General features: G+C 45.2%; 1 protein-coding gene across 1 annotated transcript; it reads right to left on the minus strand.

The window, feature by feature from the left end:
* Positions 1 to 9,205: 9,205 nt before the first annotated feature.
* Positions 9,206 to 55,679, minus strand: LOC147663446 (nucleolar protein 4-like; the record flags this gene model as incomplete). The annotated part of the gene is made up of 4 exons (XM_086950446.1): positions 9,206 to 9,463; positions 12,266 to 12,378; positions 18,811 to 18,922; positions 55,530 to 55,679. Coding segments are annotated over 4 exons (633 nt in total), but the record flags the coding sequence as incomplete, so codon positions are not given.
* Between the last annotated feature and the right edge of the window lie 10,605 nt (positions 55,680 to 66,284).

Below are 66,284 nucleotides of genomic sequence, written 5' to 3' on the forward strand. Positions count from 1 at the left end.
AGAGGATTTCTTACTTCCCATGGTACGAAAATTCAGCATGGACAATTAGTGAATGAACTTCTTGAGTCACTTACTTTGCCGACACAAGTTGCCATTGTAAAATGCAGAGCACATAGGAAAGTTACAGATGATGTTGGTCGTGGCAATGTGTTTGCGGATGAAGTAGCGAGAAAAACGGCGAAAGATGTGACGAGCCGTATGTATGTTGCAGGTCCTGCTAGATGGGTTGTGGCAGGAGGAATGTGTGAAGACACAATAGAAAGTGTGAAATCGATTCAGGCAGAAGCTACTGAGAAAGAATTGAGTGTGTGGAGAGAGACTACGGGAATGTTGGATTCGACTGGCTGTTGGGTTGAGTTGTCGGAGCACCAGCGATGGTTGTTGCCTGATGCGTATGTGCTCCCAGTGGTTACGATGGCTCATGGGTTGGCTCATATCAGTTCAAAAGGGATATGTAAGTTGTTGGCTCCGGTATGGCAGAATGCTGGAATTCCTAAATGTGCGGAGAATCTGGTTAAAAACTGCATGGTTTGCTTGATGCATAATCCTGGAAAGGGAACCCCGACTCCAGCGGGTCATTTTGCTCCTCCAACATATCCGTTTGAGATGCTACAGCTAGACTTTATTCACATGGAAAGATGCAATAACCTAAAGTATGTCCTTGTGGTTGTTTGTGCCTTTTCCAGATGGATAGAGGCGTACCCCCTAAAGGATAATAGTGCTTTACCTACAGCCAAGGTTATGCTCAAAGAATATTGCCCTAGGTACGGATTGCCAAAGATGGTATGGAGTGACAACGGAAGTGAATTCGTGGGTCAGATTATGAAGAAAGTGTGTGCAGGTTTGGGAATCAAACAGAAATGTAATGCTACGAATCACCCTCAGTCAGCTGGTTTGGTCGAGTGCTATAATGGCACTCTTAAACTTAACTTGGCTAAAATACAAGCAAGCACTGGCCTTACATGGCCAGATGCTTTACCGTTGGCAGTTTTGTCCACAAGGACAACAGTACATTCTCGTGTGGGACTTAGCCCATACGAGATTGTTTTTGTATGCCCGGCAAATGTTTGGGGTGTGCCGAGGCCGAATGAATATAGCGACATCGAGTATCCTATGTTGGTTGATTACTTACATGACTTGACTACTAAATTGCGTGTTTTTCACCAACAGGTGCATGATACTTTACCTTCAGCCTCTGTGGATGCAGGTCACTCGATTCAACCTGGCGAGTGGACCCTGGTGAGAAACTTTCAAAGGACAAAGAATCTGGAACCGAGGTGGACAGGTCCATACCAGGTGTTATTGACAACTCGGACTGCTGTCAAGGTTTGCAGCAAGAAAAATTGGGTGCACGCCACCCATTGTAAAAGGGTACCCTTACCCTTACTATACGACCAGTGGGTCAGAAATGGCATTGCCGAATCTGAGACTGAAAGTGTTCCGAGATTTGTGCCTTTTAGTGACGCACATTTGAAATGGACTCAGTCGGAACGTGCGGATGATGAAGTTCTGCAAGAAGCTGTGCCATTGCATTTGAGACTTGACACTACCAAACCAGAGACACTTTTCCAGGATCAGACGGTGCCTGGTAAAGAACGCTATAATCTGAGGTCTAAAAAGGACAAATAAAATTTGAATTTTTTGGAGAATTATACTCTTTCAGACAAGAAACTTTTTTGTTCTATTTTTCTTTTTTGAGCTACCATCTGAGCTCAGCTGCAGGGTCACGGTATAAGTTCTAAAGGGGTGACCCGCGTATTGACAAAAGGCCTGCGGTTCTAGGGACATCTAGGACACCTGAACACACACTTAAGTGAAGAAGGAAAATTGCCGTGAGCAGCACCTTAGAGGATGGAGTTTTTTGTAACAGAGAGTTGTTGAGAAAATGGATTTTAAGATAAGATTCTTTACAATAATACGTAGCAAATGTTTTATCATATTGTGTTCTTTTATGTTTTTAAGTATCACATTAGCTTGTGTGGGTTGGATTGTTTATGCTACACCACTGAAATCTGGACCCACTTCTCAACCTATGCTTTCCTCTACTACTGTTTCTTTTCACCAATTTTACACGTTGCTTGAACATGAACAGACAAGGAGGTCAGAATTTGTTAACAATTCGTTTATACAGCTTTTGCATCAGCATCAGTTGGTAGAAAATACCACTAATTGTTGGGTTTGTGGTCTTATGCCTCATACGACAGATAGAGGTATGCCCTATTTGGTTTTGCCTTTTTCTTTCAATGGGTCTGTATGGGCTTTTCAGACTATGTTCATCTATGCAAATGAGGTATATCCCTTACGTTCCGTGAAAAACAATCCAAGTAATAGTGCCTTGATAAAGGGAATAGTAGATATGATCCGAGATATTTATGCATATAACGCTATCCCTAAGGATGAGGTGCAGGCTTACGTTGGTTGGAACGTGACTGGATATAGTACCAGCTTGACAGAGAAGGAGAGACGAAAAAGGTCTCCCCCGATTTGGATTGTACCACATCGAGGCCATTTTTGTTTGCAAGGTAGTGGTCGGAATCCGAGAGCTCAGCTAGGTAAGAGTGTGTGTGCTCAAACCTATGTCTATTCATCTCAGACTTCTCCTCCGTTCGTGCCAGCTAAAGGCACGTATTTTGTTTGTCACGACAGAGCCTACACATGGTTGCCGCCTGATTTTTCGGGAACTTGTTATGTGGCATTTTTGCTTCCCCCTACATACACTACAACTCCAGACTATCATAGGACAAGATATGGTAGAGGTGTCTTCGATCAGGAAGATACCACAGCACAGGAAGTAGGAGACTTTTTCAAGGGTTTCCTACCGTTTTGGGGTCCTATGGCCAATAGCAGAAATATACGACAACTTACGAGAGTGGTTGAGGCCACTATAAATGAAACTGCAGGTGCCCTTAGTAATGTTACCGCTGAGCTTCAAGCGGATCGTCTTATAATGTTACAACACCGTATGGTTTTAGACATCATACTTACAGATCGAGGAGAGATATGTAAATTGATCCAATCTAGTTGCTGTGTTTTCATACCAGATAATGCCCCTACAGTATACCAAGCCATCTCTAGACTGCATAAGGTTTCTGAGTCTATTCATGTGGACGAAGGAGACTGGTCATTGACTGGATGGTTTTGGGGACTACTGTCCAAATGGGGATGGAAGATTCTGATGTTCTTTGGTATGGTTTTAGCTATCCTTTTCTCTTGCTGTCTTTGTATCCAGTGTGGTCCCGCCATTTGTAGTCTTTGTGCTACCTTGTGTGTGCGGAGACCTGTTTCGAGAGAAGTGGAGAGTAGTAGGATGATGCTCCAGCAACACCTTGATGATCTGAGGAATATTGATATAGACCTAGATTCAGATTAACATGAGTTTGGGTTATTGCCTACGTAATGGCAAAAGGAGGATCTGAGGTTCTGTAAATTCTGTCTTGTCCTGTGAGGTTATGGTTCTGTCATGATTTTGGTGATGTTGTACCGTATTTAGTAAGTACGGCTAATATGGAGTGAATTCGTCACGTTAACTAGCGAGTTCATTACGTATTCAGAGACTTTTTTTTTTGTCCTCATTAGCCACTTAGTCGATCCAGGGGCGCTCCAACCGAAAGACCCAGTCGCCTCTGTACCATCAAGAAACCAGAAAATGGTCTCATAATATCCAGGAAGGCAGGGCTGATGTCTCAGCAAAAAAGAGCCCCACATGAACTATATTCATACGAGCCTATTATTGGCTTATGGTCCAATGACAATATGGCGTGGGGTGCCTCCCATTGGACATGGAAACTTAGGCTTAATCATCGGACCCGGGGAAAAAAAAACAACAACAAAAAAAAACCCTGGGTACGTTAACTGTTCTGTCTCCACTCAATCAAGAAGTTCCAGAATCTCACGGTACGAGGGCTACACATTCTAGCTAAATCTACTTTCGATGTTGCATATAGTGAAGACAACCACTCTGCATGAGTCGGAGAGTTGATATTGACCCAATTTTTGCAGATTTGTCTTCTTGCTAGAAGAATAGCATAGTATAGAAATTCTCTTTCTAATCTCTTAATGTTATTATTTAGCCCAAAGATAATTAAAGACCATGAGAGTGGGATAGAAATTCTGAGAATTGATTCAAGTGATGTCTTGATTTCTTGCCAATAAATGGTGATGTTCGGACATTCCCAAAACATATGTAGGTCTGAGGCTGCTGGGAGGAAGCATTTACTACAGCATTTCCCTGGTTGGAACTTCGAGAGTTTTTTTGGGGAATAATACGCCCGATGTAATGTGAAAAGTTGATTGAGCCTCAACCACGCTGGTTTTATGATTTTATAGAGAAGGGTAAAGGATTCTGCCCATTTGTCTTCTCCCTGGGGTTCTCCCTCTCCTCCCCACAGTTTTAACGGAAGGTTAAACTCGCCCTCCCCATCTTTCATGATGTTCCAGTAGCAAAGCGCAACCTCCTTGCCTCTATCGGGTTTCTCAACTAGGTTGTTTTCTAGAGAGCTATATCCTCCCATTTTGACTTTTTTCTTAGTTTGAGTTTGCAACCAACTAGACAGTTGTATGTGGACAAACCAGGATAGGGGTGAGGTTACCCTGTCTGAGAATGTTTCCCATTCCATAAGGGATACTCCTGCCACTAACCCTCCCCATCGTGTTATTCCTGCTTCCAGTAGGACCGTTATAACCGTCTCAGTGTATTGTGGAGAGAACCCTGGTAAATCCCAAATCGGTGCGTAGTTAGAAAAATATGCTATCCCAACCTTAGATTTAATTTGAGTCCATTCTTTTATGGGACCATATAATACCTTTAGCCTAACTTTTTTGAAAAATCTCTGGTGTCCGAACTTAAATAGGAAACCGTTCAATGGAAGGTCAGAACCCAGTAGCATTGCTTTGAACATATGGTCATTTGCATTGTCTAGCGGGATCTTAAATAGCATCCTGGAGTGGGTCAGATGAAAGGCCCAAGCGTAGTTTTCCAGGTCTGACAAGGCGAGTCTTCCCTTTTCCCTTCTCCTTCTTAGCTTCTTCCGTGCCAGCCTGCTTGACTTATGGCACCAAATATATGAATTGATGTTTTGTTGACATTTTGAGAGTTGCTTGGTATCGAAGATTAGTGGAATGGTGTTAAAGATAAATGTATATTTGGGAAGGATGGTCATTTTTACTAGGCTGGTTCTCCCATAGATGGTAAGAGGGAGAAAGGACCAGGATTTCATCTGTGATTTGGATTTGCGAGAGATTCGATCTAGGTTATTTTGGGCTAAGAGGTTTAAGTCTTTGGTGATTGTTATCCCCAGGTATCTCATTGAGGGTTTCACCGGAAGCTGAAGATTTGTGATATTCCTAGTCCTAATTTCTGTTTTTACGGCATTTATTTCGTAACCTGAGTATTTCCCAAATTCCTCCGCCCTTTTGATGACCTTCGGAAATGCCTGGGCCGGGTCCGTTGTATAGATGAGAATGTCGTCGGCATATAGTCCGACTTTCTTCTCCCATCCAGAAAAAGAAAAATGCGGAATATTGGTATCCTCTCTTATAGACTGAGCAAATGGTTCCACATATATATTAAATAGGAGGGGGGGAAGAGGACACCCCTGTCTTGTCCCTCTACTAATTTCAAAGGGATTTGTGTGTGTACCGTTGATTAACAGACTAGCTCTTGGGTTTTTATATAGTAAGCCTACCGCTCTACAGAATTTAGGGCCAAGTTGAAATTTTTCCATGGTTGCATTTAGATAGGACCAGTTAACCCTATCGAAAGCTTTTGTTGCATCGAGTGTCATGATTGCGAGGGGTAAAGAAAAGGTTGAGGCGATATCGATGGCTCCGACTAGATCGTACGTTAAGTCAACCAGTTGTCGGCCTCTAACAAATCCCTTTTGATCTTGATGGATGATTGTTCCAATCTCGCTTCCTAAACGTGCAGCCAAAATTGACGTAAAGATCTTATAGTCATTGTTGAGAAGCGAGATTGGACGATATGATCCGCAATCTACTGAGTCTTTACCTGCTTTTAATATTAGAGCTATATTTGCTTCTCCCCAGGAGCTAGGTGGTGTCTCACCTCTTATTAGTATGTTATTAAATAGATTTGTTAGGACCGGGGTAAGAGTAGAGTTAAGTACTCGGTATAATTGTCCCGGAAGACCGTCCGGTCCTGCAGCCTTTCCCTGTTTTAGTTGTTTAATAGCATTTTCAACTTCCGCCTCAGTTATCTCTTTATCCAGATTATCACTCTGAAGCCCGTTTAACTTTGGAAGGTCACCTTATCCAGCCATTCAGATCTTTCCTCAATGTTAACATTAATCTCATCTGTGTATATGTTTTGAAAAAAAGCACTGAAGGCTTCACCAATTTCGAGATCAGTCTTCCTATTGTCCGTTTCTCCAGATACCCTCACTTCTTTTATATGATTTCTAGACTGGTCAGCTTTTATTTTCCAGGCTAGCAACTTCCCTGCCGATTCACCGCATTCAAAGTGAGAAAGTTTACTGGCCTGCCATCGTTTATTCAGTCTCTCCTGCAATAATATTTCTAATTTGCCTTTTAGCTCTCTCTTCTTTTCTAGGTTTACTGAGGAGCTTGATCTACCGACTCCAATCGGGTCAGATCTTGCTCTATTGTTAGTAGCTCCTCTCTGTATTTTTTTTTTCTGTAGGAGGCCCTGTTAGTAATACAGCCCCTTATATATGCTTTCCATGTCTCCCATACGCTTACCAGGGAGGGAGAGTCTATGTTCCACTCTAGAAAGGAGGCGGTTTCAGATATGAGGTGTTCTCTTTTCTCTTCCTCTAATAAGATGGTACGGTCAAAAGACCATGAAGCATGAGTGGGTTCCTGATCTAGCATTAACAAGAGGAGGATGGCTGAGTGGTCTGACATATGCTGAGGTAGATATATTAAGTTCTTAATAGAGTCTTTTAAGGAGAAGCTGAACAGGGCGTAATCAATACGCGATTTATGCTTATATTTGTGATTGTGAAAGGAGACACCCAAGGTTTTCCCGGCTCTTTGTCTCCATAAATCATCTAATCCCAGATTAGACATACAGCACCGGAGTGTATCTCTCATTTTGTTATGAACTACGGCCTTGGAACAAGGAGATTTATCTAATTTTGGATCTAACACTAAATTGAAATCTCCCATCCATATTATTGGGTCAATGATGGTGATCAAGTGATTCTGTAGTATATTTAAATAAGAAGGATCATCCTGGTTAGGACCATAGTAGCTCACTAGGGTGAATCGCCTTAAGTCCAACTGAACATTAGCTATCAGCCATCTACCACTCGAATCCGCCTTCCAATCCGCAATCTGAGCCCTTGCTTCCTTTTTAAAGATGATGGCTGATCCACGAATGTTGGCGTTGTGGTCTGTACTTATGAATTTATCGACCCATTTCAATTTTTTTAGTATATCCGTAATCTCCTGTTTATTTAGATGTGTTTCCTGGATCGTTATGATCTGCGCGGGTGAGTCTCTGTGATATTGCATGATTTTATGTCTTCTCCCTCGTATGCGCAGGCCATTTACGTTCCAGGACAGAAACCTAATGTCTCTCATTTATTTTTACCATCCAAATGCCCTGCTGCCCCACTGTAATTTTTTTCCTGCTAGTTGTCTGTCTATTGTTTTCTATTTCAACCAAACATTTTATGTAGCACACCATAGGATCAATGAATTTTAAGAATTTAGAGTTTAGCATATGAGGACTTTTTTGTGCTTTTACCCCCTCCCTCCCCTGGAAACTCCCCCCTACTTACTCTGGCCAGATGTCTTGCCAGGTTATCGTCTCCGACGTGCTCCCATCTGGGGCCCCATCTGTCTCATTGGTCGGTCAATATAATCAATATTGTGTAGGTGGCATATTTATTTATATATATATATATATATATATATATATATATATATATATATATATATATATATATATATATATATATATTTTTTTTTTTTGTTTAAGATTGCCAAGATAACGTATGGTAAAGAATGAGTCATGGAGAGAGTGAATCATGATCAGCTCTTAAATCCAAGAGAAATTGAAGGGAGAAAAGGGGAAGGAGATCAAATAGAGGTGTTTTTTGTTTTTTTAATTTTACTGTTAGGGGCAACTTTAAGCTCTTATGATATTCCTTTTAAGTGACATTTTTGTTGCTATTGCCTTATTACCTTATTATCACCCTGTTAGTACCTCTTCCAATTTACTTTATATTTTGTGTTTTATGTTTTATTATTTTTTTTCCCTCTATTTTTCCCCTTTCTCTTTGTAGGTGCGCTCATTTATTTTTTTCCTTTTTATATATTCATTTTTATTTAGTTATTTTTTCTCCTGATCTCCACCACTCTTTAACCCTTCTCTTTTATATATTTTATTTTATTTTTATTTTAGGTCCTAGCTGACACCAGGTGTCAGGGGGTTTTAGCAAATTCGCTGATAGAGACTAGTAGCTCATCCGCTTCGAGAGGAGTCTTGATGTTGTACATTTTGTTGTTAAACATAACCTTCAGGAAGGCGGGAAATCGCATCTGTACAGTAGCTCCCAAAGCTCTAAGTTTCTCCATCCGTTGTCCTAGCTCCCATTGCCTATCCAATGTAATTTTAGATAGGTCTGATCTGACTTCGAAGGAGAAGTCTGGAGTCTTCAATGACTTGGCTTTGAGTGCTAAGTTCAGTATCTTTTCCTTCATTGCATAAGTTAAGAAATTTACGAGGATCTTTCTGGGTTTGGTTCGGCCAGGGTTGAGACGGAAGGGGTCACGGTGTACCCTCTGTATGTCTGACTCCAGTTCTGATACAGACTCCTCCAAGTTAAAAGCGTCTTTAAGCATAGTCGCAACATATTTCTTGATTTCGCTTCCCTCTTTTCCCTCCGGAATTTTTAAAATCCTCAGATTGTTCCTCCTTGAGTAATTTTCTAGAGATTCAACTCTTTCTTTTACTGCTTCTCCCTCTCTTCGCAGAGTTAGGATCCTTGTTTCTGCATGTTCTAACTTTGCTTTAAGTTCGCCTACAGTATTCTCTAGGCTCCCGGTTCTTACAAAAAGCCCATCAACTTTGGTCTCCAGGTTTTCACACATAGCCCGAATCTCAGACTGGTTTTGCCTTGATTCAGCAAAGCTCTTTTTTGACTCCTCAAACCCGCTTTTGATCTCCTTTCTCATATTGAGAAGTATATGTTGGAGAGTATCTTCGCTGTCTTCTTTATTACGCCCTGAGCATAGATCCAAATCCTTTGTTACGCGAGTGATCTGGTGGGGGCTTCGTAGCTGTGCTCCGCTTTACAGCGTCACCCATCATTGAGATATTTTCCTGTTCCATTACCTCCGCTACTAAAATCTTGGTGCTACTGAGTGTAGGTGGTGAGGCAGAAACTTCAGTTGGGATGGATGTATTTTGTGTGATAGTCAGGCCCTGAGACTCTTGATTAATGTTTAGGACCTGAGGCAGGATCTTAAAGTAGGACTTCAGGGAGGGCGTAATCAGAGCAGCTTTGATCTTTTTAGAGTTACCTTTACTCTGAGTTAACTTACGAGGTGACTCTTTCGGACTGTTACTTGGTCGCACTACTACTAACTTAGTAGTGTGCAATGTCTGGTGCTTCTTTTCCCTCCTCAGGGCTTTGAGGCGCAGTGATTGTGGTGTGTCTGACTCAGTTTCAGTCTCTGACTCTGTTTCTGTTTCCCCTTCAGGACTCCTTTCAAGCACTAGCTCCAGGTCTATATCGCCGACTTTACCTGAGCCTCCTAGATCTATATCTTATCTTTCTTCCTCCCTTTCCCTTTTCCCTTTCCCTTTCGCTTCCCCAGGTTGTCACCGGTGAGCCCCTTCTTCGTTCCTGCTCTCTTTTTTTGGGACTGTGCCTTGCTACTTTCCTGGGTTAGAACTGCGCTGGAGGGGGCTTGCAGTTTTCTCTTAATATTAGTCAGGTCTGGGGTGGGAGCCGGGTGAAGGTCTTTTTCAGCGAGCTGCACAGGGCTTATATCTTGATTTGCTAATGTCGAAAAGCTTCTGTCTGTATCTGTATCTATGCATTTGTGGCTAGGACGGTCGACATTTAAACTTACAGCATTGCCAGTATTATTAGATTTTGAAATTACGACCTCTTTTTCCTCCAACTGCACATTAAGTGAAAGACTTCCCCCCTGGTGACCCCCATTACCGCTCCGTATTGCAGAGGTTGTCCTTCTCGCAAAAAAGCTGTGTGTGGCCGCCCTCAGGCTTCTCTGCAGCTCCACGGCTGCCTCGCTCCAACGGAAGGGCGCGGGGAACGAGACCCGCCCCCAGCACATCGACGGCCCTGACCGCGGTGTCCAGGTGAATCGCGGAGCCGCTGAGCCGCTGAGAAGCGACGCGGCTGGGAAAGAGGATGCAGAAACAAAACTTCAAACACTCGACCGTCAACAGGCACAAATCCCGTCGCCGCTCCGACCTTTCAGACAGCTAGATCCACCACAGGTATGCCGCACATGACCGGGGATGTTTTCTATCAAAGTGGGGGCATCAGAACTGGAAACTCCGTTGGGGCGTGCGCTCTAGCTAGCGGCGCCATGTTTTCCCATGACCATTCTCGTATTCAGAGACTTTGTCTCGAATATGGGTTCCATTTTGTCCGTGCCTCCATTTTGTGTTGCCATCACGCAGGCGGATGAATGTGGTCGAACGAATAAAGCGACCTGGCCTTCTCATATTGGTATACATTAACTAGGTTCTTCTTGACTCTAACGTGAACTGTAAGAAACTGACCCCTTCACCTGAAACTGACCTCGCAAAGCCAATTTCCTTGGTTGATCGTTGTCTGAGATTGCCAATCAATGTTCAGGACATCGTTAACTTTTAGGTTCTTTACACATGCCTTATCTTGCTCGTTATCTGCCATTGTTTCCTTTCTATGTTCCTTCATTACATGCATTGTGCTTTCAATTATGGGTTTGTCCGACTTGTGGAGATTGAATTTGGGACATTCCTAATAATTAACTTGTGGGTTGGGACAATGTAAATTGAGGTTTTTGCTATGTGATGCTGCGTGGGAAAATGAATCTTATTGGCTAGAATTTTGTGCAGTGGGTGTGCATTTGTAATGTGAATATTGGGCATAAAAAGGGATGTTTCGCCTTACAAAATTGAACAGTTTCCTGAGTTGTACACCGTATTGTATTTCTAGGACTTCTGTTACTAGCAGCAGCTAATAAATTTGGTCTTTGACGCCACCCAGAAGTATTCCGTGTCTCTGTATACCAAGACAGGTGAATCCGAAGACTTTGGGCGTGCCCCTGGCGCCGCTGGGTTTAAAACCCGGTTCTTCAGGAGGTTCACCTGACCCTCCCTTAAAAGCAGGGACATTTTTGTGTTATAGTAGAAAGTGATGGGACGCCGCGACTGTCCTGGCAAATCCAGGACCTCTGGTCACACTACTTTGTATATATATGTGAATGTGTGCTTCTGTGCATGTCAGTCTGATGAGTGCATGTGGTGCATACGTCTGTTTGTGAATGCATGGTGCATGATTGTGTGTTGGTCGGTGTGTATGGTGCATATGTGTGTGCCACATGATGTGTATAGTGGTGATGATGACAGCCCATGGCATCTCGCGGTTATTCCCTGTTGATCTGTTGATAGCACAGACATTGCAGATCTATTTATAAAAACCTTGAGAGTACCGCTCCTGAAACCTTCCTGTGAAAAGTTAGGCCCACTCACTTTGGTCACGCTTGGTAAAAATTCGGCCCAGCTATTATCACTCCATCACTTTAGTAGTTCACGGGCTATCACTGCCAGGGTGATCTCTGGAGCAGACACTGTAGTTTTACGAGCTATCATGCTGGATGCAGTGCAGTGCTTTTAGAATCTCATAGAGGTTTGAAAGTACAATAACTATCTGAAGGCTGCTGATGGTGACACTTTTTAAGGGCAAATGCATTTTTACCTTGCACTCAGTACACATGCCATCTCTTACAACCCTCATGCTGGCACGTTTTGAATTAAAAAGCAAATAATTCTGGATGGTTTCCTTTATAACGTGGCAGGATTGCTCTTCCTCAGAGGGAACACACACACTCCGCACTCAAACACAATTGAAACATTGTTTAAAAAAACAAAAAAATAACAGGCTTCATATTTTTTTTTCAGGACTAACATAAATTCAGTGCTTATTTTTCAAGCATTATAAAACACGTGCGCGGAGGCTCTCCAGTTGTCGCGCGCCGAAAACTCCAACCCGTGGCATACATTCCAATGATGACATAACTTGGAGGGCACTTGTCTTACCTCGTCCTGCTGTGCATTCAGTAGCTGCAGCTTCATGTGCTTCATGTAGGCCATGGTAATTGGCATGTTGTAATCAATCATGCTGGTCACCAACGCGGGGGGCTTCCCGTTGTCTGCAAAGAGACCAGAGCATGGTGAATGAATATTCAATGAGGGGAAGTCCATCTACACTCGAAGACGATTACTTTCAGATAAAAGTTCCTTTCAGTTTGCTATTTTCAGAAAACGTGCAAGGTCTCCTAAGAAGGTTGTTATATATGAAACACATCCCAGTCAGAAAAAAAATCAAATGATTAAAGACACCAACGCAGCGCGGGGACATGCCTGAGGAAAATGTGACCCTCTCTCTTACAGGGTATTAAAAGGTGGCGGTCATAACTGGTGTGCTATTGGCCCCTCACACTCCTGGACCCCGGGGCTATTGTACAAGCGTCAATAATGATAATCAAGCTGCGCCACAAGTGCCAGAAGTCTCACAAGCCTTTCCCGCCCTCTGCTCGCGCCCAATGACGCACATGTAAACGAATTCAATGCAGCGCATGCGCACTTTCAACCCCTACCCAGCCGGCAGCAGCACTGGACACCTTGACAGGCAGTGACCAGCAATGAACGCTAATGAGCTGGCGCCCCCCGCCACCCCGCTGGGAGGGGGGGTCAGTGCTGACGTTTTCTGCAAGCCAAAGATGACAGTGAAAATTATCCTGCCGTCACCACAATGGAGTCAACAGAAACAGATGAGTAATGCTCCAACTCCAAATATGCTTATTTTATTTTTGAGTTGAAAAGATATCACTGCCACCAGTATGAGGAACCCATTAATAACAGAGGCAAGGAACATGTCCAAACCGCCCAGAAGCCTACTTACTACATGTTTGGGATCCCAATATGACCTTATTGTAGGGAAGTAACAAAGACTAGTCATATACATCCCCTGTATCATACAAGCCCTCTGCACTTTTCCTTGACTCTGCTGCCGTTTAGATCTAATAAAGAATTTGCCATATAAGTGGGGGAGGATTTGAGCGATGTAATGGTATACACCTTCTGGTCCTTATTTATTCTTAATGAGGTGAATGAGAAAGAAGCTACGTAGAGCAATGAAATTAACAGTAGATAGCTAAAAAACGTAATTGTCCGGGCACATTTCAACATAGCGCTATTTGCATACTACTGCTGTGTAGCTGTTTCCTTCGCCTATTACTTGGCATCTCCTAAGTCTTCTTTCTTTGCAATGGGACTCTCAGTGCTTGGCGATTATAGAGAAAGGAAGGGCGTTTTTTTCTGGCATCAGGACTCTAGACCCCATCTTGCTAAGTAACACCGCCCCCCCTCCTCAGTGCACTATGTGATCTTGATGTTGCAAGTCACAGAGGAGCTCTGTGGCTATGTAGAGGCACAGGTTCCTCTTTGTGAGTACATTTATTAAGTCCAAGAACTCCTCAGTGACTCTCAGTGTCTTTGTTACATGTGTTTGGGGCTACTTTATTCATTCCAATACATAGTGTTCTGTATGTGTGGTGTCATGCCTCATCTGTCACTCTCAAGCCTCTGTCGTAATGTTAGTAGCGCTAAATGTCTAGTGACATCTTATAGATTTTTAGTTCTATGGTGCTAGTTCCAGTTGTGCTCACCATCAAGACCTCACATATTTAGCTATACATATATATATATATATATATATATATATATATATATATATATATATATATATATATATATATATATATATATATCTGTCGCTCTCTCTGTATATATATATATATATATATATATATATATATCTGTCTCTCTCTGTCTCTCTCTCTGTATATCTGTATATCTGTATATATATTACCTACTGGCGATAGCCAGTAGGTATATATAGTTAGGATTTTTTCTCTATGGAACTTTTTAAAATTCTATGCCTAATAACTTTGGCGTTTGTGGACGGAATTGGCTGAAATTTTCAGGAAAATGGCACATTTTGTTTCTGAGCAGCTCCTGTAAATTTGGGGGGGTTCGTCAAGGGGGGGCCGAGAAAAAAGGGGGGGTCCCAAAACACGTTTTTCCCATGTTAATTTCCTTAGGGCGGTTGGCCTCACTTTTAGCCCGAACGGCTGAATGGATTTCCACGAAACTTGGCAAAATTGTAGGGACTGTAGCCCGATGTGCCTTTGCTAGGTCTCAATATATGTGCTTCAGTGAATTTTGAGAAATTAACGTTTAAAACAAGATATATATCTGTAACAGCGCTCCGGGCAGCGCTCCGGTTCGCGAACTTTTCGCGTATCGGAACTTTGCGAAGCGAAGCTGATTGGCTCTCCGGTGTCTGTCAACATTCTAAACAGTCCGGAGCGGCCGCCATCTTGTCTCTCGGTAGGATCGAGAGACAAGAGGAGGCCAAAACAAAGGGGGAAATGAAGGAAAGGGGGCAAGGTAGACCCCTTCTGACCCCCTAGGATTGATGAGGGGGATATTATAGAGCCACGCCGGGCCCAAAAAAAAAAAAGAAAAAAAATCTGTTTTTTTCGCCGTAGAGACGCGTCTTGGTACGCGAATCGGGCAGCTAACCGGGCAGCTAACCGGGAAGCTAACCGGCAGTGTAACGGGAGTCTGAGGAGTAGCTGATTGGCTGTCAACATTGTAAACAGTCCGGAGCGGCCGCCATCTTGTCTCTCAGTAGGATCGAGAGACAAGAGGAGGCCAAAACAAAGGGGGAAATGAAGGAAAGAGGGCAAGGTACACCCCTTCTGACCCCCTAGGATTGATGAGGAGGATATTATAAAGCCACGCGGGGCCCAAAAAAAAAAAAAAAAATCCGATTTTTTCGCTGTAGAGACGCGTCTCGGTACGCGAACCGGGCAGCTAACCGGGAAGCTAACCGGCAGTGTAACGGGAGTCTGAGGAGAAGCTGATTGGCTGTTATCATTGTAAACAGTCTGGAGCGGCCGCCATCTTGTCTCTCTGTGGGATCGAGAGACAAGAGGTGGGAAAAAAAAAGGTGTAAATGAATGAAAGGGGTAAGGCAGACCCCTCCTGAACCCCTAGGATTGATGAGGGGGCTATTAAAGTTCCCTGGGGGGGTGAAAAAAAAAATTGCGATTTTTCGCGGTAAAGGTGCTTCCTGGTACGTTAACCGGGCAGCTAACCGGCAGCGTAACGGGAGTCCGACATATTGTGTTTTTTGAACGTTTGTGATATGTGCACGTGTGGATTTTGTCTAATTATGGTTAAAAAAATATATATATCTTTAAGCGTGTTCTTGCGCGCTTACGTTTTGGGTTTGGTTTGCGCTGCAGAGACGATACGTCACGGTTATGCGATGCATCATGAGGCGTCTCACGGGCTACGTGATACGTCACTTAATAAAGAATATATTTTACAGCTATAGATATTAGCTTTTAAAAAACCAATGAAATTCACAGAAAAAACCATAGGTTATAGACCATATATAGTTAGGAATTTGCATTTACAAAACCTTGAAAATTCACTGAAAAAACCATAGGTTATAGACCATATATAGTTAGGGATTAGCATTTAAAAAACCTTATTTTATTTGCACAAAACCATTGAAATTCCATATATAGTTAGTTGCACTAACTATATATCGCGGACCCGCAATCCACTGCTAATGATGTCACATATTACATCATTCATGACATGGTCAGTGACATCACTGATGACATCACTGATGACATCTCAAATGACATCACTGATGACATCACTGATGACATCTCAAATGACATCACTGATGACATCACTGACATCTCATTTGACATTACTGATTACATCACTGATGATATCATTTATGTGATAATACATCTTCAGACTCTAATATAACCTTAGATACACTCAGTGTAAACAGGCACTCACAGACTGTCACACATCCATGGAGTTACTCACACACCTAGTCAGTCATGCAAAGAATCAATCACACCTCCATTTTCTCAACTATACAGTTATACACACCTTACTTATTCAAACATATACTAACACATATTTACTCTCTTCTACAATCCTTGATACAAGTTCACAATGATTCATACAGCCACTCTCAAATTCACTGGCTCTTATGTTCAGTTATTTATATATGTCAACTCTCACATGGAGTGTGTTTTACATATGTACTTACTTTGACATGTAGAACTGAGATATCCATTCACTCACCAATATACTCATGCACACAGTCAACTGTCCATACAGCTGTTTCTACATGCACTTTTGAACCCATACACCTAGGGAATCAACTGCTCACACATCTATGCACAGAGTTATACACCTCCCAGCCACCCACACACATACTCAGTCTCCCATACAAATACTTGGGCAACCATTCAATAACCCATATAGTTACTGATATAGCTACTGATTTAAACATGCAGCAGTTTACAGAAGAACATAAATAATGATTGCCAAATTAAGACACTTTAATCACTAACCCATGCACTCAGTGAGACACATTTAATCATTCTCTCATACAGTCAGTCATGCACCTACTAAATCCTTCATCCAGACACTTATACATCCACTCATTCTTCAATATGTAAGACATATTTTAACTTTACAGAAACATACAGTCACTGGGTGTTGTCATCAGTGATGTCATCAGTGATGTCATTTGAGATGTCATCAGTGATGTCATCAGTGATGTCACTGACCATGTCATGAATGATGTAATATGTGACATCATTAGCAGTGGATTGCGGGTCCGCGATATATAGTTAGTGCAACTAACTATATATGGAATTTCAATGGTTTTGTGCAAATAAAATAAGGTTTTTTAAATGCTAATCCCTAACTATATATGGTCTATAACCTATGGTTTTTTCAGTGAATATATATATATATATATATATATATATATATATATATATATATATATATATATATATATATGGGGCCCGATTCACAGAACTACCAAGACAAAATCCTAAACTTACTACCATTTTGGTATTTACAGAAGGCACTTACTCATTTTGGTATTCATATTCACAGAAGGCACTTGCTCATTTCGGTAGTCACAGAAGGTACTTACTCATTTCGGTTTTCACAGAAATCATTTAGGAGTCCTAAAGTTAGGAGTCCTAACTTTACTACTCGTAAACTGAGAAAAGTCCTAACTTTAAGACTTTCGGTATTCACAAAAGGCATTTAGTAGTTCTAAAGTTAGGACTCCTAACTATACTACTCCTAAACTGAGAAAAATCCTAACTTTAAGACTTTCGGTATTCACAGAAGGGATTTGGAGTCCTAAAGTTAGGACTCCAAACTTTAGGACTCCTAAATGCCGTCTGTGAATACCTAAAGTTAGGATTTTCCTCAGTTTAGGAGTAGTAAAGTTAGGACTCCTAAATGACTTCTGTGAATACCGAAATGAGTAAGTGCCTTCTGTGAATACCAAAATGAGTAAGTGCCTTCTGTGAATACCAAAATGGTAGTAGGTTTAGGATTTTGTCTTAAGTTAGTTCTGTGAATCGGGCCCAATGTTCTCAGCCCATTAAATGGCGGTTTTGGGACAATAAAATGCTCCATTTACAATTAAAATACATTTACATTGATATTGTCAAGACAAACTGTAGGAAACATGTACTCCTTTATAAGGCTATGACCCTTGAAATAAAGGTCACCTAAGCACCAACATACGGCCATACATGTTGGTACATCTACAGCCATTACTAGTCCCAGCAGAATAATCAGGCCACTCACAATGAAGGCCATAGAAGGAAAGAGGCACCAACCTCTCTGTCTATTTTTAAAAGAGCACTTCGGCAGAGAGTTTGACAATTCAATATACATAAGAAAGATAATGCTTGCAGCACATCCAGGTCATTTGTTAAGGAATGTGTCACATTTGTTTCAATGTGATTGATAATAGTAGCTTTCGGTTCTACCATTTTACAACGCTGGCACAGGCAGTGGATAGTACAAGCTGTCATGGCCTCCTTAAAAATATATTGGGCCCTTGGCACTTTATTTATTTATGTATCTATTTATTTATTTTATAAATTGATTATTGCATGCTAGATCCTTTCTCACTTTCTCTGTCATTAAAATTCGCCTTGCATTAGACTGGCTAATTCCCTTTCTCTCTAAGGGCTGACCAATCACGGCTTCGGGGCCCTGCTGATGACTTGGCAGACATTGAGGTCACTGCACTTCCACAACAGTGGTTGTCTCTTGGCCCAAAAGAGGATGAGTTTCTTCCTACAGTGGCATATACTGAAATACAAAATTCATGCCATACAATCCATATTCATTCATTCCCTTTTTAGTGAGTCACTTGCTCCGGGACGTAGATAAGCACGAGAGATATTCTTTTCAATGCACAATGTTTGTCCTCTTCTGCATGTTAACTCCCTGTTTTACACCAGAATGCACCTCTGCTGAGAAGTGTTGGCACTCTCCCTTTAAAATGAGAGAAGTGCAGTACTCAATGCCTGCCAATTTAAAGCACTGCTCTGAGTGAATATGCAAGACAGTCTCAAGTGAAGCAAGTAAATGTAAAGGATAATTTAAAAGCACGAAGTTATAACAAGCTAAACAAGTGCATTTGACACCAATCCTACCTTTGTGCTCGGCGCCATCTGGGTTTAAATGCATTCTCTTCTGACACTCCGAGCAGCTCATTAGAAACCGTGTCACTGCCTCCCTCGGCAGGAAAGCGTACGTCTCGGAGATCTGCAGTGAAGAGAAAGATGTAGGTGTTACAAGGCAAACAGGGGAGCATGAGTTAACATAAAGTGATTACTGCGCCAGACCTGCGGTGAAGCGCATATCACCATAATGCCAGGCAGCACAATGAAAGCATGTTCTTCGAACCCAGCACTACTTCGAGGAACAGCAGCTTAATCCGACTGATTGTTACCTAATGACTGCCTACACTTATTTATTTATTTATTTAAAGAGTTTTATATAGTGCTGGCTAGACCCGAAGGTGTCAGAGCGCTTTACATAAGGTTCCATAAAATTACACAATACATTAGAATCGGGTAACATCAGTTGCTAGAAAAAAAATTCAAGAGCATGGATGCAAAGAAGGGTAAGGGGGCAGGGAAAGTGGGGTAGGGGAAGATAGGACAGGGAGACAAAGGTATATCTGCCAGAAGACCGGCTGGGTAGGTGACGACAGAGGGGGAAGTCCAAAGCCCATCTCCTCTTTAGCCATCAGGTAGCTCCACCGAGCAACGGGCAGAACGCTAGGTCTCCACTACGGTGGCGACGTGGAAACACCAGTCTCTCGCTGGCAGTTCGGGCGAGTTCGGCCTTTCAGATTTACAGTTTGCACTTAAAATTATGATGCGATTTTACCAATAGCAGAAATCCAACAATGACAGTTCTCCTGTCTTTTGCAAAGAGGGTTGCCACCTTTCTTAGAAAAAAAAAAAACATACCGGTCATTTGTTTACGGTTTACTATCCTGGGATAGGCAATAATTGGTTGGTGAAAAAGAACGTGTGAAAAAATATTTCAAGATTCTTTTGCACCATGGCTTTATCCCTCTGTTTGCTCTAAGAATCATTCTGAAACAAGTTCTGAATACTTTTATAACTGATTTCTTTTTATAACTGATTTCTTTATGTGTTTGCTGTTTTAAGTGTATGTTCCAGAAGGGGAAATATTTCGGATTTCAGTTCATTTCCCACTATTTTTACCGGCCTACAATTAAAAATACAGGCTAGGCCGGTAAAAAACACAGGCACCAGGCAACCCTATTTACAAAAGAAAAAGACCGTATATGTTTGCAGTGTTCCATTTTTAACAAAATCTGCAAAATGTACTCTGGGAGTGAAAGTGATAGTAAGGAGTGAAATTATTTTTTGTTCTAACTTGCCATGTGTGAGACTTGTGGAGTTTACTCCCTATCCTCAGAGAACCACAAACCATCACAGGAAGTGCCTGGGCCCCAAATCAGGTCCTGCAAGAAGGCCCTGCTTTGTTTAGAATGGAGTTCCAAATACAGTTACTAGCTGTGAAGATCTGCCTTTATCTTTTTAATTGACTCTGTATTGCTTCAGCAAATATTGACCCCTCTGCATCCATTATGACAACCTGTTTTTATCAGCCTCTATTGGACTGCTACACTTGCAATGCTTGGAATCTTTAAGGGTTACAGGTGCAATTGACTAGCTTAAGAAACATTTTTTTCAGCCTAGGGAGTGGGCTTCAACCCTTTTTTATACGTTACCACATGACAGTGGCAAAGTATCTCATAAAATGTGTCAAAGTTGTACAATTAAAAATAAAGTGAGTGCCATGACATATAAAATGTGCATAGTACAAACGCAGAAAAGACTGTGATACTAGACATTTACTTAGCTATTGAGTAGGGGTACTCGGGTGCGGCTGCAATAAGACGGACACCAGCCCGGGACGCTGTCTCAGCCCTGGCTGACACACACGACTAGGGGGCTGAAGCCCTTTGAGCCCAATGGGCATTGCACGCCTGCACGGAGCACTTGATTGGACACCTGCTGATCACATGAGACTGGTGCCTTTTTACGTCGAGCTGACCTGCATTCAATGCGAAAGCATTGATTGCTGTCAGCTAGTTAAGTCGAGCTGACCTGCATTCAATGCGAAAGCATTGATTGCTGTCAGCTAGACAACTATTGTCAGCCGTATTTGGGAATGTGGACACGAGTCAGACGCGCGCCTGTTCATTGTCAGTTTTGACCGCGGGAGCGCGCCTCTGAGTCGCGCTTGCGCAGACGCACACACAGCCCCTGCTTTCACTTGGCTTGCATGCAAACACGGCGCACACACACACAGCCAGCCCCCACCCCCTGCACACACAGGCACGCGCACACATACATACGCTGCCGCGCCCCCTGCACACACACATACAGACACGCACACACACACGCACGCATACACCCGCCGCAGCCCCCAACCCCCCCTGCACACACACACAGACACACACCCCCGCCCCCTCTTACAACTAAGCCCTACTCACCGCATGGCCGCCACTCCTAACTTCGGCAGCCACCGCGGGGCTCTCCCTGAGGCATGGGAGCCCCGCCCGCATCACCAATGCTGCTCTCTGGCACTCCGTGGATGCAGGCTTCACGCAGAAGGCGGAAGTCCCGCCCCACGACTGGCTTCACGCTGCCGAACTTCCGGTTGCTAGGTTTTGTAGCGCGCCTATCCTGTGATCCATGTTTCGGTGCCTAGCCACAAAAGCGTAGGTAGTTTTATAGTTACTTCTTGTGTGTACATATAAATGTGTCTTGTTTTCGATTGTGCTTATCATGCATACATACATAAGCCTGCGTTGTCTTCAAAGACATGCTTGTTTATTTTTTTTGTCCACCGCTTTCCTTTCGGGCGATGCTTTCTATGTTCGGCTTCTCTTTTCTGCTCTGGCAGCATTTTTAAAACCATTCCGCAAGGACGTACACGCATTTTAGGTTTTTTACTTATCGTGAACACGAAATTGTTGGATAACTACGGTATGGCGGGTGTGTGCAGCGCGAACGGTCTAAAACGAGGTTCTAAACCAGCACGTTTCTAAATATACTACTTTCCTATCTCTGGCGAAAAATGTCTAGCTCCTCGAAGTGTTTTCTAAGTGCTACAATCAGTGGGGAATGTCCTCTGTCCCACTTTACAGTACTATCCCCTGGAGTTGCATTTTTGCTCCAGTTTGGGGCCTCACGGCCGGCGGTCTGTGTCCTCCCAGGGGCCAATGGGGAACGCCTGCCCCGAAAGGGATCGTGTCTAGGACGGCGCTGGTGTCTCCGGCATCCCGGGTCCGATTTCATTGCTGCTTTTATCTTTACTCCTCAGAGCACATCTGCACTCCGGGCTCCCCCTCAAGCTCTGTAAACAGAGGAGGGAGTTTTCTGCCGAACAGGCCTGACATCCCTGGAAGAACAGTCAGCTTGCGAGACTGTCGTATTAAGAAGCTCTGACGTGTGCCCTCGCCAGGGCCCCTACAGCCACTTCTATTGCAAGTGGCCAAGGGCAACTCGTCAAGGGGGCATCCAATGAATCGTGCCACTGTAAGAAGGGTGGCAACCATAACTGTATTAAAGTAGTTGGGTCAATTGAAGCAAACAAGACTACTATACCCAGAATGCATTAGGTTGTCGCACAAAAGCACAGGGCTGGAAGCAATGACATGGAGTGACTATTACATCTGATTACAATTAGATGATGTAATAGCTAGTCATTACTTACAGTCCAATAGGTGTCGACTTTTGGCCCTATTGACTGCCAATATTTGTTTAGTTGTGATGTACGCTCGAGTACTCGCAAGCATTTTCCGAGGGGTTAAAGGTATATGGTCTATAATGTGGCTAAGGCCGCATTGATGCCAGCAGGGTTGGTGTCAGGGGAGAGATGGCTGTATGGTGGGCATAGGTGGAGTGAAGCATGTAAATGGAATGGAGTTAATTTGAGGATTTCATTCCATTCCATATTGCTCTCTAAATTGTGCCGCTTGTCTATGGAAGAGACACAGATTTAACAATACCTTGCTACGCTGTGTTTTAGTCGCTATCCATGTACCACACCCTGCTACCTTTAGTGAGTCAAGTGTGCACAGGAAGTATCTTGATTGTTGAACTGGAATTACATCGAATCTTCGGCCTCACAATCTCCCTATTCCTTTAGTTTATCTGTAAACATTAAGAATGTTCATAAACAGACACAGTTAAGGGCTATAAGAACTGACAGAGAACCCCTGCTTTGTTAAGCTTTGCACTATGTGTTGCTGATAAAAAGAGCATATTGAATGTTTTGGTTGCTTGTAAAGTCTGTGCACACACTTCCTTTTTTGCTTTTGATTATATCACTGTGTATTTTTAGATTCTTGTGAAAAGTCCTCTGAATGCGCCCCTCCACTGTTTTCAGCAGGTCATTTTTAACATCCATTATAATGTTTTGTTCAGATGTGAATTACAGATGGTAATACAGTCACCTGTATATATGCTAAAAATAATGAAGACTAGACTTTTCCAGCACTTGTTAGCATCAATACTGAAGTCTACGTCCACCACCACCACATCCACTACCACCACCACGTCCACCACCAAGCCACCACTACATCCACCACTACATCCACCACTACATCCACCACTACATCCACCACGTCCACCACTACGTCCACCACTGCGTCCACCACCACGTCCACCACCACGTCCACCACCACGTCCACCACCACGTCCACCACTACATCCACCACCACATCCACCAACACGTCCACCACTACGTCCGCTACCGCATCCACCACCACGTCCAACACCACAACATCCACCACGTCCACCACCACCATGTCCACCACCACCACCACATCCACCACCACCACATCCACCACCACCACGTCCACCACAAGGCCACCTCAATCTTCACAAAAGTTATTTACAAAAGTTTAAGCTATTGCCATTATAAATTAAAATAGCTTTTATATAAGAATTATTTAAAAAAAAATAAAAGCCATTGTTATTTGTAATATCAATACATCTAAGTCACGTAAATACAACACATATTGCATTACAAATGCTATAGGTGTCACATTTGCAGAAGTTATAACTATTGGCATTGTAAATGACAAAGCTATTAATTTAGCTATTTTCAAAACCAACACATAAATAAAAAATGTGTCATTTACAATACCAATAGCTCAAACTTTCCTAATGCGAGACCTATTGCATTGCAAATGCTTGTTATTTAAAAGCTGCGCTGCTGGGAAGACTTAACAAAGTTAACTGACGTCATTAGGTACGTCCATATTCTGCATCTAAACAAAATTCAAATGCCCCCTTCGTGGAACTGTGAGAGATTCTCAAACAATGCTGAGTTCAGTTAGTGGGAGTCACTAAAACATTAAGGATGAGAAATAAACATTCACTTTTTATTGAGCTTTTAATGTTCATGTCCTTGTTTATCTTTTCAATCGGAGCTCTAACACTGTGATGAATTACAAGTATACCCACTTTAATAAACTATGCATTAAGATAGAATCATTGGTCCTTTTGCGAGCTAATGGCACAAGGAATTTGGGCCAGGAAGGCAGTGATGCAGCGGGGGAGGGGGGGGGGGGCGGGGTTCTCAGCCAATATACAAAGAAGGAAAGGTGAACTTTTGCATGTCCACAACAGGGAGCGTTCACTGGCTACAGTGGCCCATTATCGACAAAAGAAAAACTCATGATCTCAAAAACTTTCCTCTGAGCCTATGATTCCATACGTGTTCCCTTTCTAGTTGAAATCTTCTTGTCCTCGAGCCGTGTGCAAAACCCAAACACTAGGTCGACATATATTGTGTTACTCATTTCAATACAATGTTCATCACGCGTGGATTCTTGAGTCTTGACTGAGAGGCCGAGGAAAAGAACAGAAGTGCATGGGAGCAGGGCAGGCCTGAAATAATTTAAAATTGTAAATCAGTATTCCACTGTCTGCATTAGGGGCAGGAGAAGGCTCCAAAGACCCCATGCTACAGCTGTGTTACTAGCCCCCAAACAATCACTGCAGTCTGCACGGGGAAAGATGAAGGCCAGAGTTCAATCAATCAATCAGGGATTTGTGAAGCGTGCTCCTCACCTGTGAGGGCACGGCAAGGGGGGTGGGGGGTGGGGGGGGGGAGGGGAGGAAATTGTGCAGCTGCATGCGGCTACGTCTTACCCAAAGAGCCAGGTCTTTAGGCTCTTCCTAAAGGCATTGAGAGTGGGGGTAATGTCTGATGCTGAGTGGCAGTTCGTTCCAGGTTTTTGCCACAATGTAGGAGTAGGCTCTTCCAGCCGTTCTGGCTCTGCAGATGTGGGGGGTTTTGGCCATGGCGAGGTCGGCGGAGCGGAGGATTCTCTTGGGTGCGTGGAAGGAGACTCTTTCGGTGATTTACTGGAGTCCTATGTTGTGGAGGGATTTCTAGGTCACTCCCTTCTAGACGGGGAGCCAGTGGAGGTCTCATAGGTGCTGGGTGATGTGGTCTTGCTGTGGGAATGCAGAGGATGAGTCTGGTGGCAGTGATCTGGATGGTCTGGAGTTTGCGGAGCAAGCATTTGTTGATTCAGACATAGAGGGTGTTTCCGTAGTCCTGTCTGCTGAGTATGAGTGCGTGGGTGACAGTCTTTCTGGATTCGTGGGTGGGGTCCATTTGAAGGTCTTGAGGAGGATGCGGAGGGTGTTGAAGAACGTACAGGAGATGGTGTCAACCTGTCGGGTCATGCTGAGTGATGAGTCGAATATGATGCCGAGGTTGCAGGCGTGGTCAATCGGAGTGGGGGGTTGCCGCGGGAGGAGGGCCACCAGGTGTTGTCCCATGCGGAGGGGGTGGGTCCAAGGACGAGGACTTCTGTCTTTTCTGAGTTGAGCTTTAGGCAGCTGCTGCTCATCGAGGAAGCAATGTCTTTCATTTTTTCCTGGAAGCTGAGTCTGGTGGTGTTGGGTTCCGTTTTGAGGGGGAGGATGAGCTGCATGTTCTCGGGGTAGGATACTATGCTGAGTTCATGCTGTCTGATGATGGCGGCAAGGAGGGCTATGTAGATGTTGAAGAGCGTGGGACTGAGCGATGATCCTTGGGGTACTCCAGAGCTGATCTGTGTGAGTTCTGAGAGGAAGGGCAGGAGTCTGATTCTTAGGGTTTAGCTAGTGAGGAAGGAGCGAATCCATTTGAGGGCGGTTTAATCAATCAATCATAACACTTGGAACGAGCACTACACACCCGTGAGGGTCTCAAGGCGCTGGGGGGGGGGCTGGGTATGGGGGGGTCCTGCTAGTGATCGAAGACGAAGACCCAGGTCTTGAGGAGTCTCTTGAAGGTCAGTAGGTCCTGGGTCTGCCGGAGGTTGTTGGGGAGGGTGTTCCAGGTCTTGGCGGCGAGGTGGGAGAAGGATCTGCCGCCGGTGGTCGCTCTTTGGATGCGGGGGACTGTGGCAAGGCTGGTGGAGTGGAGGTGGCGGGAGGGGGTGTAGAAGTTGAGTCGAGAGTTGAGGTATTCCGGGCCGGTCTTGTGGAGAGCTTTGTGTGCGTGAACGAGGAGCTTGAAGGTTATCCTCTTGTTGACGGGGAGCCAGTGCATGTCTCTCAGGTGCGGTGTGATGTGGCTGCGGCAGGGGATGTCGAGGATCAGACCCGCTGACGCGTTCTGGATGCGTTACAATTGCCTCAGGAGCTTGGCTGACGTTCCTACGTAGAGGGCGTTTTCGTAGTCCAGCCTGCTGGTGATGATGGCCTGGGTGCCTGTTCTTCTTGTCTCGGTGGGGATCCACTTGAAGATCCTGTCGAGCATTCGGAGGGTGTTGAAGCAGGCTGAGGAGACAGCGTTGACCTGTTTGGTCATGGAGAGGGTGGAGTCGAGAATGACCCCTAGGTAGCGTGCGTGGTTGGTGGGTGTCGGGGCTGTTCCTAGTGTTGCAGGCCACCAGAAGTCATCCCAGGCTGAGGGGGTGGAGCCGAGGATGAGGACCTCCGTTTTGTCCGAGTTCAGCTTCAGTCTACTGTTCCTCATCCATTCGGCGACGGCCTTCATTCCTTCGTTGAGGTTGGTCTTGGTGGTGTGAGGGTCTTTGGTGAGGGATATGATCAGCTGGGTGTCGTCAGCGTAGGAGATGATTTTGAGGTCGTGCTGTCGGGCGACGTGGGCGAAGGGTGCCATGTAAATGTTGAACAACGTCGGGCTGAGGGAAGAGCCCTGGGGTACGCCGCAGATGATTTCGGTGACCGTGGAGCGGAAGGGGGGGGGGGGGGGCAGACGCTCTGAGTTCTGCCGGAGAGGAAGGATGTTGTCCATTCCAGGGCCTTCTCTTGGATCCTGGCGGTTCCCTCTATTCCGGTGTCGTGGAGTCTGGTGGTGAGTCTGCAGTGGGATACGGTTTCGAAAGTCGCAAAGAGGTCTAGAAGGATGAGAGCTGCAATATGGCCCTGGTCGAGGAGAGTGCGGATGTCGTCTGTGGCGGCTAGGAGGGCGGTCTCGGTGCTGTGGTTGCTGCGAAATCTGGATTGGGGGGAGTTGAGGATGGAGTTCACATCAATGAAGTTTATGAGCTGTATGTTGACAATCTTCTTGGTTACTTTCACTGCAAAGGGGTGGAGAGAGATGGGTCTGTAGTTTTTGAGGTTCGTCTGGTCCGCGGAGGGATTCTTGATGAGAGGCTTGATTTCTGCGCACTTCCAGTCATTGGGGAACGTGCCAGCTTCGAAGGTGGTGTTGATGGTCTGTCGTAGTTCGGGTGCGATGGCGGAGGCGGCTCTGTAGAAGATGTGCAGCGGGCATCGCTCCGTGGGGGCTCCTGAGTGAATGCACTTGATGGTCGTGGCGGTGTCTTCTTCAGTGACTGGTGTCCAGGCGGAGATGATAGGCTGGCTGGAGTAGCTGGAGGTGGGTGAAGTTTCGGTGTCTAGTGTCTGCTCTTTGAAGTTGTCGCAGAGGGATTTGATCTTGAGATGGAAGTAGGAGCTGAGTTTGTAGCAGAGGTCCTGGGAGGGTGTGATGTCTGTGGTTTCGCTGTTGGGTTTGGTGAATTCCTGGATGATGCTGAAGAGTTCCTCCGCGTTGCTGGAGTTGGCGAAGATCTTGTCCTGGATGAAGTTCCTTTTGGTGGATTTGATGCGTTGGTGGTGTTCTGTCATGGCGTTCTTGTAGCTGGTCCGTGCTTCCGGGGTTTTGTTGTTTCTCCAGATTTCCCCAAGGTGTCTGCAGGTGCGTCTGGATTCTCAGAGGTAGGTGGTGAACCATGTGGCTTTCATGGGGAGCTGTTTATCGGAGTTCCGTAAGGGGGAAAGCTTGTCTGTGCAGTTGGTGATCCATATGTGGAGTCTGTGGCCTGCAGTGTTGATGTTGGTCATGGCAGGAGCGTGGTTGAGGGTGAAGTCAATGTGCTCTTCGGTGACCTTGCTCCAATTTCTGTGCAGGAGGTGTGGTGTAGGTTTATATGCGGTGGGGTTTGAGAAGGAGAAGTGAACGCAGTGGTGGTTGTCCAGATGGGTTGCGTGGTGTGGCTGAAGTGGATGTTGTTTCCTCCTCCATAGATGGCATTGAGGGTGTGTCCTTCTTGTGGGTGGGGGTGGTGACGAGCTGTTTTAGTCTGATGTTGGCGAGTTTGTCCAGGAGGGCGGTGGAGTTGGGGTCGCTGAGGTTGCCGAGGTGGAAGTTCAGGTCTCCGAGCAGTAGGTAGTCCATGGAGGCAATGGCGTGGGGTGCGAAGAGGTCAGTGAAAGTTTCCATTATAGCTCATACTTTGTTAGTTTTGACACTACGATACACATAAACTTCAGGAATTTCCCACAAAACATCGTTATTTGTAGGAGTGTCGCCTGGTAGTCCAGTGGTCAGTGTAATGATTGGCAGGTAAGGGACCATCTGGATTAATACGTTATTAGAGGGGTTCAAAGTTGCAAAGCAAAATCGAGCCGCTTGCAATGCACAACATTTTTTAATTTGCAAGCTTCACATAGTGTGTTGTATTGAAAATGGTAGCAACAGAAGCCCTTCGCTCCAGTGAGAAACTGTTGCGACTGCGCCAACCATCTGCGCAGGTTGGATGTGAGCTACATTGCTCGGCCACCATTTCCATTTTCAGGCCCTAAAACGTCAAGAAAGCCCTCCCAATTTTTCCTACCAGCACTCAAGCATCATGTTTGGCAGGTTTTCTTTGGGACATTGTGCATGTCTGAACATGAGAGTAGGGGTGTTGATGTGCAGGTTGAGGGTTTACTGTTGAGACACTGATGTGCTTTCATTTAGGTAAGATGTTACCTGTCAGACCACACAGAACCTTAAAATCATGGTTATACTATTGAACCAACGAGTACCATAAAAACGCTCCTTTCTTCTTTGTGTCTTTCAATAACAGAGGCGAGAATTGTTTGATCACCTTGGGTCTATTTCAAACACTGTGGAAATGTCATACCCTTCTGTGCACATCTACTAGCACTTGAACAGCAGTGCACATGTGACATATGTTCCTAAAAATAATTGGGGGTTCCTAAAAGCACAGGGCCCTGGGAACATAGCCACCTGCCCCTCCTTGTAACACCCCTCCCCCCACCTTGAGTACCTTGAGAAGGACAGGTAGTTCATAAGTATCAGCTGTACTGAACATTACCATGGGTAGATCTGCTGTAATGAGTAAGTAGGACTTGGTTTAACTGTGTTCAAGTAACACCTATTTATACCAATTTCCACAGTGCTTTCTCTTTGGCACATGACCCATTTATAGCGCATCCCAGCTTCTTGTATTCGTCTTACAGCAAATGTTTCTTCTCTGTTGCCGTTTGGGGTATAAGAGTGGAGAGAAACTCACAATCATTTTACCACTATCTCCATGTGATTTCTTCGGCATTTAGTGCAATAACACGTAAACAGTAACGGTCTGCTTTATTGTGACATGCAAGGAGCTAGCGGAATAATCACGGATTTCCCGTGGTGCCCCCTGGTAGGGGGGCTGCTTTCCATTTCATTAAATGGCTGCTCACATTCTGATCGTGGGCAGCTATCTGCACTTCATTAATACATTCACGAGTTAATCTACTTCGATCTTCCAGAGGTTAAAGCAACGGGTTCCGACTAGAGCCTGTTTTGCATCATTTGACCATAAATGTAATGTATTTGCTAACAGTCCCTACAATTCTGAAGGAATGCGGGGCTGGGATACCTTTATGTTTTTTGCTATGTTTGTCGCGCCTATAGTCTAAGACTTTTTTATATTCAACACTAGATTAGTCACTAATAATCAAGGTTTCACTCGGATAACAAGCCCAGCTTAAGAGGTGGGGCTGTTACATTTGAGCAGATATTCATTAAAATGCTAATTAACATTCACATTCCCTGGCTGTCTCAATACCCCTCGTGCCTCTCTCCCTTAACAACTGTGCACTTTTGGGAGAGACCTTTTAAGGTTGGTAAAATCTTCCACTGCATCTGTTGCCCATTGTTTCGCCATTATGATTATCCAGTTGGGAGCTTTGATCTGACACACCTTAACCTGAAGTCTAGTATACTCAATATATGATTGCTAAGAAGGATTGGGAGTCCACAATGTGGGAGGAGTTGGGATCTGCACTTAGGTGTAAGGATTCCAAATTATTCTGGTCCATTGTTGTAACTGGACTTAGTGGGCATACCCACGCGCTTGCCCCCAATATTGCCCCTTCAATCTGGGAAAGCCACTTTGGTGCTCTATATGACACCTCTGAGTTTGATGGCTCTCCTGTTAGTACTCTTGAACCTCAGCAATTCCAAAGCGTCAGCGGGGCTGAAGAGCGTGGATGGTTGACTATAGTCCCTACATGCCCCGCCCCAGTTGAACCCTTCACCTTGATTGAGGTTGAGACAGCTATAGGTAAATTGCTCCCTAAAAAGGCTCCAGGATTGGATAAATTGCCGGGGGATTTGTTTAGGGCACAACCTAAAATCTGGGCCCCCTACTTGGTTGTTCTATTTAATGGCATTTTGCAGGGAGACGACCTGCCCCCTACTTGGCTAGGAGCAGAAATTGTCCCTATTTGAAAAAAGGGCTGCCCACTAACCCCCTCCAATTATAGACCTATCAGCTTAATTGATACATCACAAAAGCTGATGGGGAGGGTTATCCTTGACAGGATTCTCGGGTGGATTGATGAAAATGGGATCTTGTCTATACTCCAGGCAGGCTTTATGTCCGGCACATCTACCTTAGATCAGATATTTCGCCTGCAGGTCCTGTATTGGAAAACAGCAAAAGTAGAGGGTGGCAGACTCTACCTTGTGTTTGTGGACCAGCGGGTGGCATTTGATCTGGTTCCGCGTGAAAAATTGTGGAAGGTGCTAGCAGACCTGGGACTCCCGCCATATTTATTAGCTGTTCTATCTAGGCTCCACGTAAACAACTTTGCCCAGGTCAGGTGTGGTAGGCATGGCAAACTCACAGATAATTTCCCTGTCCAAAAAGGAGTTCGCCAAGGGTGCGTGTTGGCACCCACACTATTCAGCCTCTACATTAACAGCCTTGTGGAACATTTGAATGGTGTGGTAAACAATGATGCCCCTAAATTGGCTACGGGTAGAGGGCCCGCTCTGATGTTCGCAGACGACACCCTGTTTTTGTCTAGAACATCATCGGGCATCCAAAAAAGGGTTAAAACATTTGTTTATCTGGGTGTTACTCTTACTGAGAATTTCGATTGGAACACGCAGATTGCTAAGTCCACACTTAAGTTATCCCAGCTTGCAGGGGGTATAAGCAAAGTTTTTAGGGAGTCAACTTTTAGGCCGGTGTCCCCAGCTCTAGAGATATATTGTCGCCAGGCTAGAACGGCAGCAATTTACGGGGCTGAACTTTGGGGGCACAAGCAGATAATGAACCTTAAAAAGGTAGAGCAGTCTTTTGTGAGAAACCTAGTTGGGTTACCGCCTAGCACGCCTTTGATCCCTCTTAGACTTGATCTTGGCATGGTCCCAATAGAGGAGATCATAAGTGCAAGACCAATTATGTACTGGAAGAGGTTGTGGTCAGTCCCCGAACTGGCCGCTTACAGAGCGGAATTTTCTGAGATTTGGTCTCTTCTTATATACAAAAAGATCCCGTGGCTTCAGCACATTCGTGCTGTTAGTACCCGGTTAGGTCTGTTGGAACTGTGGGAAACCCCTGAGACTTATTGCCTAGGGATATCAAAGAATGAACTCCTTTGTCATATACGTATGCAGAACGTTCAAACGCTATCGAGCTCTGCAACATTGGGTAGGTTGACATCTGAGTTCCTCCTAGTTAAATCAGAATCCAAAACTGAGGAATTCTTGGTTTTAATTGAACCCCCGCTTGCTCGAAAGCTATATCTCCAGCTAAGGCATGGCACTCTACCTATTAGGTCTTTTAAATCTAAATGGCTAAAGCCTAATAACGAAGTTTGCCCTGCATGTAGTTATAAAAATGAGAATGTAACTCATATATTGTTTTTCTGTCCTGCCTATTCTGCAATTAGAAAATGTTGGCTGATTCCTATTTGTAAGAATTTGGGACTCTTGCATTTTACACAGGTCTGCAGGATACTGACCTATGATACCCATCCTCCCATTGTGTTTGCGGTTTCTCGTTATTTACTCAGTATGTGGCGTAGGAGGCAAACCTTTCTAACCTAATTGTTGTACTTATTGCTTTTATTTCTCGTATCCTGATAACTTGTAGTTTAATTCTCTTTTAACATTTTATGACTATTTATTGTTTTATTGTTCGTGCTGATGTATTTTATGTGCACTTTTATGGTCCTTTGACCGAAATAAAGTTATCAATGAATATATGATTGTGTTACAGTCTGAATACTATTATATGAGCTTCTAAGATGGACATCATTCTCCTCTAATATCGTCTATTTTACTATTAAAAAAATGCAATAAATTTTGTGTTAAAAAAAAATGATTATGCAGTTTGGTAGACCTGCTGTCATACTTTTCATAGGGTCCTATGAGCGAGACCTGCAATTGCTTCATCTGATGGTACATTTGCAACCAGGGCTTCCAGCTGATTGCAGAAAGAACTGAGACAACTGTATAACTTATGGGCTTCTTGTTATTTTGGGGAGGAGAGAAAATCAATCTCCTTGTCACATGACCCACACTGCATACCTTCCAACCACTGGGGAGCTGTGATGTCTTATACACAAGGATTTCCATGTGGGCTAATACGGTTTATTCCAAGTTCCTTTTTAAGATCTTGATTCCTGAAGCACGGGCTCAGCTTCTGTAGTTTTATTACAAGAGCAGACCTAAGGAGTTGCCTGCAAGACTCCCATAAAAGCAGGACTCTACCACTGGGACCCTGGTAAGGGCGTTTTCAATTTTTTCTATATCTACCCTCAATGTAAAATGATGACAGTCATGGTAAGCGTCAGGATACAATGCAAACAGATGTGATCCAGTATCCCCTGCAAGCACTGTGTGACTATCTGATACACCATAATCCCAGATTAAAACTGAAAAGTAAAACCAGTTACCTTCAGCGATCTGCAACGTGGATCATAGGAACTTACACTTTCCTCTACAGGTTCCAGAATGTTTTTTTAGAATGAGACCAACACGTTGCACAACAGGGAGTAATTTCAGCAGAGGCAAAATCCATTTATGATATTGTTGACATTTCTGCTTGCACCTGCATTTCAAGCTCTTTATGAAACTCCTTAGCCTTGGGGGTGGGTGACCAGAAGAGCTGCCCTTAAGTAACCTGGTGTAGAGACTACCTTTTCAGATTCAAGCTGTGCCCCAGGTCTAGAACCAGGGCCTGGAAAGAGCTAGCTGAAAAAACGCACAGCATTAAGTTTCATGAGTGGGTTCAAAACCTCAATCCCCATCTCACCAAGACACTCAGTGATAAGGCAATTCAATTCCTGGACCTGCTCATTACCTTAGAGAATGGACATCTCCACACGACTACTTATAAAAAAGCGACTGATTAACAGCCTCCTCAGTTTTAAGTCATCACCCCAAGACCCTCAGGGAAAACCTTCCATACATCCAGTTTTTGAGGGTACGACATAACTGTAGCAGCGTCCAAGAATATGATGCCCAAGCAAACTCTCTTTCTGTGAATCTACACAACCCCAGGAAGGTGGCGAGGTAGCGCGCTAGGAACAACAACCGGTGGACACTCCTCGAGACAAGGAAGAAACAACCTAGTGACTTGATTACCTGTGTCAAGACTTTCACCCCAATGTCAAATAAAATCAAAAAGATCATCAAACACAATTGGAGGATCCTAAATTCCGGTTCTCTTAACCTTGACCAACCATGCTTCCCCTTTAAACGAACCAAGAATGTATGTGATCAACTGGTCAATCCCAGACCATGGGCCAAAAGGAAACCACAGGACACAACTCTACGGAACCTATCTCCAGGGTCCGGCAATTTCACCTGTGGCATTTGTAGTGCCTGTTCTTCTACTCAACACACCGAAACCCTGCACCGGAACGGCTTTACGTGGGATCAGCATACACACACTAACTAACACTAAGAACTGTGTCTACCTGATCACCTGCCCATGCTCTCTAAGGTATGTTGGAATGACGACCCGACCAGTGAAGATGAGGATAAGATAACACAAAAGTACTATCAGACGTGGCTGGACGGCCACAGGAATGACGAATCATTTCATTGAAAAAGGCAACACCTGTGATGAAATCCAATGGACAATACTGGAGGCAAACCAGTCATGGAGCAGTGCTTCCCTACTACACTGTGAACAACGGTGGGTACACCGTCTTCATACACATGAACGGGGGCCTCAACAATGAGATACCCTGGGTGGAGCTCTGACCTACTCAGCTTGCTCAACCTAGTAGTCATAACCGCTGGACTCAATGTCACCCTTTGGGCCTCTATTGATTATGTCTTCGATGGGCAGCAGAGGACGCTTCTTTCTCTTTCCTTTTGCCCACTGGCAGTGCCACCATGCTTCAAATTAATCTAATTCCCATGGCAAAGAGTTTTGCAACTCGTATTACATGTCTAAGGCCCTCTTTCTCTGTGAATACATATGACACCACATTTGCCATACTGACTGGTTACATGCCTCTAGAGGCTGTGACCTGCACCTGTACACACAGACGCACTACGCGCGCCTGGCATTTGTTATTGCTATGACGACCAGCATTCCCCACAGCACACTTACGAGCAGGTCCTGGGGAGAGGGTTCCTCCGATACACATGCGCACCGCATGCTCTCTTGTGACGCATGAGCACTTTGATAAAGCATGACTGGATGTTCAGGAAGAGGGATACTCCCTAGCTCAAATTGCCTTCAGTATATCAGGTCGTTGTCGCCATGGCCTCTCACTGCAGGCAGGCATACGGCGGGATAGGTGGAATCGAGCTGGCACCCACGCTAAACCGTGAGTAAGCGGGCTGGTTTTTGGAACAATGGAAACTGAAAAGTAAGTTTCATTGTACGATGTGTAATAAACTGCTTCAGTCTCTCATGTATGTGTCTCACTTTGTTTTGCACCCTCTATAGCCTGGTAAGGTGCTGGCGTCCTACGTTGCCTAGCCTCTGGGGCATTTCTTCTCATATTGTTGAGGTAAGGACAGCATACCTGAGCCGCCATTTTTCAGCGGGGCGCAGCAGCATGTTTGACAAGGGCTGTGTCATTATTCTTGTCTTTTTATAAAAAAATGTATGCACGGGCACCAGTGCGGCTTCAAGATCATGAGAGACCTCCGGATGACTCTTCATAAGGCACGGGTTTGTCTCTCTGATTTGCTATGTACTTGACCTGCGATATGCAGGTATTTGCCCCCAACATCGGGCACCTCCAGATTTGGCTCGACGCCCATTGCGGTTGACTCCAAGGGTGCAGGCGGGGCTGCACATACAACGGCCATGCTTTCTGGCATTGCGTGTGTTTGGCCAGTCGCCATACTCGGTTGAGACACCGCTGCGACTTTGACATCAAGGGCACCACTTTGACCCCATCTGTCTCGTGTTCTTTGACTGAATGTGCGAAGCTTCTGCGTATCCTGTTGGGGCACATTATGGACGCCTCACACACTTGCCTGGTGCAAGTCTATAATATTTCTTTAGTCCACTCATGTCATGCTCTTTCTCACCTTACAATCGATCAGACCAGCTTTCACTCAGATGTTTCAGTCCAAGACTTTTATGGCGGGACATATGAGTGGAAATTCTTACTTCAATAAGGTGTCAGTCCTGGTTTGATAGCATTTTCCAGTTCAATGACAAGTCCATACAGTTATTGCTTAGACCTTTTTGAGTGTTTTTGCTGTGTACATGTATGCTGCATTTTTACCCATCCTTCTCTGGCGCTATCAGGTCAGATGACCATGACTTCTCAGAGAGTTTCTATTTTAACTCAACTGCACGACTGAGAAATACAGTGCACGCCTGTGAGACAAGCACACACTTGGCCCCTGGCATCCATTGCTCACTCAGAAGCATGCTTTTCGCACTGAAAGCAATTTTTACAACAACTTGTCCATCTGTTCATTAATGTGCACAATTCCATCACTGAAATGAAAATCGCACTACATTTCTTGTTTAGTAGAAAGGCATTATAGTAAGTCATGGCTGGTGCTCCTAATTAGCTATTGATCGCTTCGTACTACAGAGGATTTTCCTCTCAGGAGCTTCTGGTGCAACATAATTTTTTTAATCTCAAAACACTTCTTCACTCCTGGAAGATTTCACAATATGAATTAGGTGATAAACCACCAGAAAGCGAGCAGGAGTTTTTAAACCAAGCTATAGGCTTTCAACAAAATTCACAACACCGAACACAAATACTGCAAGGCTATTGTTCTTCTGCCCTTCCAATGCAAGGGCTATCTCCTGAGAAGGGTGAATTAGGTGTTCCCTCCATCAAAAAGTATTGATTTTAAAGAGGAGGCAAGGAGCCAGCACAATAACTACAGACATACCACAAATCACAATATAATATTGGTGTTGCCTGATGATCCCCTTCAGACGTCGCACGTTACTGCCTTCATACCACCCTTCCAGGCGTGTGGTGTTTTTGTAGCATATGCACGAAAATAACGCATTTCACCGTTTACTGAAAGAGCAAGGCCCTTTTCCACCTATTAAGTGTACAGTACAACATAATCATAGGGACTGCGCAACAAAGCAGTCACAATGTCAGGCGCAGAGAGCAAACAATCAAAATGCACATCATATTTAACCTTCTGCCTTTCTCCAGGTTAATTGGCATTCCACACTCGATTACACGGTCCAGCTCTATCGTGAGATACAAGCAACCTCAATGTATGCTTTTTTGCATGTGCGCTTTAGTTATAGAAATAACGTCCAGCAATGCTAGCCGGACTTAGCACACATCTAATTAAAAAATAGAATTTCACACCGCTGTCAAAAACAACAATCAGGCCTGCATAATGCTCAATGTGCTGCACCACGTGCAGTGTCTGGAAATGGGCCGCGACAAGGCCCACTGAGGCAGCGCAATGCAGGCTGAAACAATGGCATAACGAGGCAGATGTCTCTCTCCTTCTGAAGAGCATGAGGCCTGCAAAGATAGTGCATGTAAAGCCCAACCACAACAAATATAGCTGCACTTGGTTCAAAAAGTACACAACCCCACACCTATCAGCACATGTATTTCATACAGGGAATCCTGCCTGCCAACTATAGCAACTGGCTGAATTTAATGATCAAATGAGCCAGATAATCAAACAAGGTTAATTAATTTGCCTAGCTTTAAAGGGCGCATGCTAATTCTGCTGAAGTTCTGAGTAAAATTGATGTTCGGGCTGTCGTCTCCCCTCTAACACCCCCTCTCCCCCACACACACACATGCACAGACACAAACTGTCCATAACGCTTTACCATAACACACATTAAATTAAATTCAACAGCCAATGTACCTCACTCATAGCCTTCCACCGTAACAAACCCCACCCCTGCAGCCCAGCCCCCTCCAATGGATTACAGATTCAGCGCCTTTGTATGTGAAAGGCCACTGTGCGCTATCTATGGTGCCCTACTTTCAAACGAGAAAGCTGCTATTTGCTGCATATTGAATGAAGTGATCAAGAAGCGCAAGTATTTCTGGGATGTAATTACCAGGTTGTGGTAAAATTGCACGGTCCGTGTTACATTTTTCTGAAGATTGTAATAATCAAGCTCCTGGCCTCTATGCATGCCTGCTTAAATACCTCTTCCCTTTCTGGTGTGCTTCGGAGTTGGAGCACACCATTGCAAACTCAAAATGCATCAATAAAATTGAACTGAGGAGCCTATTCACTGCTCCCTGGTTATATTAAGTCATATTTTATTATAAGGTACTTCAAAAGATTAACAAACACCACATATGGTCTATTGACGCTATACAAAGGTTTGTTGTGGTCAGGTGCACTTGCTGTGCATTAAAGCGCAAAAAGGCAGCATTCACATGTTTTCCTAAAACAGAGTTACCCGTGGGTATACTGCAAGAATAGTGAGGGCCCCACCCCCTTTTAGATGGAATTCCCATCAGCCTTTGTGATTTGTTGGTAGGTTGGTTTCTCACTTGCCAGTTTCACCACGCCTAACTAAAGTCAGGGCCGGACTGTCCAGACCAGAATTCAGGAACTTCCTGGTGGGCTGCAAGCTGTGTGGCTTATTATGGGGCTGTATGGTCTACAATGGTGCAATAATTGCCCTATTATGGCCATAATGCACTGCAAGTGCCTGGCAAAAGTCAACAGCCCAAGTGCTCTCCCTGCAGGCGACATAAAACAATGCTACAGTACATTTACATACAACATGTGATTTTAAGGTTCTCATAACAATTGCATGAAAATGAGTTTGCTACCACTCATATATAGCGTCAACAATGCCTTTTACTCCTGTGTCAAGAGAAAAAAAATCAAGTTTTTTTTTTAAAGTAACCCTCACCCACTAACCTAGTTACTGGCAACGTGCTGCAATGCCTGAATTACAGCAGAGCAGGGTTTTTTTGTAATTCATGAGGTGTGAGTGAGTTAAAATTGCCTCAAGCTGATCCGGTCCTTGAGGATCTTTCAATCGTGGATGCCTTGGGTAGGGTTAAAATTGGTGACAGTGGATGAGATGTCTCCAACATCCTAGGTCGACATGTTCCAGCCAAATATAGATGCCTGCTGGGTCACAATGACTTTCTTCTGGACCAGGTTGCTGGGAAAAAACGGATACCTATAGCACTATGTGCCACCATGATGTCTGAATAGTGCCTTTTTTATTATATTCACCCTAGAGTATTGCAAAGATTGGTGAAAATCGTAAGTTACAAACCATGAGCACCAATATTGGATGCCTTAGCGCGCATCCAACCATTGGCTAGGTTTTAGAAAGGGAAGAAAAACGAGCTTATATCAACTTCTTGTTTTGTTTTCTTGTTAAAGTTCTCACTCATGAGTGACCTGAGAAGGAGGACCTTGGAGCGTGAGTCCGCTCAGCCGCCTGCAGAAAAAAAACAGAGAGGAAGAAGAAGGCATGGCTACCATCTGTCTCTGCTGTGTCACAATGTATTCTGTACAGTCACTGATGAAAAGGTCATACAGATATAAGAGCAAAGAGCTGTAGCCACCCGTTGAGAAGGACGGAATGCTGCGAAGGTCTGTCAAGTCTCCTTGTTGATTGCCCAAATAAATGGAGACTCCCCAAGTAGCCACAGCACATGTGAAAGGAACATGTGTATCTTTAAGAATGTCCCAGTTAGGATCTCTAACAAAGATGAAAGGTGCAGGTGAGCCTGGCTGTTCATTTGGTTATTCTTCACGAGGGTGTTAGAATTTGTCGGTCACTAATGTCTCTGACCGGGTGAGGACCATTAAAGGCAAACTCTACATTTGTTTAAAGGTTTGATTGAAGCAATTTCTTTTTTTCTTACAAAAGCAGGGATTTTCTATCAAGAACTGTTCGTGTTCTGTCAAGGGCAGCTGAGGATAGAAACACCTTTAAGCACCATTCAGCATAAAAAATCACAGCAACATTCATACAGCATGTATATTGAATATTGGACCAATCACCTAGAGGTTTAAGATGGTGTCAATGTATGGGGCCAATTTAAAGCCTGCTCATGGAGGAAAACTACTGATTTTTAATTAACAGACTCACAGGCCTTGGGTACAACGCAACAAATCAGTAGCCTTAATGGATATCTGAGGCACCAAACATCTTGTTTGGTAGCCAATGAGGGTGAAAGAGGCTGCCGGCCTTACTTCTAGCTGTAACCACTGTGGTCATTGCCGTCACCTAAGCCATATAAGAAATGGTTAATCAGTGAAATTATACCAATGCTTAGTAGATGCTATTCAACTGATTCAATATGACATTCATCTGTGTAATTCTGGCACGCCTAGAGCACAGCAGTATCAAGACAAAATACAGTCAGAAACTGACAGAAGATAGTATCAGGGACCAGACCACAGTTTTGAAAGCGTGCCATGGATAGGATTATTTAGATGGCATTTTATAAGAAAACATAAATCTGTCAATGTAAGGTATGGATTTGTTGGACCTTGCAATCAAAATCCCACCCAGGTGTCTTCAGGTGAACTTTTATATTATACGCAAGAGCATCCTTTCATTTTTGGCTGCATTATGAGTTGAACTGCTATCATTCATTCATTCACCAATTACCTAAAACATTACTAGAGAATACTGACTATAAGAGTAGTTTCCTTTTAGAAACTGGCATAAGGCTGTGTCCCATTGGCAAACTGATGAAAGTTTAAAGTGTCTAATTCCAGACTAAAGACCATGTTGACTAGCTGACAAGAGATTCCGCGCCTCCCCACATCAAGCACCGCCACAGTATTTTCATCACTCAAGGCAGAAGGTGTGCTTAGACACATTTCTACCGGCAAACAGCCACGTGATAGCTTCAGAGATTTCAAGCAACAGTGCAGCAGACCGGTAAGATGTGCGGGTTTTAGTTGGTGTTAGTTCCTATTTTCTTCAATCATCATAGCAATAAAAAACTTTGACATCCAGCATCCGGACTGAAAATGGCGGTGCAGTCTGGATCATCTTGCGCCTACCATGATTTTTTGAGGGTGATGGACTTCAGGAACAACCATGTTACCAAACTTTTCCTGAATTTCAGGAAATCCTGTTCAAGTCTGAGATGGAGCGGAAGAGAGTTTCAGGGGGTAAGCCTGTGATTGAACAGACCTCCAACAGAACCGCTTGGCTAGGAAAGTAAGTGCTTTCAATGATCTGATTGGTTTGGTTGTTTAGAGGGAAAAGGGATCTCCATTACAAGACTCTCTGGATGATGCGCCTGATTTTATTTGTCTTTGTTGTATTATCTTTAGCCGTGGAAGGCTGGAAATACAGTTAAGGTGCTCGGTTTTTTGCAAGTTAAGGATGATATAAACAGCTTAATCCTGGGACATTGCAACTTGCAGATGGTTGTAGCAACTAGACTGGTGAATATGACATTGCAGGAATCCAGTCTAGGCATTGTTATTGTCAAAAAAAATGCAAAGCAGTGTGGGCGTTGCAACAAAGGCCGGATTCCCATAGACTAGGGATAAATGGTACAAATGGAACAAAAGCCATGCTAGAATCCAATGTGACACCAAGTTCTCACACTTTCTCAGACGTCTTTCAGAGAAATGAGCCAGTTAAGTGGAAAGCTAAAAGCAACAGGGCAAATATGGAGAATCTTGGACTTTGAAGAGCTGAGTCGAGGATGTCATCCTCGTCCAGTCTTTGCTATGAGAGAACCAATACGCTGTGGTGTCACTGCAGAATCAGCGATGCCAACGGTGATCCGTGCTCAGTGACTTGACATGGCGGAGTATGATTACATACAGCATGCGAAGAACAATGCAACAGCAACACAAAATACTCTGATACATTTGTGTGAAATAAAACATTCTAGGAGGACCACAGACATTGGCAGGATGGAGCAGGGTTGTTCTTCCTATCAATGGAATTTTTTTTGTGTCTTCAATCGTACAGGTGCAATACATTTCTTTGTATCTCCTATCCTACCAGGCATAAATCCAAGATGACCCGTGTGATAGGACTGCACCAGCACTAGCGAAGGATAGTCAAGGGTGACTAACCCTGAGTGCCAGCAGGTACTCTACGATGGCAGTGACACAGTAAGGCCAGGTTCCAGAGCCCGACGTTAACTACCAGAGTAAAGCACTGCAATAAACTAACAAGCACTAGAATCTAAACACATGCGGAAGACTGTATTCTGGAGACTAGGCCAAGGCATACTTTTTGTACATTCTGTCATTGTCAACAATTGTAGAGTACCCCTTTGAGCTCATTGCATGTACCATGCTCTGGCTCTTGGCCGAGTTATGCAGATTACATGGAAATACACAGACTGTTGACTATCAATAACAGTACAATAAACCATAGGAATGAAGCACAATTCCCAAGGCACCATGGGAAAAAGAACCAGGAAGAGAGGAACTGTAGTGAACCTGTGTCCCTGCAGAGGTCGGTAATTCACTGCACCTGCTCCGGCATCTTGTTTTGTTATTCATTTTCCTGCTGGCAGCAGCTGCTAATTAAGAATCCCCAATTCAGCTATTTTTTTGCTATTTCCAGTGATCTGGTGTAGGAGCGCTCTTACTTTGTTTGGTTTTAATTGCTTTGTTTTTAGTGGGTGGTAGCACCTGCGTAATTTCGCCCAAATCACAGGCCTCGATGTGTGTCCCTGAGTCATCAAGTGAGAGAAGTTGCGAAGACTCGACAATGGATCTATGCACCAGACGCTCCCCCGCCAGACACCCTTCCCTCCACACAGCCCAGGAAACTCCAAACATTGCAAAGAAAGCAGCAGCATTCGAATGATGGTTCCAATGGTGATCCATTGAAAAAACCAAACGCTTCAAGAAGTGGCTCCCAAGTCAGAATTATTATTCGTCTTCAGCTGCAAAGATTGATTTGCACTCACCCCAAAAAATCCTGTGAACAATACGTGTTGTAATGGACGAGAAATCCTGCTGAGGTGGAAAATAACCATAACAAAAACACTGCCTTTCCTAACTCCTGTGCCAAAAGGTATAAACTCTGTCTCAAAAACTGTGGCAGGTGAAATTACAAAAATAAAAATACTGTGCCGTGGAATATATCCCTTGGCATTCCTGTACAAGAGATAATTCCAATGCGGAGCTCCACGCCATCAGGCGTGAGAAGGCTCTTTCGTTTAAGCCGAGGAGCATCGCCCCTCTAACCAAAATGCCCCAAAAAAGCCCCCGAGATTAAAAATAAAATGGTTAAAAAAAGTTCTTTATTACCATTTCATTTTTCATCCACACGTCCCAAACTGAGTGTCAGGACAGGGTGGGGCCTGCTCAGTGACAGCAGTAGAGAGGAGGGTGGGCTACCTGGGCACTTCAAAGTGCACATGTCTCTTTGACCGGCTGCCTTGCGATGGCCAGCCAGACATGCGCACTTTGAAACCTCTAATCCATTTGTCTTATGACAGCTGGGTTAGACCAAGCCCTGGCCTCCAGTGCCCTCAGGAGTGCCGAGAGAGGCCAATCCCTCCAATCCTGGCGCTGCTCTCATGCTGATTAACAGCATGAGAGCAGCACAAGAATTATTTGAGGCAGTTCAATCAATCAATCAATCTATTTGTAGAGCGCGCTATTTACCCGTGAGGGTCTCAAGGCGCTGAAGCGGGGGAGGAGGGAGGGGTGGAAGCTTCGCTACTGTTTGAAGAGCCAGGTCTTGAGGAGTCTTCTGAAGGCTAGTAGGTCTTTGGTCTGTCGTAGGTGGGTAAAAAGGGTGTTCCAGGCCTTGGCGGCGAGGTAGGAGAAGGATCTGCTGCCTGAGGTTGTTCGTTGGATGCGGGGGACGGCAGCGAGGGCGAGGCTGGCGGCGAGGGGTGTGGAAGCTGAGTCTGCTGTTCAGGTAGGCTGGTCCGGCGTTGTGGAGTGCTTTGTGTGCGTGGGTGAGGAGTTTGAAGGTGATCCTCTTGTCGACGGGCAGCCAGTGTAGGTATCTCAGGTGGGGGGTGATGTGGCTGTGGCGGGGGACGTTGATGATCAGTCGGGCGGAGGCATTTTGGATGTGCTGTAGTCGTCGTAGGTGTTTGGCTGGGATTCCGGCGTAGAGTGCGTTGCCATAGTCCAGCCTGCTGCTGACGGGGGCCTGTGTCACCGTTCTTCTTGTTTCGGTCGGGATCCACTTGCAGATCCTGCGGAGCATGCGGAGGGTGTTGTAGCTGGAGCAGGAGACGACGTTGACCTGTTTGGACATGGAGAGGGAGGAGTCGAGGATGAATCCAAGATTGCGTGCGTGGTCGGTGGGTGTCGGTGCTGTCCCCAGAGTGGTTGGCCAGCAGGAATCGTCCCAGGCTGAGGGGTTGGGTCCGAGGATGAGGACCTCCGTCTTGTCCGAGTTCAGTTTCAGACGGCTGCTCCTCATCCAGTCGGCGATGGCCTTCATTCCATCGTGAATGTTGGTTTTGGCGGTGCATGGGTCCTTGGTGAGGCTGAGGATGAGCTGAGTGTCGTCAGCGTAGGAGATGATGTTGAGGTTGTGGTGGCGGGCCACTTGTGCGAGGGGGGCCATGTAGGTGTTGAACAGCGTCGGGCTGAGGGTGGAGCCCTGGGGGATGCTGCAGATGATGTCCGTGGCTTCGGATCGGAAAGGTGGAAGGCGGACGCTCTGGGATCTGTCGGAGAGGAAGGATGTGGTCCAGTCGAGGGCCTTCTCTTGGATACCGGCTTCTTGGAGGCGTGTTTTTAGAGTGCGATGGCAGACCGTGTCGAAGGCGGCCGAGAGGTCCTGGAGGATGAGGGCAGATGTTTCGCCGTTGTCTAATTGGCGCCTGATGTCGTCTGTGGCGGCGATGAGGGCAGTCTCGGTGCTGTGGTTTCATCTGAAACCGGATTGGGACGGGTCCAGGATGTTGTTGTCTTCGAGGTGGCGGGTCAGTTGCATGTTGACGATTTTCTCGATGACCTTTGCCGGGAACGGGAGCAGGGAGATGGGCCGGAAGTTCTTGAGGTCCTTGGGGTCCACTTTGGGCTTTTTGAGGAGGGCGTTGATTTCGGCGTGCTTCCAGCTTTCCGGGAATGTCGCTGTTTCGAAGGAGATGTTGATGATCTTCCGTAGTTGGGGTGCGATGGCTGCGTCTGCCTTGTTAAATATGTGGTGTGGGCTCGGGTCTGTCAGGGATCCTGAGTGGATGGAGTTCATGACCTTGCGTGTCTCGACTTTGCTGACGTTGGACCAGGAGGTCAGGCGGTTGGTGCTGTTGGTGTTAGGGAGAGGGGTGGAGTCTGGCGTCGTCGGGTCGGTCATGGTGCTGAAGTTTTGGTGGATGCCGGCGATCTTGCGGTGGAAGAAGATGGCCAGTGAGTCACACGGTTCCTGTGATGGCGGGATGTCGTTGGTGTTGACGCTGGGGTTGGAGAGTTCTTTTACAATGCGGAAGAGCTCTTTGCTGTCGTGTGCGTTGTTATCCAGGCGGTCTTTGGAGGAGGATCTCTTGGCTGATCTGATGAGGTGGTGGTGTCTGCGGGTGGCGTCCTTGAGGGCTGCGTGGTTGTTGGAGGGTTTCTTCAGTGGCGCGAGGGTGTTGGCACAGTCGTTGATCCACTGTCTGAGGTTGCGAGCTGCGGCGTCTGGGTTGGTGGGGTCGGTGGGTGGGTTCTTGGAGAGGGTGGTGATCAGCTGATCTTCGGTGACTTTGCTCCAGCAGCGGCGAGACAGCTGTTGGGTGCGATGGTGCGTGGTTGGTTTTTTGAAGGTGAAGTGAATGCAGCGGTGGTCAGTCCAGTGGGGTTCGGTTGTGTGGTCGAAGGTGACGTGAGTGCTTGTGGAGAAGATGGCGTCCAGCGTGTGGCCCGCGGCATGGGTGGGCGCGGTGACGAGTTGTCTGAGGCCGAGGTTGGCGAGGTTGTCGATCAGAGTGGAGGAGTTGGCGTCGTTGTTCTCGAGGTGGAAGTTCAGGTCCCTGAGGAGGATGTAGTCCGTGAAGGCAAGTGCGTGGGTGCTGGCGAGGTCGGCGATGGAGTCGCTGAAGCGGGCCCGGGGTCCGCGGTGGTCTGTAGATGAGAGTTCCTTTGAGAGTGGTGTTGGGGTCAGTGTGGATCCGGAAGTGCAGGTGTTCAGCTGTGTTGAGGGAGTCGCCTGCGTGGGTGGTGACCTTGATGGTGGCCTTGTGGACGATGGCTATTCCTCCTCCGATGTCGTTCCCGCCTTCCCTGCGGGTGATCTTGTATCGGTCTGGGATGGCTACGGCGATGTCTGGTGCAGAGGAATTGTTCCACCACGTCTCGGTCAGGAAGGCTACGTCCGGGCCTGTGTTGTCGAGCAGGTCCCAGAGCTCGATGGCATGTTTGCGTGCGGAGCGGGTGTTGAGGAGTATGCAGCGGAGGTGGTTGGGTCTGGTTCTTGGTGGTTTGATGGTTCTGTCGCAGGTGAATCGGCAGCAGCGGCAGAAGAAGGGTCCGTGGGTGTGTTTCCGGGCGGCCTGGTTGCAGCGTTGGTCTCGGACGGTGTTGAGAGCGTGGAGGGAGTCAGCGTCGTAGCTGAGTCTGGGTCGGGTGCGGTGGGGGGCGCAGGGGCCAGGGGTTCTGGCGCTGGGCGCGATCCAGGCGCGGACGGGCACAGACGGGCTTGCCTTAGGTGCACCAGCAGCGCGCCAGCAGCAACCCCGCTGAGGGCGGCCGCATAGCGGCTTCCATATGAGGGGATGTGGGAGGGAGGAGCAGCTGGGAGGTGGGAGCGGGGTGGCGAATGGGATTGCAGGTGGGCGAGCGGCGGGAAAAACGGGCACAGGGGAAAAATACAAGATTAGGCAAAAACAATGCAGGCAGAGCCATGCAGCAGCGTGGGGAGCGACCTGCCTGCGAGCTAGGGAGTTGTTGAGGGTCGCGCACTGGAGGGAGAGACAAGGAGATGCAAACCAGACCGGAGCGTGTGGGACGTTCGTGCAGGTAAGTATGTTTTTATTTATTTTCTTTATTTAATGTGTCCCCCACCCACCACCCATTTGCCAGTGGCTAATCTGCACAGCACACTGTCCTATCAGTTATCCTGACAATGTGTAGCAATCTGGTAATGCACTTGATTGAGCTTTTGGGATGTGCCACTACCGATTGTATGAGTTTCCACTATTTGCTACCAATGGCCTGAGCCCTGCAAGAATGTGACGATATAGACGTGGCGATATAGACGAATGAGACAATATAGATGAAAGTGACGATATAGACCAATGTGACGATATAGACGTGCAATAAATCTGCACACAAGTGATCTCGAGAGGAAATTTTGACATAGTCAGTGTCTGGTCCTACAATCTGCATAGAGCTCAATCCCCAAGCCTGCTGGAGAAACAGCAGATGGGATGCTGACCCCACTGGTAGGCTAGTGTTGTAGTCATGACATATGTGGAATCTTGCAGTTGAGATTCCATTAGGAATGTTGATGTGGGGATACTTTCATTGTCAGTCGAGAGCTGGGGCTGGCGTGGGGAAGTCACGCCATGGCCAGCTGAATAAAGCTGGATGAACTTTTATTACAAGAGATAGCAGTTTTTTAAAACATACTCCTGCGAGGAGTTCAGTGGTTCATAACATACACATGAGAGAGCTTCCGTTAGAAGGTTACCCCAGTTGGAGGCCCTTTGGCCACAGGGATATGGGACACACGGCCACGGTATGCATTCATGGAGTTGGCAAACTTAGCGTGGCTTGGTTGGTGAGGCTGATATTGCCTAAGGAATGGTAGGAGGGGAGAGATATATGGACAAACAAATAAGGCATTTTTTTAACCGAAGGATGTCAGATAGTCTGTACTCAATTTTGCTACAAGAACTGGAATTTAAATTGGTATTTAGGACAGAGTTTACAATTAAGAAAACAGCACTTGATCCCCCTACCAGCTGAATATGCCTCATTGTCACGGACAGATACAGAGGTTCATAATTTAATACATCTACAGGCAAACATTTCCCGAAAAAAGATTTTATGGCAAATATTTATTTGGTAAACCATTTTTAGGTCTCGCCTGAGCCAGCGCATGCGGTGGTCTGGCAAGGCATTTAGTGAGTGGGCTTTTGAAATTCGACCACAAGCTTTTACTTGTGGCCTAAAGCTTGCGGTTACGCGCGTGCTTAGCTGCCATCTGGCTTTTCTCACGGCACCCTTACAGTCAGGCGCCATCTGGCTTTCCTCTTGCTTGCTTTCCAAAGCGCCTCGCCCTGCCCCTCCCCACTACAACTTTTAGGCAAATGAAAGCTGCCAACATTTCTACCCAAATCACTTTAGAAGTAGAGAATCACCAGGGCAGCGTTTGTTAAAGCTGGTTGCTTACTGACTCCTACATCCTTTGGTATTCCCACTTTAAGCCTCTGTCTTAAATGTAAATTCCAACACAAGCTCCTGTGGCATTTCTCACAAGATTTTCTTTGTAGAACTAAATGTCTTGAGAAAATAGCAGAACGGCATTGACTTCCGAGGTTGTAAGACACCGCACTACAAAAACCTCCGCACATTGCTGTTGAAAAAATATAAAGGATATCAAATTAGAGAGAGTGGGGTCGTGGAGGTGGTTGTCAATGAAGTTAACTTACTACGAAACCATGATTGATGAATTGGCTTGAATATTAAGATATCACGTCTGATGCCTACGGAACTTGAGCGATTTAGGATCACAGGAGCGGATAGTGTCCATTTCTCTCCATGTTAGGCTGTAAGCCGTACCTTCCCAATCATTTGCCTGCATTAGCTATATGTACAGCACAAGGAGGTCCTATTGCCACAAAGGACTGTTGCCTCCTGTAGCCTAAATAACTTTTAGCTGGCACTAAAGCTTACAATTAGGGAAGAGCCAGCTCACTGTCCGTGCTCTGTCAGTAATACACAGTGTCTTATAGTATGTGTACAATTCAAGCTGAGCCACACAGTAACAATATAAAATGCGGAAATAAAACAATTTTCCCTCATTGTTTTAGTAACCTGCTTCTATTTACGGTCTATGCTTATGATAGTACTTTTAATACAGCTGTAAAGCATCCGAAAGCTGCCCTCAGCACAGCTTCTTTACAGAGTAGAACATTCTGCATGTGAACGTGCACCAGTTTTGTCTTTATGTGATGCTGGAGGACACCATAGATCATAGAGGTGCTGGCATGCTGGAAAATAATAGCATTATTACCAGTGCCAGTTGGCATAGTGTATCTTGTACATTTACTATTCAAGTATGGTTTCTACTTCTACAAAAGCTATTATTCATATAACCTTGTATCGGGTTCAATTTATGTTGTGACAAGTATGGTGTTGCTATGTACGTACTGCTAAAACGCTTTACACATTAAATATCAGCATTGATTATTCACTCTTGCACATTTGGAGGGAGTTCTTTATCACTGTAACTAGCAAACCCACAGCATCACTCAGCAACACCACAGCATCACACAGCAACACCACAGCATCACTCGGCGCAACTACAACATCATTCTGAGCCAGCACAGCATCACTCAGCACAACTACAGTATCACTCAGCGCTACCACAGCATCACTCAACGCCACCACAGCATCACTCAGCACAACCAGAGAAGTACTCAGCACGACCACAGCATCACTCAGTGCCACAACAGCATCACTCAGCGCCACCAAAGCATCACTTGTTAAAATAAACGGGTATACCCAAACAAGTCACTGGGACCTGGGTGGCAATAAGTACAAAAAGGGAGTGGTCCCAGGATGAATGCAATTAGTATAGTGAGTAAAGAAAAAGAAGGAACAGTAAACAAGTGTAGAAAGAAAGTATCTCTGTTATTTAATCACAAAGTACTGCATCTAAAATCAGCACACATAGCAACAAATGTACCAATCAACACATCATAGTGATTAAATAACAAAGATACTTTCTTTCTACACTTGTTTACTGTTCCTACTTTTTCTTTACTCACTATACTAATTGCATTCATCCTGGGACCACTCCCTTTTTGAACCAAAGCATCACTCAGCACCACCACAGCATCACTCAAAACCACCACAGCATTAATCAGCACACAACAATATCACTCAGGACCACCACAGCATCACTCGGCACCACCACCGCAGCAATCAGCGACACCACATCATCACTCCGGGCCAAAAATGCATCACTAAACAAAACCAAAGGATCGCTCAGCACCACCACAGCATCACTCAACACCACCACAACATCACTCAGGGACAAAACAATATCACTCAGCGCTGGATTGGTGTCACTACAACGCATGCTTTTACATCGCATGCCTTTACAACGCGGTTTTTACCACGCAGTTAATTACAACGCATAATGCTTTTAGGCGCTGGATAGTGAATTATTTAATTTACTATTCCAACTCCAGTCCCCGTGGATAGCAGGGAAGGTGTTGGATAGTAAATTAAATATATTCCCTATCCTAGAGCGCCCCCCAGCGCAATGCGTTGTAATGGTATGCGTTGTAATGGTTGCGATGTAATGGTAGTGCGTTGTAAAAAATGCTTTGTAAGTGATGTTCCCCCTCAGCGCTACCACAGCCTCAGTCAGCACCACCACAGCGTCACTCACATCACCACAGCATCACTCAGGGCCAGAACAGCAGCACTCAACACCACCACAACATCAGTCAGCACCACCACATCATCACTCAGCACCACCACAGCATCACTCAGGGCCACCTCAGCATCACTCACCTTCACCACAACATCACTCAGCAGCACCACAGCATCAGGAACACAACAGCATCACTCAGTACCACCACAGCATCAGTCAACAACTGCACATCATCAATCAGCATGAACTCAGCATCAGTCAACACCACCACAGCATCACTCAAGGCCAGCACAGGAGCACTCAATGCCACCACAGCATCAGTCAGCACCACCACAGCGTCACTAACAATTACCACAGCATCACTCAGGACCACAACAGCATCACACAGCACCATCACATCATCACTCAGCATCACCACACCATCACTCATGGCCAGCACAGGATCACTCACCTTTACCACAGCATCACTCAGCACCACCACAGCATCACTTGGGGACACCACAGCATCACCCAGTACCACCACAGCATCGCTTTGCGCTACCACAGCATCACGCTGAAGCGCCACAGCATCAAACAGCATCCCCACAGCATCAGTCAGCTTTACCACAGCATCACTCAGGGCCACAACAGCATCACTCAGGGCAAGCACAGCATCATTCAACGCCACCGCTGCATAACTCAGGGCCAGCACATCATCACTCAACAACACCACAACATCACTCAGTGCTTCTTACACTTTTTTATTACATCTTCTCAACATGCTGCACAGCAGCCACACTTCTCTACAGCACAGCTTAGAAACATTGGCAAAGTCAATAGCTCTACCTAAACACTTATAAGGCCCCCAATGCATAGCCAAATGTTTAGTTATCCAGCACAATCTCCTTCATTAAACAACATCAAGTGTTGCATGACTAATCACTTATAAGGTCCCAAAAGCGAGACCTATTGGCTATGCCAATTCTTGTTGAAGGAGAGTTCACAATTAATCTGTTGTGCAGCTTTTATCCCGCAAATAACTTAATTTTGAAGCTGGTGAAGTAGTCAACTTTAAAAAAACGATCTGAATTTGGTGAAGTCCAGCTTTGCTAATTTTGTATACTCCTGCACACGATGGGGAAAAAACAAGAAAGGATAGAGGAGAAAAAAAGAAAGCATCACATTGACCAATACTGGAAGGCAGCTTTTGAAGATAGGAAAACTAAGAGGCTGTTAATATTCATGTTGTTCATTACAAGAATGGTCAAGCCAGTGGGGAAAAACTCAAGAGTGATCTAAATAAACCGGAAACTTAGATAAAGATAAAAAGGGATTGGACTGGGTCATTGAATGATCAGAACAAAAGCTGCACAGACCACGGGTAAAGCAACGGCTAACAATAAAGTACTGTTTTTAGGGCTCGCCTATCCCACTCCGCAAGGAATGGATAGAGGAGAATTTTAGTGGGCAAAATAAGTTCTCAAACCATCGGGCGGATTTCCGACAGTTCACGTGAACACAAGGATGTGCTTTTCCCTCGCTCCCGAGCTGCCTGCCTCCGAGAGCTTCACTTCAAAGGGCTCCCCCGCCCACTGCTTCACACTTCACGGCCGCCAGGCCGTGTCTCCCATTTCTCCTCCCCCGCCCACTGCTTCACACTTCACGGCACCAGGCCGTGTCTCGCATTTCTCCTCCCCCCTCCCCACAGCAATGCCAAGAGCTTGTTACACTTACATAGTCCCCCAACAGGTGTTTATCGCATTTACAAAGACCAGGTTCCTCCCCTAGACATAGCTAACCATCCCCTGCATTCCACATGGGCGTGAATGCCAAAGAGACTGAGCAGAGATCAGACAAAAATAGATATTTCTCGCTCTGAATAGTTAATGCTCCTCGTACAGCGTGCGTGATGGCCCCTCCTTCCGTGTTCCTCCTGGTCGGTCATCGTAGACAACAGGAGTAGTATTTTAATCTTTCACACTGCAAGTTTGTTTGCAATTCTGAACAGCTGTTCGGAACTCTTCGCGCACATTCGTCTTCATTAGCACGATGCCCGCTTCACCCCACATGTTGAGCATCTGTTGAAGGAACCGTTCCGTCATGACCACACCCATTAACATTAGGCCCCAGCACTGGCGGTAAATCGTGGCAGCATGGATGAGGTTAAGTGGGATGAAAAAACTGGGCGGTCTCATAAAGGGGCGTGGGCAATGTACTTAAGGGCGTGGTTTAAAATCACGTAAACTACAAATCTGTGCTTAGCATAGTGTGCCACCCGACTTGTATTTTGCTATTTATGTCATTGCATTCAGAAATATGATATAACAAGTAATATCATGCCTACAAGTCAGTATTATTGGCATTGTCAATAGTTGTTAGTTGCGTAACATAAATAAGCAGCAACTATGGCTTGTTTTAAACAGCTGAGAAACTAACTTTGGAATTGCTTCAGAGTCTTCGAGCTTTCGACCTTTGCAGCAAAGATGCTTTGTTCTTGGGAGCAGTCTAACGTTTCTCCCTTCTGAAGTGTTTTCAAGCTGTCACGTGACCCCTAAATTCGGGAATAACTCACCCTGATAGAAAGCAGTGACAAACACGTTTACAGGTTCCACAGACGGATAAAGCTAGCATCAACAAGCCTTTTGACAGATGTTGAATAGAGCTAGGCAGTTTTGGAATATAAGAAGTTCTGGCCAAATTTGGATGCGTCTTGAAATGGAAAATCTCAATACCTCAAAATCAGAGCTTGAAGGTCGAATTGTTGAAATGAGAATGTGGCCAATTATCACTACATTCCAATTTTAACTTACTTCGACATTCCTTTGTTATGGCTTTCATTGCATTTGTGGCAGTTATGAGGTCGACGTATCTACCTCTGATATACCTATGTCTCCAAATAGCATGACATTCAGGCTTTACTTGTTTTTGCCTACAATTTATAGACCTTTGTTGCAATTGGTGTTGCAATATTTAGCAATGCCAATAGCTCAAACTTAGTTGCATTGCAAATGCTTGTTTCAATGGGTGAAGACCATTTCATACTACTAAGTAAAACAAGGACTTGAAAAAGAAACTTTACAAGATGAAGAGTTATAGGGCCAGATCACAAAACATTTTAGACTGGCGCTATTGTGTGATAAGAATATGTGTGCATAATTAAGTAGACAGGTTTTATTTGGGTTCAGAAATAACACCACAGCACAGTATTACGGTAACAAATCACAATAACAGCAACACAACAAAGCAACAACTGCACATCAAATATACAACACAACAACTCAATGCAATGCACCAAAAATACAACAAAACAGCACAACAGTACAACAATACATCAACGAAATGCAGGATATCTACGAAGCACACGAAAACAACAACACAATACAACAACAGAAAAATCACAACATTACAAATTTACAACTATTGTTAAGCGGTGTTATGTTTGTGTGTTACAGTGCTGTGGTGCCGTGCTGTGATTTTGTTTTTGTTCTGTTTTATGTTCCCCATTATGTTTTCTAGTGCTATTTTGCTTTGTATTAAGTTACTGTGTTGAGTTGTGCCCTGTAGTTACTTTATAAACATCAACAAATGCTGTTACATTTCGAATCAAAAGTACTGCAACCATTTGCCACTGCCTGGTAACAACACAACCTTTTAAGGTACTTAAAACCCTGATCAGCCTAAAACTGTGACTGATACCATGATGCTAACTTCATGTGATCCAACCTATATCGTCTTCAGCACAGATCCGTAGTTGTCCACTGGAAGCAAACAATATCTCAGAATCCATTCTGTTTGTTAGCCCCTCCCAGCCTTAACACAACTCAAAGGCCACATATGCCGAGTGCATTCCAGTCAATTGTTTTTTTGCATAAGATGCTACCTCCGTTTGGATCCAGCCATATGTAAATTAATGTTGGCCCTGGTCCACTTCAGGCTGGACTGTTCCTATTGGAGCAGGTTAAAGGCTGATGTGCATATGCATATGCCTAGTTCCAAACTGAGGTGGCATGGTGGGCGAAGCACAATGGACTGGAGTGCAGCCCTGAGCGATTGTCACTGGATGACATTATTTCAAGCATTTCACCCTTCACCTTGTTGTTACAATTGATGTCCTAATTGTGACGGGTAATCCCGTGCTCAATGCACCACTGCAACTAAAAATACTGACAAAATGAGTCTCTAAAACTTATAGACAGACGCTACTATGCGTTTATTAATATAATTTACTTCACCTCAATATTCTTGCACAGCGTGGAGCGTGCAGTAAGCCCTGAGTGCTGATGTTGTGCTATTCCACGTGCTGTTTTTATTTTTTACCCTGAGCGATTGTCACTGGATGACATTATTTCAAGCATTTCACCCTTCACCTTGTTGTTACAATTGATGTCCTAATTGTGACGGGTAATCCCGTGCTCAATGCACCACTGCAACTAAAAATACTGACAAAATGAGTCTCTAAAACTTATAGACAGACGCTACTATGCGTTTATTAATATAATTTACTTCACCTCAATATTCTTGCACAGCGTGGAGCGTGCAGTAAGCCCTGAGTGCTGATGTTGTGCTATTCCACGTGCTGTTTTTATTTTTTATTTAGCATGGCAATGTCCAGGATTATTTGATTACTGGATGGCCCTGACGGATCAGAAATGATCCAAATGCCTCTTGATTTAAAACTGCAGCTGTTACGCCTTGGCTATGTGGAAGATCTCCACAGCTGGATCAGAAAACTAACTAAAACCTCTGGTTTTATTGTGGTCTAAACACAGACTAGTCAAGGCCTGGTTGAGAGTCTCCCTGCCGCACGTGCACGATTACTGTTTTATGTAACACTACAGCCCTACAGTGCATTTATTCTTGTTCTTGTGATATATATGGGGCCCTCTGGGAGCATACTTGGAGCATACCTTGTCGAGCACTAGCTACTGAGATGATATTGAATTTAATAGAGATGTATGCCTTTATTGGTCCTGCAGGTTTTGTGAGAAGTATTGTATATGTTAAACAACTAGGGATAATATACACACACAGAGTTTTGTTCGAACTTATGTCAATTGGAGCAGTGAGCGATTTGCAACAAAAACCAACGTCTGCCGGGATAACTCTATTAATTTGTTTATGTTTGAAACTGTATGAATAAAGTTAATTTAAAAAGTCCAGAAGAGCTACTATACTGCCCTCTCTTGTCCCTGCATTCTCTCACAGCTGAATGCTGTTCATTTCACCCTGTTGAGTGACTATCACCCGAACAGATCAATTTTCATACATATCCCACCCCCAAACAACAAAGCCGGCACCAACCTATTGTGAATTTTATCGCACATACTGGAAACTGTTTCCAAAGAAGACATGTTTTAGGAAGTCCCAGGGTACCGAGTTCTTCACACTTACCGCTTTGTAGGTTCTCTTCTGTCCTGCGTGCTTCCTGATCTGTTCTCCATTCGGCCCCGTTTCCACGTGCATGGAGTAGATAATGTCAAAAAAGTCTTCCACCACAGCCACGCGCCTCAGAGACAGCTTTTCATCAATGCCTACCCCATCCTGGAAAAAGGAAGACAGTGAAAGCTGAATGGACGGCCAAGTATCAAAATACAGTATAAATATGAAAAACAGGTAGGTTGAAACAGGAATCTGGCAGCACACATTTCCAAACTTAAGGAACACATCATAGAAGGAAATACAATATATGCAGTGCTCTGTGGTTTGTACTGCTGAATATCGAACCCCCAGAATATCGGCCGACAAGAATATCATCAACACAATACTGAGGGACAAAATATCCAAAGGTAGGCGCATGTGAGGAGGTATAGATTTATTATTCTTAATTCCACTTCTACGTATCTCTAAGATATATATATATATATATATATATATATATATATATATATATATATATATATATATATATATATATATTGTCAAGGTATATATATGTGGAGTCAGGTATAAAAAAAATACATAATTATCTGTCAATATCTCAGTTTCTATATTTTCTCTTTGATATTCTGTGCCATTGATATTCTGGTTTCGATATTCAGATTGCACACCTGTTCTGAGGAATACGGTTCTATGTGCTATAAGACCTGCACAATGGAATGCAATCCTTTTGAGGGCTTCAAGAAGTATCAATATACTAAGAGGACTTTTGCTAAAGTAGTGCAGTTTTGTCGCTTACAAATGTGCCATCCTAATTGTTGACGCGTCATGCCATGAGGCGGTGTGGTTTTGTGTTTAAGTTCAGAGAAGTTTTAAGGCATGGCCAAAGTGGTCTCTGGCCCAGGGCCCCAGCCTTTCAGGGGGCCCCTGATAGAGCCAGCTCTGTTCTGCAGGGAGTCTTTCCCTGATGACCTTGAGATAGGCATAAACAAACCGTTTTCGTTTAATTTATTTTTTAATGTGGGCGATGTGTGAGAGTCTATTACAGACATTTTGCAGAGAAATGTTGTGTTTATGTTTCATGCAACATCCATAATAAAGTCTCTTTTTAGTCAAAACAGGACCTAACATATCAGAAATGAGATGGTGTCACAGAGATTATCTGCAGAAATATTAGTGAGCTGCTGCTGTGTAACAATAGTGAAAACATGTCACTATACCTGAATGTTAGATGTAAACACATTGAGAGTTTGGTTGAGTGAGATTTTGCACCCATAGTGACCTGGTCAAAGAGGGCATGAAATAGCTGAAAAGTGATTGTAAATTCAAAGCTGTTCCCAGACTGGGTCCCCCAAAATACATTTGGCCCAGGGTCCCCAACATCCTTAAGATGTCTCTGTTTGAGTTACTGACTTTAGGCATATTATCCAGTGTCTGGCAGTTCCATGAATAGTGTGTGAGTCTGGGTAAATCACGACATTTCCCAGTGCCAGATTGTCACTTGTCATTCTGTGAAGTGTAGAGACACTGTCATTTGTGAAGTATAATGTGAGTGCGTAACACCAACTGTGCACAAATACCCACGTAAAAGTATGGATCTTGTATTGTCCCAAAATGTTCCAGTAATGTGCAGTGCTCTGCTGCTTTCCAGCTATGTTTGTGATGTATAAATGCTGGGATACCCAGGGCAGTTCTTACTGCTTCCCACTTCCAAGTCTCAAACTTGGGTGGAGATTTGACCCTTCTTTCTTCTTCGATGAATCCTTATGTTTGGCAGTCCTCATCCCTTCCATGCTTCACCATTACCATCTTCTCCTGCACTGCTTAAAAACCTACATTTGCCATATATAAATACCCGCTACAGTGCATGCCCAGAGACCTTCAAGACACAACTCTTTGTCTACATTGTTATGGCTGCTGCTCCTGCTCCCTGCATATGTCAAGCACTGGCCCGACCAAATTGCTGTGCAGCAGTTACATGCAACACCTCTGCTTCCAGTGTTATGTCATAGTTTGAGTGCATTTATCAAAACCACATAAAGTGATAGAAGGAGGGTAAGCCACCGTACTCCCCTCTGGAGAATTAATCAAATCCCATAAACGGGTACGGTAGCATCAATGAAAGCGAAAGAGAAATACAAACTCTATCTTGTTACCTAACAATTCTAGGAATAGATGGGAAATCAGAGTTTTTGGGACTCCTGCTGCACTATTGAGGAAAATCATCCTTTATGGAAGAGGAAACCTCGAACACACAATAGTGTCATGCTTCATCATCGGCATCCTCTCCCCATCCCAGTAGGTAGGTACCACCAGGTGGACTCAACCTACTCGAAGACTTAAGTGGAAGGAGGGAGTTCTTGAATAAGACTAACTGGACAAAAATAGGATCCAGATTGATGCTACCGTACCCGTTTATGTGGTTTGATGTGAGTGCATTGAATCATCTTACCCTGGGTACCTAAGCGGAGCAAGAAGAGGAAAGGGATGTTGCACTGAGGTGTAAAGATATAATCAAATGCCAATGCATCCACCAAATGCTACAAAGCATTGCTATCATTCTGATGTGCGCCCTTTAAAGTCAAAAAATCAAAATGTCATACTTTGGTTAACCATTACTCCCACGGGAGTGTGAACTTCACCACAAGCTTTCTGTCAGTCCATTTCTTGAAAAGCTGAAACATCAACGAAGCCCTCCCTCTAAACCTTCAGTAGGTTGCATTTAATGTTAGCTCACATGCTTTAATGCTTGCCAGTGTGGACCAATCCGAGGAAACGGGCTTCAAAGACCATCAACACCACCCAATTTCCATTAGCACACAAATGTCAAGCTGCTATAGTGTACATCAATCTAACACATCAGCCAAACTATAACTTACATATAAAATTGGGATGACTCACTGCAGGTGCTGACTGATGTCAAGATTATAGCTATTCAAGTGCAGATAACTAGTGCTGCAGTATTATCATGACAACCATATAGAATCGGTACATTTCAGCACAGATATCTGAAACAGAGTTGCCTTTTGTTTGAGGTAGTCAAAGTCCAGAAAGGAACACGCTGCTTCCAAATGTGGTTCTCATCACCCTCCTATGATTAGGTTTTGTGTGCAGTATATCACTGGACCATAATGCTGTTGCGTCACAACCATGAGATTTAATCATGCTCACAACTGACAAAAACATCTATACTGCACATCCTATCAGAAACCTAAACGTTTATGTGGAATGAGGCGCTTTACAATCATAGTGAGTTCCTATCAAACAATGAGAAATCTGAATAAACTGTGTAGAAGGGTGGTTTAATTAGGTTATGGACATGGACCCCCTTGGCCTTCACTCTGCTGTTTGTTATGGTCTCACCAGGGTTCATGCAGAACCTAATTGGTTTAATGTGTTTCTAGCTCCCCAAGACCTTTAGCCCTAGATACTGTGTCTCACTCTGATGTAATCTGGGAGTCAATCTTATCATTATTCACTCTCCCTTGCCATGGCAGGATGGCTGTAAAAGGTGAATCTAGATTTTACAACTTCAGTCATAGCAATCATGCCATGCCATAGTATCATAACTTTTCTTTACAATTAGGGTGCCCACCTCACTCGAGGTAACTACTGACACTGTCTCCTGTCCAGGCATTTCAGCCTCAGATCATTGTATTCATGTGTGTTTGTCTTATTAGTTGTTCAGTAGAAGCACAGCAAGACTACAACACCCAGAATGCATTTTGTGATCACATAAGTTCGGGACTGTAGCTAACGTCCGTTGTGACCTGGACAGAGGCGATCACCCTATTTACAATGTAATTTACTGTGAGATGAGGCCTCTATTTATTTACCTAATTTGATCACAGTAACATATTTGGAGCATTGGAATTTGATAGTGGTATAAGGGAATAGTATAGGGCTGTTGACTGACTCCAAGGTCCTCCTCCGTGTAGTGGTCCCGGATAAGGATTCACATTCTAACAAAAGTGGTAACTGTAATGCCTTTAAGGCAACTTACTCATCAATGGGCTCCATAGGTTTTGAAAAGAGATCCTAGATTCCTAATTATTACTATTGTCCCCCCTAGGGTGAGGCCAGTACACTGCTGTGGAAAGCATTCTTTTTCTGTGGTGGAGCGCAGACTGGCTGGCCCAGAAGCACTGCAGGCGGATGCTGATTTAACTCCGACCGCCCTCTCTCCCTTAGCACAACACATGCCACATAAGGGATTTTGTAGGGTAGGAAGTGGGATTGATCAATAAATAGCATACCACAAGAGCTGTTGCTTTTCTGGCATTGTACGTAGCTGCATTCAAGTTACTGGGCAGAGGAGAATAGAGAGTGGAGGCAGAGGGCAGAACATGTACACCTAGCTGGTAGCAAAGAAGAAAGTGAGACTGATCAGCTGGCTGATGATTTGACCTATTAAACTAGGTTGACTACCAATTGGTGAAATCCCCTTGGTATAATACTTGATAGGAAGTAAGAGGTGGAAAATGGGACCGACATGTTTACAGTAAGCCATGAGGTCCATGACAGCTAGCAGTATTTGGGAATTCCAATGTGTTGGACCTGGCCTCGTAGCGTGGCCCCACTCCTCCCGCATGACGGGTCCCGGACTACCTCGACCCCTGTTCCCCGGCCAAGAGCATCACCATCCTCCCTCCACGAGTGCCGCCCCTCCGGGCCGCCCCCAGCTCTTCCCCGGTGGAACTCGACCTCCTCTCCTCAAACCCCTCGGCTGGCCCGGACCCTTTCCCGGATCACCGTCTCCGGCCCAGCCGCCATCTTGGACCCTCCACGACCAGGCCTCGTGGCCTCGGCCCGACCCCAGCCACAGACCCAGCAAAACCCCGACATCGAGGCACCGCGATCCAACCAGGGGGTAAAGAGACCACTTGACGAGTCAATGAGGGAAGGAGTTTCGATGGTCCCCCCATCCGCCTGGTTTCGATCGCCCCCAGCCTCCCTGGGCGCTGGCTCCACCCCCCTGCTGGGTGTCTGGACTCGCACATCCTGGACCCTCCGACCTCCAAGTGCGAGGGTCCGGACATCAAAGGGCACCAGACCTATAACTGGGGCAGCTCCAGAGCAAGTCGGGAGTTGTATCCTGGAGTCGAGAGACACCGAGACAAACTCATCTTCGTGAAACTATCCTTGGAGTCCTGCTGGCGCTGCCGCGGCCCATCTTCATGAAACCATCCTTGGAGCCCTGCTGGCGCTGCCGCGGCCCATCTTCGTGAAACCATCTGTGGAGTCCTGCTGGCGCTGCCGCGGCCCATCTTCGTGAAACCATCCTTGGAGCCCTGCTGGCGCTGCCGCGGCCCATCTTCGTGAGACCATCCCTGGGGTCCTGCTGGCGCTGCCGCGGCCCATACCGAAGAACCCCCCAGCTCGAGGATTGAGAGCTGTGCGCAAGATATCCCTGTACCAGACTGGTACCAAGACTGTCCCGCTACCCCCTTCCCACAAGAGACTAAGTTTAAGAGGATCCCTGAATCCTGTTCCTTCTGTATCGTTACGATAACCTGCCTAAAAGTACTGATAAAAGTGTTAAGAACCTATCCTTGTGTGGCGTCCATCTGTAGGGGGGTGGTTGCTCGGCTGTACGATCTTAGGAGAGGGCCCTCGCCTGGAGGCCTCTCCCCCTTGCTCGGCCGACCCTCAGATTTCCCTTCTGACACAGTGTCTATGTGGTGTTCAGAAGGGTCAAGTGTGAGCAGAGCCCTGGTAACTGAATCACACAGGTGTTTCTTGATGTGACTGCCACCTTAGTGGCAAGTACAAAACAGGCAAACATTAATCAAGACTTTCCCCGCCCTGTTTAAGGGCATGTCCTCATGGATGCCCAACACAGGGACCGATGGCCGCCATATTTAAGCTGAGTACTTCATAGCATCTTTAAGGACTCTAAGTCCTCCCATTGCATGCATCATGTCATTAAGTATATGTTTGTGTATGACGAATTATGATTTGCTGACATGACCTAGGAGTCAAGCCATGGATGGTGGCTACAGGGTTCCAGGGGACCCACATTCTATAGCCGACACTCACACTAGAGCTGCTTGATAGGTTTACTGAATGGGATACAGGAGTTGGTCAGTAGTGCTCAACTGTACTTGCCATAGTTCTGTAAAATGCATGTTCAACTTGAACATGAATTTGTTTAACATCACATAACATCGGTTCATAACATCATAGCCATGGAGGATAAAACCTGGGCATGAATTAAAGCAAGTGTGCATGTATGCCTGTGTGCGCATGCACGTGTTTGTGCACATGTGTGTGTGTTGCTGCTCCAGCAATTGAGACAGCAGCTTATTGCTACTAGCATCTGTTTCTCTTAAGTCTTTAAGTGCAACAGTGCCCTCTATCCACAACTAATGCATTCCAAAGCAGCCACAATGCTGGTTGGGCACAGACAAAGGCTAGCTCACCGGAACAGCCACAGCATGAGGCAGGATCTGCTGCCCTAGGATTAGTGAGGGGCCTCAGGTCTCCTTGATAACGGCTAACTATAGAAACCTGATGTCCCTGCCCTCCCAGATTCCCAAACTCTATGGAAATTAGCAAGCACCACACAACTAGCTCTTTCACATTACGTTTCTCTCCAATTCTGAGCCTTTTAGATAAAGTTTTCGACTTAAGAGAGAAAGCAGGAAGGCCTGCCTGGGCCTTCAGGTAAATACATGTATTAAGTAAAGTGGTGGCGAAAGGCCAAGCGTTCCTAGCCATGCTCCAGAGCAGAGTACTGGCTAGACACCAGCACTGGGACAGGGAATAAATAGACTGTCTCCGTGGAAGAGACAGAAGCAATAGGTCAAACACTCACTTGTCACAGACAGCAGAACCATCCCATGTTCAGCTCTCTGATCCCTTGCTCGTTGTAAAGCTATCTCTCACCTGTCACTGACAGCAGCAGCAGAGCCATGACTGAAATTTGCGTCGCCAGGATGGGGCACCCTCACTAATTCACACTAAATCTCAGTTACTCACAAACACACCTACACACACAAACAAACAGAGCAGCAACACTGGATTTGGTTTTACTTATCTTGCTTCCTCTGCTTGCAGCTCCTCCATGACAGCAATAAGACAGAAATGCAGTATTTGACACAGGAGTCAGCAAGACATGATTCCTACTCAAGGAAGAGGAACCCGACAGAGCTGCAGGGCCATAATTAACATGGGGAAGCTCTACATCAAGCAATGTACCAGCTGAAATCCCACCTCCAACAGAGGTGAGGACAAGGGTTGACATTCCAGCCTTGCTGCTCTATAGGGACTCCCCTTGCGCACAGGGATGAGCTGATTAGTGCCCTGACAGCCCAATTTGAGCAGAGAAAATGTGCTGCTGGAGGCATATGCAGTAAGGCTGCTAAATAATCTGGATTGTGCCTCTGTGAAAAGTCTGTGTTTGAATTACACTCCTCACACATGCGAATACAGACATCCATTGTAATTGCTGTCTTCTTAATCAACACTGTAGGAAGCTGGCTCTGTATATGATATTGCCACTAGTGGTAATACCGTGCACAGAATCCAGGGGTTCCGCAAAAGTGTGCAGGGCCCAATGTAAAACGCAAAGTGCTCTATTAGTGGTAGTCTAGACAAGCAGCCTTAGGCCTAACACAGAGGAGTATAAGACATTTATTGCACAATAGTACACAACAGTGATCAATCATGGACATCTAACTCAAGAAGGAGATCTAGACCAATTTTAGAAAAATATAATTTGCTGTACAAGGTCTTTGTAATCAGGTAAGTATGTTTTTAATTAAAAATACTTTCACTTTCAAAAATCGACAATTTGAAACTTTTCAATGCAGTCCAATATTATCCTATGGGGAAAACAATATTGCGGTAAAACATGTACTTATTAAACTTACAATCCCAGTCTTCAGGGTCGAGAGTCAGCAAGGGCCAGGGGTCAGGTAAGTACCAACACTGAACCCCAGCGGCACAGGGGCAGCCGGATGCAGAGGTCAAATTGGGAGTTCGACCCAATGCTTTCCAATGGAGACAGGGGGTGCCGGGAGCCACAATACCTGCAGGTAAGTAGATCGGTTGCAGGGGCAAAGCTTTGGGGGTTTGGTTAAGCACTGGGGTGCAAAGCAGGACCAAACATACACCACAGGGGATGCCGGCCTGCTCCAAGGTGCAAATTCAACGTCGGGTGCCCAATGCTTTTCAATAGGGATTCTTTTTTCAGTATAGAGGCTGCAGGCATGGTACTGGAGGAAGACCAACAACAGCAAAGGTAAGTTGGGATTTAGGGCTCAGAGGGGCACCGTCGGTTCAGCTCACCAAGGCCCAGGGGCTTCGGATGCAGGGGTGCCTACCGACATTGGAGTTTTCTTATCAGAGCCGGTTGGAGCATCTGGATTCACACTGCAGGTGCCGTCATGGAGGTCAGGAGAGGTCATCCAACACTGGAAACGAGGTCAGGATCGCTGGGGAGACTTCACTGCACAGGTGAGCAACTCAGACTCGGGCCGTGGGCGCCAGATGCATCATTGTGCTGTGGAACTCGAGTTGTCGAGTTCCCAACCCATGTACTTTCTATGGCTTCCCTGGCACTTATAATATTACGGAAATGGCCCCTAATATTGTAGGGGAATATCTGCTCATGCAATTATACCCTCACCGGTGGTATAGTGCGCCCTGCCTTAAGGCTGTGAGGCCTGCCAGAGTGGTGACTTACCTATGCCTACAGAGAGAGGCAGTGCTGTTTGGCATAGCACCCAGGAAGGGTGCCATGTCCACTTTGTTGGTTTCTCCCTCACAGGGGCATGCAGGCTGCAAGGCAGAGGCATGGTCCCAGTGAGTGGGGTCCCAGGGGATCCTCTTCAGCTCCAAGGCCTAGGTCCCCCAGGGTACCATTTACTGGGACTTACAGGAGATAGAAGTACCAATTGGGGTTTGTTTAAGGGAAGAATTTCTGGCACACCTGACCGGATTGACAAGAATCATGGCTGGACTGGCCGTAGCGGGCATCAGGTGTTTCCCTGGGAGACAGGAAGGCTGGGAGACAGTTTTGAGTGGTACTGCTATATCGGCCCCCAGTAACAGACGCAGCAGGGGGGCAGGCCTGTCAACATTGCCAGGGCTGCTTTGGGTTACCAGTCTGGCCCTGACAGGAACCCTGCCACTACATTTTAGCCGGGCCTGGTGGCACAGTGTACTAATGTGTCCACTGCAGGGGCCTGTGATCAACTTCATGGTCACAGGTTCAAATCCTGGCGGGTCCACTCAGCCTTTCATCCATCTGAGGGTGATAAAATGAGTGCCATTGAGTTGGGTAACAATAAACATCTGTTATTCAGCACCAAGATACCCAAGGGCGAACATGCGCTTTACAAATACATATGTTATTTTTATTTCAAACCACATCAAAAAGCAAAAAGGGGGGGGGGCTAACCATGCAAAAGAGGCACCTCACCACAAGCACTTTGCAAATGGATCGTCACTCATTCCCTCAGACCCTTCCTAATCCTGTCCTCATGAGCCTGGAGAGTGCTGCCCTTCACACAGGTAATGTTCATGAAAACACATGATGTTTTCGTGAACACTGCTAAATAAAATTAATAGTAGGGTAGTGACGAGGGCATTAAGTGCATTTGTCTCAGTGAGTACAGTAGCATCACACAGTGCGCAGCTGGACCCCTCTCTTCATTACAGAGCCACGAATTTCAGCACAGGAAGGCTGGGCTGCCACCTTCACAATTTTTCTTTGCAATCATATCTGAGGTAGACACATTGCAATGTATGCAATATCTGCAAGCAAATGTTTGATTTACTATGTGTGTTTCCATACTTAACTTAAACATTTCTATGCATTTACCAGTCACTATAATGCAGTGAATATTTTACGCAATACATGTACATATATCCGACTTTTTTTGTGCATTTTACATCTGAGTTTGAGGGAATTCTGCTGCTGGTATGTAGCATTGTGTTACCTAGAGGAGGTAACAGTAGTGTGGGGGCGGATGTTGATCTCTTGCTCGTGAAGTTGCACATTTGCACATGCTGCTATGGGTTCCACAGGGACCGCAACCAGCGTCACTTTGTTTCATACAGCCTGTACACACAGGAGCAGTGGTTAATTTGCAAAAACCACAGTGCAATGGCCGAAGGTATTTCACAGGAGTTCCCTGCAGCGGACACCATCCACAGCTTCTGCCACTGCTGCCAAATGTGAGTGTTACCTACTAACAAACAGGCTCAAACAAGTATGACATTTTGGACTATTCAGGTCACCTCAATCAATAGGCATTGCTTTGAACTACTCATTTTTTAACATATATTAAATGCATCACTGATGTACTCTGCTAAAAATAGAAAATCAGAGGCCTGATGTGGTAGACTTTCATAAATAGTATGTGCTGGTGTTTAGAAATAAGAGCCCTGGCACAAATTAAGCACTGCACTCGGGGTACTTTTCCATAGTGGTCAGCCTCTGGGTAGGCGGTCTACATGTGGAAACCAGAAAGGTGAGGCACCTTATTACTGAGTCCTACAGAGTGGAATACCCAGCTCCCTAAGTCTACTGAAATGAGCAATAGGCTGCTGAAACTGATATCAATCAAATGCCTACAGTTTAAATTGAGACCTCTACTGAGTTTCTTGTATTGTATTGTATTTATATAGCACTTATCACCCAGGGGTCTCTAAGCGCTTGCCTTGGGGACCCGTCCTGGCTTTTCCCTGTGAGATAGCCCCTACAGGGCATCCCCAGGGTGAAAGCCAAGCATCCCGCCGTGGGGGGCCGTTGTGGAGATT

This window comes from Lissotriton vulgaris, unplaced genomic scaffold (genome assembly GCF_964263255.1).
Source record: "Lissotriton vulgaris unplaced genomic scaffold, aLisVul1.2 SCAFFOLD_7758, whole genome shotgun sequence".
Classification (NCBI taxonomy): domain Eukaryota; kingdom Metazoa; phylum Chordata; class Amphibia; order Caudata; family Salamandridae; genus Lissotriton; species Lissotriton vulgaris.